General features: G+C 41.2%; 1 long non-coding RNA gene, 3 pseudogenes and 2 gene segments (V, D, J or C); 2 read left to right on the plus strand and 4 right to left on the minus strand.

Moving 5' to 3' along the window:
* The first annotated feature begins 3590 nt into the window (after positions 1 to 3590).
* Positions 3591 to 4682, plus strand: LOC127909864 (immunoglobulin kappa variable 3-15-like). The segment is given in 2 exon segments: positions 3591 to 3677; positions 3855 to 4682. Coding segments are annotated over 2 exon segments (372 nt in total).
* Positions 4683 to 7457: 2775 nt separating this feature from the next.
* On the minus strand, positions 7458 to 12807 carry LOC118399411 (immunoglobulin kappa constant-like; annotated as a pseudogene).
* A 5184-nt stretch (positions 12808 to 17991) lies between these two features.
* Positions 17992 to 24243, minus strand: LOC118398953 (uncharacterized; annotated as a pseudogene).
* Positions 24244 to 24249: 6 nt separating this feature from the next.
* Positions 24250 to 26088, minus strand: LOC127909863 (uncharacterized; annotated as a pseudogene).
* Positions 26089 to 30050: 3962 nt separating this feature from the next.
* Positions 30051 to 37567, minus strand: LOC118399406 (Ig kappa-b4 chain C region-like). The segment is given in 5 exon segments: positions 30051 to 30614; positions 36355 to 36546; positions 36657 to 36724; positions 36983 to 37059; positions 37320 to 37567. Coding segments are annotated over 2 exon segments (447 nt in total).
* A 14022-nt stretch (positions 37568 to 51589) lies between these two features.
* Positions 51590 to 61781, plus strand: LOC127909866 (uncharacterized). The gene is made up of 3 exons (XR_008072627.1): positions 51590 to 51636; positions 61343 to 61414; positions 61642 to 61781. It is a non-coding gene; the product is annotated as an uncharacterized LOC127909866 (long non-coding RNA).
* The last annotated feature ends 10308 nt before the right edge of the window (positions 61782 to 72089 follow it).

The following is a 72089-nucleotide window of genomic DNA, read 5'->3' on the forward strand; positions in this document are numbered from 1 at the left end:
AACCTCTCCCCATCTTTACAACCATTGAATATATATGTTTTGGCCATGACAGTTTTGAAACTAAGGTAACACCAAGTAATTTAGTCTCCTCAACAGCCACACCATTCATTTACAGATTCATCTGAGGTCTAGAGCTTAGGGAATAATTTGTACCAAATACATTGCTCTTAGTTTTAGAGATGTTCAGGACCAGTTTATTACTGGCCACCCAATCCAAAACAGACTGCAACCCTTTGTTAAGGGTTTCAGTGACTTCATTAGCTGTGGTTGCTGATGCGTATATGGTTGAATCATCAGCATACATGGACACTCATGCCTTGTTTAATGCCAGTGGCAGGTCATTGCTAAAAATGGAAAAGAGTAGAGGAACTAGAGAGCTGCCCTGCGGTACACCACACTTGACATGTTTGACATTAGAGAATCTTCCATTAAAGAAAATCATCTGAGTACTATTAGATAGATAGCGATGAATCCATGATATGGCAGAGGTTGAAAAGCCATAACACATATATTTTCTCAACACCAGGTTATCGTCAATAATGTTTCATTTTCATAATTAAGCAGATACTTTTATCCAGAGCGACTTACAGTAGTGAGTGTACAGATTTTTGTACTGGTCCCCGATGGGAATCAAACCCACAACGCTGGTGTTGCAAGCAACATGCTCTACCTACTGAGCCATAAGGGACCAGTCTGTCACTTTCAAATTCGGGCTGCTAGATTTTGTACTCCGTCTTGCAGCTGTGCTGTGCGCTGGGCCTTCCTGTTAACATAGCTCGCCTGGTGGTCATCCTGCGCCACTCATCCCATTGCCCTAACTTCACCCTGTGCCTCATGCTGAACCCAGCGTCCCCCGACATCCTGTTCCTAACCACGGTGCCGGTGCGGATCTATACATTCCTGCACGGCTGGACTCTGCGCAGTGTCCCCTGTAAGCTAGCCATTTTCCACTCTAATCGGCATCCAGCGCCATCTCCACATGCTCTACCCACAGAAGTGGAGCCAAGGGGAGGCGGCGCTGTTCCTGGCCCTGTGGTGGCTCGCCTGCATCCTGACTTCCCCCGATGTGGCCACTCACAAAGTAGACGATGGCAAGCTCAAGTGCAGGTGACACACAGGCTCCGATGCTGAAAGAGCAGTTGTCCTTGTCTTGGAGACCCTACTGAAGTTCGTGGTCCCATTCTCTGTGGTCATGTCCTACATCTGCCTCCACCGGCGGTTGAACTGCCCAATTGAGGCGTCGGCAGTGCTGCTGTGCCACAGGAGCGCAGCAGCACATGTCGTCCGGAGCTTTACGTTTATCAACAGCTGCCTGGACCCCTTCTTGTACGTCTTCATCTTACAAAGGAGGCCAAGTAATCGTCTGAGCGCAGGATGCAGGTACTCCCAAAACGAAATATACATTTGTAAGGTGTTGGGTTGCTGACTCTGGGTCTGTATAGCCTGTACCTTTATTTTATTTTTAATAATTTGTTTTACTCACTTTTTCTCCCCAATTGCATGTTATCCAAATGTTTAGTAGTTACTGTCTTGTCTCATCACTCCGAAACACAACCCAACCAAGCCACACTGCTTCTTAACACAGCACGCATCCAACCCAGAAGCCAGCCACACCAATGTGTAAGAGGAAACACCATACACCTAGCAACCTGGTTAGCGTGCACTGTGCCCAACCCGCCAGAGTTGCTAGTGCACGATGAGACAAGGATATCCCTGCCGGCCAAACCCTCCCTAACCCGGATAACGCTAGGCCAATTGTGCGCCACCCCATGGGCCTCCCGGTCACGACAGAGCCTGGGCTCGAGCCCAGAGACTCTGGTGGCACAGCTCCCGGGTGGCGCAGTGCCTTAAACCACTGCGCCATCCGGGAGGCTAACCTGGACTTTCTATGTATCCATCTGGTAGCCTAGATTTGTTCCTTTGGTGACCTATCGCCCTTCAAGGTTGACCTCCATTGGTCAAATCCATATTCTATTGCTCCTCAGCTCTCCTATACATAAAGAAATGGATTTGGATTTCATGAATAAATATTTGTTTTATTTATCTTGAAGTAGTCTACAGGTAGGCTAGTTCTGCTTTGGTTCAGAGGAGCTCTAACTTCCCAGAGTGTTGGAATATTTCATCATACTGTCACGCCCTGACCATAGAGAGCTGTTTATTCTCTATGTTGGTTAGGTCGGGGTGTGATTAAGAGTTATCTTGTGGAATTATATCTATGTTGGCCTGATATGGTTCCCAATCAGAGGCAGCTGTTTATCGTTGTCTCTGATTGGGGATCATGTTTAGGTAGCCATTTCCCCATTGTATTTGTGGGATCTTGACTATGTTTGTGTGTAGTTGCTTTCTGCACTGCATGTAGCTTCACGTTTCGTTTATTCGCTTTATTATTTTTGTGCTTTAAGTTTCTCTGCTTTAAGTTTCTCTTCCAAATAAAAGCATGGAAACATACCACGCTGCATCTTGGTCCACTCCTTATAACGATCGTGACACATACAGTACTGCGTGCCTCATTCTACATCAAGATCTTGACAGGTACATAATCAGTGAGCACCATGGAAAAACACACTAGATGTATGCAACAACATTTCTGCCTAAATAGATCAATAAAAGCATGAATTTCAAACCGTACACCACTCTGATGCCAAACATGGGTTCAACCATGTTAGTTTCAGTTTAAGCCACAACAAGAAGTGAGACGACTCGCCAACACTGTATTTCAGATGTAAAAACACCTGATACATGGACAAACAACTTTATCCCCATCCAAAGGATTATGCCTTTCCTTTCAAAATGAGAAAAAAGGCTAAATCCTCAATATTGATACTATAAACCTTGTATTCAACACTATAAGCTATATGTTTTATATGAAAGAGAAGCCCTCAACACCTCTGATATGACTTATATGACTCTGTCAGTACACCCTCCTCCCTCTGCCACCAATCATTAGTCCCCAGTGTAGATGCAAGGATTGACCATACATGAGAACGACACAATACAAAACATAGTTTGAAACTAGAACCATTTTGATTATGATAGGGTTACGCACACCACAAAATGTTTTGTAGAGGTGCTGACTGTATGAAGAAAACTGTATAAAACGAAAGAATGAAAGATGTACACTACATATACTCCCAACAATTGAATGGGTATGTGTAGTCTGTGACTTTCTTTTTATACGGATCTGGAGGACCTTGAACTTAAAGTTAAAAACCCGCTCTACACATCACACAAACGGCCATTACGCAGTGTGGTCAGAGGAGGGTGACAGAGCACCACTACTCTCCATCTTGAGAAGGTCTGAAACATACAGGCAGTAATTCTACTGTTAAACTTAATTGACCTTCTGAGGCAGACAACCACTGTGTAAGTGGGTCAAACTAGGCCTCATTTAAGATATAGTTGTTACATTGTGTGGTTTATGATTTTAGTTCTCAAATATGATACACACTAGGCCTACTTTTGGAAACTGCTGACGTCATTTATCGGTGTGTGTGCACGGTGCATGTATGTGCGTAAAATATGAAAGCTTTGCATATCTGTCCTGCCTCATTGCTCCACGTACTTTTAAAACCCCAGTGTTGATCAGTGACTGTTCACTCCTTCAGAGCCACTGAAACGTAGCACAATGATGATGTCACTGATTCTACTGCTGGGGACACTGGGGCTCCTTGTTCAGGGTGAGAGACACTGACTGACTTTGAATCATTATGGATTTGGCTTCAGAGTTACACTTCATTTGTTTATTTGACTGTTTTTTTATTTAACATTTTGCTTAAAAGGCTATGCTTTACGATATGCTTGTTGTTGTGATAACCTTATTAATCAACCTTTTTCCACTTTGGTTTATCTTTCAGAATCATCAGCAGATATAATTCTGACTCAGTCTCCTAAATCTCAGTCTGTTAGTCCAGGAGAGACTGTCTCTATCAGCTGTACAGCCAGTTCAAGTACTAGTGATTTTCTCCAGTGGTACCTGCAGAAACCTGGAGAAGCTCCTAAACTCCTGGTTTATTATGCTACAACCCGTCAGTCTGGGATTCCAGGTCGTTTCAGTGGGAGTGGATCTGGTAGTTCTTATACTCATTACACTCTGACCATCAGTGGAGTCCAGGCTGAAGATGCAGGAGATTACTACTGTCAGCAGGGTGCCAGCTTTCCGTTCACACAGTGTTAGAGCGTCGTACAAAAACCTCCCTCAGCTAAAGAGGAACGGAGTCTCCCTTATTCTAAAGTATTCTAAACACCAATTTTTCAAAATATGACACTACAATAATGTAATTGTTTAGGCTTGTCTATGGATTATGATACTGTACATAACTCAAAATATTCTGCAAATGTTAAATCTTTGTTTAACACACTGGGACCACTAAGGATACAGCTGTAGAAAATGCTTTCTTTTGAAAGACGTTGAACAAAATTCAGAAGAGGTTTAGATATTTTTTCACGCTTTGATTCAACTTCATATTGTAAGAAGCACTCATTTCATTACGCAATAGCATGAATGTTGATCCAGTCCGAACCCAACTATTTATGCCCTACTCAACTTCTTTACCCCTCCAACCTTGAAGGAGTGAATACAGTCATATCGATTCCATTAAAGTACTACATTTACGTCATTTAGCAGACGCTCTTATCCAGAGCGACTTACAAATTGGTGCATTCACCTTATGACATCCAGTGGAACAGCCACTTTACAATAGTGCATCTAAATCTTTTAGGGGGGTGAGAAGGAATACTTATCCTATCCTAGGTATTCCTTAAAGAGGTGGGGTTTCAGGTGTCTCTGGAAGGTGGTGATTGACTGCGCTGTCCTGGCGTCGTGAGGGAGTTTGTTCCACCATTGGGGGGCCAGAGCAGCGAACAGTTTTGACTGGGCTGAGCGGGAACTGTACTTCCTCAGTGGTAGGGAGGCGAGCAGGCCAGAGGTGGATGAACGCAGTGCCCTTGTTTGGGTGTAGGGCCTGATCAGAGCCTGGAGGTACTGGGGTGCCGTTCCCCTCACAGCTCCGTAGGCAAGCACCATGGTCTTGTAGCGGATGCGAGCTTCAACTGGAAGCCAGTGGAGAGAGCGGAGGAGCGGGGTGACGTGAGAGAACTTGGGAAGGTTGAACACCAGACGGGCTGCAGCGTTCTGGATGAGTTGTAGGGGTTTAATGGCACAGGCAGGGAGCCCAGCCAACAGCGAGTTGCAGTAATCCAGACGGGAGATGACAAGTGCCTGGATTAGGACCTGCGCCGCTTCCTGTGTGAGGCAGGGTCGTACTCTGCGGATGTTGTAGAGCATGAACCTACAGGAACGGGCCACCGCCTTGATGTTAGTTGAGAACGACAGGGTGTTGTCCAGGATCACGCCAAGGTTCTTAGCGCTCTGGGAGGAGGACACAATGGAGTTGTCAACCGTGATGGCGAGATCATGGAACGGGCAGCTCCGTCTTGCCGAGGTTCAGCTTGAGGTGGTGATCCGTCATCCACACTGATATGTCTGCCAGACATGCAGAGATGCGATTCGCCACCTGGTCATCAGAAGGGGGAAAGGAGAAGATTAATTGTGTGTCGTCTGCATAGCAATGATAGGAGAGACCATGTGAGGTTATGACAGAGCCAAGTCACTTGGTGTATAGCGAGAATAGGAGAGGGCCTAGAACAGAGCCCTGGGGGACACCAGTGGTGAGAGCGCGTGGTGAGGAGACAGATTCTCGCCACGCCACCTGGTAGGAGCGACCTGTCAGGTAGGACGCAATCCAAGCGTGGGCCGCGCCGGAGATGCCCAACTCGGAGAGGGTGGAGAGGAGGATCTGATGGTTCACAGTATCGAAGGCAGCCGATAGGTCTAGAAGGATGAGAGCAGAGGAGAGAGAGTTAGCTTTAGCAGTGCGGAGCGCCTCCGTGATGCAGAGAAGAGCAGTCTCAGTTGAATGACTAGTCTTGAAACCTGACTGATTTGGATCAAGAAGGTCATTCTGAGAGAGATAGCGGTAGAGCTGGCCAAGGACGGCACGTTCAAGAGTTTTGGAGAGAAAAGAAAGGGATACTGGTTCTGTAGTTGTTGACATCGGAGGGATCGAGTGTAGTTTTTTTTCAGAAGGGGTGCAACTCTCGCTCTCTTGAAGACGGAAGGGACGTAGCCAGCGGTCAGGGATGAGTTGATGAGCGAGGTGAGGTAAGGGAGAAGGTCTCCGGAAATGGTCTAGAGAAGAGAGGGGATAGGGTCAAGCGGGCAGGTTGTTGGGCGGCCGGCCGACACAAGACGCGAGATTTCATCTGGAGAGAGAGGGGAGAAAGAGGTCAGAGCACAGGGTAGGGCAGTGTGAGCAGAACCAGCAGTGTCGTTTGACTTAGCAAACGAGGATCGGATGTCGTCGACCTTTTCAAAATGGTTGAAGAAGTCATCTGCAGAGAGGGAGGAGGGGGGCGGAGGGGGAGGAGGATTCAGGAGGGAGGAGAAGGTGGCAAAGAGCTTCCTAGGGTTAGAGGCAGATGCTTGGAATTTAGAGTGGTAGAAAGTGGCTTTAGCAGCAGAGACAGAGGAGGAAAATGTAGAGAGGAGGGAGTGAAAGGATGCCAGGTCCGCAGGGAGGCGAGTTTTCCTCCATTTCCGCTCGGCTGCCCGGAGCCCTGTTCTGTGAGCTCGCAATGAGTCGTCAAGCCACGGAGCGGGAGGAGAGGACCGAGCCGGCCTGGAGGATAGGGGACATAGAGAGTCAAAGGATGCAGAAAGGGAGGAGAGGGTTGAGGAGGCAGAATCAGGAGATAGGTTGGAGAAGGTTTGAGCAGAGGGAAGAGATGATAGGATGGAAGAGGAGAGAGTAGCGGGGGAGAGAGAGCGAAGGTTGGGACGGCGCGATACCATCCGAGTAGGGGCAGTGTGGGAAGTGTTGGATGAGAGCGAGAGGGAAAAGGATACAAGGTAGTGGTCGGAGACTTGGAGGGGAGTTGCAATGGGGTTAGTGGAAGAACAGCATCTAGTAAAGATGAGGTCGAGCGTATTGCCTGCCTTGTGAGTAGGGGGGGAAGGTGAGAGGGTGAGGTCAAAAGAGGAGAGGAGTGGAAAGAAGGAGGCAGAGAGGAATGAGTCAAAGGTAGACGTGGGGAGGTTAAAGTCGCCCAGAACTGAGAGAGGTGAGCCGTCCTCAGGAAAGGAGCTTATCAAGGTATCAAGCTCATTGATGAACTCTCCGAGGGAACCTGGAGGGCGATAAATGATAAGGATGTTAAGCTTGAAAGGGCCGGTAATTGTGACAGCATGGAATTCAAAGGAGGGGATAGACAGATGGGTAAGGGGAGAAAGAGAGAATGACCACTTGGGAGAGATGAGGATCCCGGTGCCACCACCCCGCTGACCAGAAGCTCTCGGGGTGTGCGAGAACACGTGGGCGGACGAGGAGAGAGCAGTAGGAGTAGCAGTGTTATCTGTGGTGATCCATGTTTCCGTCAGTGCCAAGAAGTCGAGGGACTGGAGGGAGGCATAGGCTGAGATGAACTCTGCTTTAATAAGATTATTATACATGTCACAAATGTGGTCTACATACTGTATACAAAGCCATAAAAATACTGTGAATTCCCCGATTTAAAACGTTATGCAAAGTCCAGTGTAAAGTCTGCTTCCCCAGCCCATGTTCTGTTCTTTAGTCAGACACACAGCTGCCCCAGTCCCAGAGGGTTTGAGGCTGGGAGATTGTGAGCTGTGGTGGGGTTGAAACTCAGATTTGGATGTGAAGGGTGACACTCCCAGAATACAGCAGTAACATGGCCAGATGTTCACCTGTTCCCAGAGAGTTCCGTTGAGCTTGGAGCACATGGCTTCAGTATTGGTAACATCCAGAGTCATATATTTAGAGACTTAGGCCAACTTTTAGAGTTTGTAATATTATTCTAATTCTAGACATTCAGTTACACAGCATCGTTGTAATGTTAATGGGGATCTACTATGCCTGCCACAGAATGTTGAAGTGTCATGTAAATACATCATAATGCAGAAACCTCAATATTCTCTCTAATACATGGCTCTGGTAACATCATAACGACTGATGAGTTTAGAGAACATGGCTTCAGTGTTAGTATCACTGTAGATATCATTTTGACTGGTACCAAATGTGGCCCAATCAGCCAAACATTCATTGAGAAAGGCTGATGAGTAAAATGTATTTGTAAAATCTATTTCCAGGGCAGAGAGCTCATCATTCTTTATTCAAATGCAATAAATCGAAAGTATCTCAATGTCTAATGGTAAAACTCATTAAATAATGATATCCAGGCAAACAATTTTAAAAATTTAACCTCTATCATCTCAACATGTCAGAACCAACAGCATTACAGTAATTAGGTTCAGAATACATGTGTGGCAGGTAGCCTAGTGGGTTGAGCGTTGGACTTTAAACCGAAAGGTTGCACGAGCAAATCCCTGAGCTGACAATGTAAAAATATGTCGTTCTGCCCCTGAACAAGGCAGATAACCCACTGTTCCTAGGCTGTCATTGAAAATAAGAATTTGTTGTTAACTGACTTGCCTAGTGAAAGCCAAACAGAGCTCTCATTGTTGTTTGTTCCATAATGCTACAAGATCCAGGTGGAGGAAGATTTCCCATACAGGGTCCAGCCCAGCATTAGACAAGTGTGCTAGTATTGCTGGAACAGTAAGAAGACGAGGTTCAGAGGGGGGAACTCCTTCAGAACACTGGTCTCTCCTCAGAGAGCGGAGACTGGGAGCTCTGGGTGGCCTCACAGGTCACAGAGCCCACCTTCTTCCACTGGTCAACAGGGAGGGTCAGGGTGCTGCTCCAGCTGTAGTGGCCGTCCTTCTCCAGGACGCCAGGGTTCCCGGTCACCTCCCAGGTGTTACTGCTGCTAACTTCCAACTTCCAGCTCAGCTTCCAGTCTGAGGGGGAGCCCTTGTTGGCCAGGCACATGAGAGTGGCCTTCCCCTGCTGCAGCTCCACACTGGAGGGGGGCAGGACTGTCAGGGTGGGAAGAACATCACCTAGGAGACAGGTGGGAAGTTAAGGGCAAGGGAACTATCAATCACAAGACTGATACGACAATAATGATGCAGTTTTACATCTTAGCAGTAAATGAAGGCCTTGTCCATCAGTAGGTTTCTGTTCCTCAAACAAACAGACAGTTAGTTTCACTGTCACTCTCACTTCCCTTTGACTAGCTATTGAAGCTTATTATAACTACACCAGATGACTGAAAATACATTAAACTATTTAAAATATGTTAGCATACTTTATTATAATGGAATAAAATCCTATGAATCAAACTGCATTTCATTATTAATTCATATGATTGTTTTGAAGAACGTATGAAAAATTATTCATTTATTAATTTATTTAAAACCGGTTGATAAAATGCCTGTGCTAAGGAAGTAAATTCCAGTTGACTGTAAACATATATTATACATTTAATTTAAAAAAGACTCACTAAAATGTTTTAGAAAATTAAGTGTAATTTACAAGACATTCTATCACAAATTGAAAATAAACATATATTGATATGAACTGCAGAACAGGCTTTCTTCGCAAGACAGCAAGACATTAACAGATAGCAAATAACATTTAACACAGCATATAAAATGGCACATTAGATCAAATAAGATAGCAAAACAGGAAATAGATAGCGAAACTAAGCAATACTTTGCAGCTGAATGCTGAAGGAGAAAATGTGAGTTGAATATAACCATCTTTCAACAATTCTATACACTTAAAAGACACATTACAATATAATGAATACTGAGACGTTTTACAAGACAGGGTCTATGAACCAAAACGAATTGCTCGAGGTCCAAAGAAAAGGTAAATTCAGCCATTCACAAAAATTGTGACTCATGATCATGCATAGTATTCATTTAATCTTGAATCTTAGTTTCTTGTCTCATATGATCATCGATGCATCTATACAGTATGCAAGGTCAGAAATGTCCTTGTCCCAACACGCTCTAGCGACTCCTTGTAGTGGGCCAGGAGCCTGCAAGCTGACCCTGGTTGCCAGCTGGAAGGTGTTTCCTCCAACACATTGGTACGGCTGGCTTCCGGCTTAAGTGAGCAGTGTGTCAAGACGCAGTGTGGCTTGACAGGGGGTTTGGAGGAAGCATGTCTCTCGACATACGCTTCTCCCGAGTCCGTAGAGGAGTTGTAGCGATGGGAAAAGACGAACTACAAATTGGGGAGAAAAATGGGTAAATGTGCAACAAAAAAACTCCCACAGCTCATCAGGAGGAATCTGACCAGAGGTAGTAATCCCACACCTTTCACATATTATCACTCTATGACATGAGCTCATGAGAAGAGAAACTCAAGCAGACTTTTCTAGTGAAGAAACTGCTAACAGCCTCCATTATTTTCAAGAAACAAAGAATTAGATGTCTAAAGTCTACTGTCTTCTAGATAGCTCTTAGATCTCTTATTTTTCATCATGGAACACCTGAACTCCAACACCTCCAGCATGGGTCCAACCTTCCCACATGTAGGCCCCTTGTTTTCGAAAATCGTCCTGGGGCTGTGCGCTGGGCCTCAGGTAACATGCAGTTGAAGTCAGAAGTTTACATACACCTTAGCCAAATACATTTAAACTCATTTTTTTTCACAATTCCTGACATTTAATCCTAGTAAATATTCCCTGTTTTTTGTAAATTAGGATCACCACTTTATTTTAAGAATGTGAAATGTCAATAGGAGAGAGAATGATTTATTTCAGCTTAAATTCATTTAATCACATTCCCAGTGGGTCAGAAGTTTACATACACTCAATTAGTATTTGGTAGCATTGCCATTAAATTGTTTAACCTGGGTCAAACGTGTCGGGTAGCCTTCCACAAGCTTCCCACAGTAAGTTGGGTGAATTTTGGCCCATTCCTCCTGGCAGAGCTGGTGTAACTGAGTCAGGTTTGTAGGCCTGCTTGCTTGCACATGCTTTTACAGTTCTGCCCACAAATTTTCTATTGGATTGAGGTCAGGGCTTTGTGATGGCCACTCCAATACCTTTACTTTGTTGTCCTTAAGCCATTTTACCACAACTTTGGAAGTATGCTTGGGGTCATTGTTCATTTGGAAGACCCATTTGCGACCAAGCTTTAACTTCCTGACTGATGTCTTGAGGAGATGTTGCTTCAATATATCCACATAATGTTCCTGCCTCATGATGCCATCTATTTTGTGAAGTGCACCAATCCCTCCTGCAGCAAAGCACCCCGACAACATGCTATTTTTCAGCTTGCAAGCCTCCCCCTTTTTCCTCCAAACATAATGAGGGTCATTATGGCCAAACAGTTCTATTTTCGTTTCATCAGACCAGAGGACCTTTCTCCAAAAAGTACCATCTTTGTCCCCATGTGTAGATGCAAACCCTAGTCTGGCTGTCTTTCTGGCGGTTTCAGAGCAGTGGCTTCTTCCTTGCTGAGAGGCCTTTCAGGTTATGTCGATATAGGACTCGTTTTACTGTTGATATAGATCATTTTGTACCCATTTCCTCCAGCAACTTCACAAGGTCCTTTGCTGTTGTTCTGGGATTGACTTGCACCTTTCGCACCAAAGAACATTCATCTCTAGGAGACAGAACGCGTCTCCTTCCTGAGCAGTAGGATGGCTGCGTGGTCCCATGTTTATACCTGTGTACTATTGATTGTACAGATGAACATGGTACCTTCAGGCGTTTGGAAATTGCTCCCGAGGATGAACCAGACTTGTGGAGGTCTACAATTTATTTAGGGGTTTTAGCTGATTTCTTTAGATTTCCCCATGATGTCAAGCAAAGAGGCACCAAGTCTGAAGGTAGGCCTTGAAATACATCCACAGGTACACCTCCAATTGACTAAAATGATGTCAATTAGCCTATCAGAAGCTTCTAAAGCCATGACATAATTCAGTAATTTTCCAAGCTGTTTAATGGCAAAGTCAATTTAGTGTATGTAAACGTCTGACCCACTGGAAATGTAATACAGTGAATTATAAGTGAAATAATCTGTCTGTAAACAATTGTTGTAAAAATGACTTGTGTCATGCACAAAGTACATGTCCTAACCGACTTGCCAAAACTATAGTTTGTTAACAAGAAATTTGTGGAGTGATTGAAAAACGAGTTTTAATGACCCCAACCTAACTTCTGACTTAAACTTTAGCTGTTCTGGTGGTCATCCTGCGCAGCTCTTCCCAACACCCCAAATTTACCCTGTGTCTCATGCTGAACCTGGCGTCCTCCGACATCTTGTACAGATGAACCTGCGATACCGGTGTGGATCTATACTCTCCTGCCTGGCTGGATTCTGGACCGCCTGCAAGCTGTCTGTATAGCCTGTACTTTCCGTGGATCTACAGGGTAGCCTAGATTTGTTCCTTTGGTGATCTAACCCCCATTCAAGCTTGACCTCCATTGGTCAAATCCTAAATTATATTGCTTCTCATATGTCCCATGCATGAATAAATAGATTTAGTTTTAATTAATAAATAGATGTTTTATTTCTCTTACAGTATGCTACTTCTGCTGTCGTTCAGAGGAGCTCCAACTTCCCATAATGTGTTAAATGACTTCATCACACTTGTTAAGTTGCCTCATGCTGTCAAAATCTTGACAGGTATTTTAGCATTAAGCACAATGGAAAAACACATTAGATGTATGCAACACCATTTCTGCCTAAATAGAGCAAGAAAAACATGCATTTCATACCTTGCACAACTCTGATGCCCAACATGGGTTCAACCATTTCCGTTTCATTCTAAGCCACAAGAAGAAGTGAGACAACTTGCCAACACTACCAAACAAAATGTTTCTATACCAAATTAAAGGTAGAACTTGCCATATTGTAATGGATTTCCTCCTCTTCGTCTGAGGAGTAAGGATCGGACCAAAAATCAGCATGGTAAGTGTCCATATTGATTTATTCAAAAACACAACTGAACACTGGAACAAAATAATAAACGTGAAGAAACTAAACAGTCACACGTGGCGACTGACACGGAAGACAAACACCCACAAAAACACAGGTAGAAAAAGGCTACCTAAGAATGATTCTCAATCAGAGACAACTAACGACACCTGCCTCTGATTGAGAACCATACTAGGCTGAACACAGAAAACCAACATAGAAAAACAAACATAGACTGCCCAGCCCAACTCACGCCCTGACCATACTAAACAAAGACAAAAACAAAGGAACTAAGGTCAGAACGTGACACATATATGTCAGATGTAACACATTTGCTACATGGACAGGCAAATTTATCCCCAACCAAAGGATCATACCTTTCGGTTCAAAACAAGAAAAAGGCAAAATCCTAAATAGTGATACTGTAAACCATGTATTCAACACTATAGTCTATATTTCTATATGAATGAGAAGCCCTCAACACCTCTGATACCAGATATGACTGATATGAGTCAGTCTTCCCTCCTCCCTCTGCCACTAATCTTTAGTCCCCAGTGTAGATGCCAAGAATGACAGTCCATGAGATCGACATGGCACGGTAGTTTAAATCATATTTTGTGGTTACGATAGGGTAATGAAACCACGAGCTGAAGCACATCCCAGTAATGCTTGAATAGGTGCTGACTAATGGAAAGTAAACTGTATAAAAGTAATGAAATAAAGTTGCACACTACATATGCTTCTAACAATTGAATGGTTCTATAGAGTGTGTGACCTTTTAAAAAATAAGGTTCTGTGGACCTTTAACTTAAATTAAAACACCCACTTTACCCGTCTCTCAAACTGCCATTACACACTGTGGTGAGAGGAGAGAGACAGAGCTCCACTACTGTCCACCAGGAAAAGGTTTGAAGGACATAATGTAGAGGCAGCAATTCTACTGTTAAGCTTGGTTTACCTTCTCCCGGGACTGACAACCACTGTTGAGGGGCATCAAAGACTGTGTGAGCGAGTCAAACTAGGCCCCATTTAAGAAATAGTTGTTACATGTGTAGTTTGTCTATGATTTTAGTATTCTCAGATTTGAAATACAGTAAGCATACTTTTGGAAACGGCTGACTTATTTTATCTGTGTGTGTGTGTGCGCGTGCGCATTTGTGTAAAATATGAGACATTTGCATAGCTGTCCTGCCTCATTGCTCCACATACTTTTAAAACCCCAGTGTTGATCAGTGACAGTTCACTCCTTTCAGAGCTACTGACACACAACACAATGATGATGTCACTGATTCTACTGCTGGGAACACTGGGACTCCTTGTTCAGGGTGAGAGACACTTTGACCAACTTTTATTCATTATGGATTTGGATTCAGATTTACACTTCATTTGTTAATTTAACATAATAGAATTTAAAAAAAAACATTTTAACATTTAGCTTGATATGCTATGCTTTACAATATCATTGTTGTTGTGATAATCTTACAAATCAGCCTTTCTTGCATTTTGTTTTATTTTTCAGAATCATCAGCAGATATAATTCTGACTCAGTCTCCTAAATCTCAGTCTGTTAGTCCAGGAGAGGTTGTCTCTATCAGCTGTACAGCCAGTTCAAGTACTAGTAATAATCTCCACTGGTACCTGCAGAAACCTGGAGAAGCTCCTAAACTCCTGGTTTATTATGCTACAACCCGTCAGTCTGGGATTCCAGGTCGTTTCAGTGGGAGTGGATCTGGTAGTCCTTATACTCATTACACTCTGACCATCAGTGGAGTCCAGGCTGAAGATGCAGCAGATTACTACTGTCAGCAGAGAAACAGCTTTCCATTCACACAGTGTTAGAGCGTCGTACAAAAACCTCCCTCAGCTAAAGAGGAACTGCTCCGTCTCATTAGCTGCAGACCTTCGGAGTCTCCCATATTCTAATAACAAATTCTTTGAAATATGACACAACAATACAATAATGTAATTGGTTAGACTGTCTACGGACTATGATAATGTACATATCTCTCAATATATTCTGCAAAAATGTTAAATCATTGTTAACATACTGGGACCTCTAAGGGTATCGAGCTGTAGAAAATGCATTATTTTGAAGGACATGTTGAACAAAATTCAGAATAGGTTTTGATTTTTTTAAAGCTTTGATTTAAATTCATAGCTTTATAAAGACCTGAGAGTGAAGTCCCCAACTTGAACGTTATGCAAAGTCCAGCGTGAATTCTGGTTCCCCAGCCCGCGTCAGCCCAAGTCAGACTCACACAGCTGCCCCAGTCCCATAGGGTTTGAGGCTGGGAGATTATGAGCTGTGGTATCGTAATATTTGCATGGGCAGGGTTACATCATGAAGACCAGTGGATTTAGAACACATGTCTTCAGTATTAGTAACATCATGAAGACCAGTGGATTTAGAACACATGGCTTCAGTATCAGTAACATCATGAAGACCAGTGGATTTAGAACACATGTCTTCAGTATTAGTAACATCATGAAGACCAGTGGGTTTAGAGCACATGGCTTCAGTATCAGTAACATCATGAAGACCAGTGGGTTTAGAGAACATGTCTTCAGTATCAGTAACATCATGAAGACCAGTGGGTTTAGAGCACATGTCTTCAATATCAGTAACATCATGAAGAGCCATTGAGAAGTAGAGGGGGACTGAGCAGACTTCCACTGGAGAAGAATTCCACGGTGAGCTAATAAGGATGTAAAAAGCATCGCCATGTTTGGGATCCAAGGAGAACAAGTCTCCTGGAATACCAAAAACAGCTATCAAGGTACATTGCTGCAGGTTCATTTCAAGCACCCCAGATAAAGTTTTAAAAAATGAATCCCAGTAATTTTGTAGTTTAAAGCATTGAATGAACATGTGACTAAGGTCATATGGTGAGACATGACATCTATCACACTCATCATTTACATTTGGATATATTTCAGACAATCTGGATTTGAAAAAATGCACTCTATGTAAAACCTTACATTGTATGAGACCAAGATGAGCTCAAGATGCAATGGAGCGTTCCCTATCAATAGCCTCGTCCCACCACTCCTGTGTAAATTCAACACCCATTTCCCATTGCCAAGCAGATTTTGTTTTGTTGGTGGAGTGTTTGTCCAATGACAAAATACACAGATAGATCTGAGAAATTACTGCTTTCTGTCGAGGTAATAGAGTCAATATACCATCCCAGGATTAGCAAGGGGGTGGAGCAGGGAAGCCAGAAAATTGAGAGGAGACACAATGCCTAATTTGAAGGTAACAGAAAAAGTGAGATGGAGGCAAAAAGTATTTAGAGGCCAGTTTGGGAAAACTAGAAAAAAATAAATGTACATATAAGTCTTGGAAGGACTTTATTACCTTTCCTCCTCCAGTGAAAGAAAGCATTATCTATTAGAGAAGCGGGGAATAAGTGATTCCTGTCAATAGTAGATGCAGAGGAGAATTTAAAATACAGTCGAAACTGGTACCAAATCTTAAGTGTGGAAAGCACTACAGGTTTGCGAGTATAGAGAGAGGGGGATGTTGGGAGAGAAAAGCAGAGTAACACAAGAAGAGAAGCAAAAATACAAGAATGTGCCTTTAGGTGGCACCATGAGGTATCTGGAGCATGTAACCAGAATGGTAATTTCTGAAAGCTGGCTGCCCAGGAATAGTATAAAACGCTGGGTAGTGCCAGCCCTCCACTAAACTTGAATCTCTGAAGTAAAGATCTATTGACTCTGGGTACCTTTCCTCCCCAGATAAATGTGGTAACCGCCTGATTGATTGACTTTAAAAAACAACAACAACACTTTGGTAAAAACAATGGGATAGATTGAAATAGAATTTGGGTAAACTGTTCATTTTTACAGCATTAATCCTTCCTATAAGTGATCGTGGTAAGCTACCCCATCTCTGAAAATCAGTTTTCATTTGCGCAAAAAGGGGAGGAAAGTTTGCAGAACAAAAGAGCATATAATGAATTTCAATCCAAGGTATTTGAAACCAGAGCGGCTAACCTGAAAGAGCAAATCTATCTGCTGGAGCTGCAGCGCTGCTGCACTCACTTTTCTGGAGATTCAGGTTGTAACTGGAGAAGGAGACAAAGTTCTCCAGAATAGAAAGGATAGAAGGTAAACAGGTTACAGGGCTACTTACATAGAGTAACAAATCATCTGCATATAATGATAACCTATGTTCAACTCCTTCCCGTGTTACACCTTGGAAAGAGGAAGATGTCCGTAAAGCTACTGAAAGGGGCTCAATGGCGACGGCAAATAATAAAGGGGACAGTGGGCAACCTTGGCATGTCCCACGTTCCAGAGCAAAATAATCAGAACGGGTGTCATTGGTACAGACACTGGCCTGGGGAGATGTATACAAGAAACGGATCCATGAGCAAAATTTTTCCCCCATTTTTTTTTTTTTTAAAGAACAGCAAATAGCTATTCCCTTTCAATTCTGTCAAATGGACGTCTAGGGAGATTACCACCTCAGGGGAGTTGGAGAATTGTTTAGAATAAATCATGTTAAACAGTGTCCGAATGTTAAAAAATGAATATCTGTCCTTTATAAAGATGGTTTGTTCCTGTGATATGAGTCCTGGTAAGACTACTTCCAGACTGGAGTCGGAGCCATTACCATTACCGACTGGAGTCGACGCCATTACCATTACCGACTGGAGTCGACGCCATTACCATTCACGTTTGCCATAGCGGTTGAAACTTTAGTTACAGGTCTTCTGCTCCTCAAGTCGTGTGACATTTGTGTCAAAAAAGGTAATTTATGAACTCAACAATCAAATCTGATATGTAAGAAAGTAGAATGCAAAGTACAAATTTGGCAAAATTAACGCCTTGTCTACGAGATTCTTCTCCATTCACATGCTAAACCGGAATGTCGATTTTTCGAACAAATATTACGTCAATAGAATAAAAGTATCAATGGATTATCTCACAAAAATATTTCACACATTACAGAAAACTTACAAGAGTAATGAAAATGAATCATTTTGTTTAACTATACATAAATTGTACGTTGAGCAGAGGATCCAATGGATGGATGACCCAACTATGTAATGGTGAATTTAGTTTGACATTAGCACTATAAACATGTCTTAATAATTATTCATTATGTAGGCTTAACTCTCAGCTCTTCATGTGGTGGTTACTGACAGGATACACCCCTGTAGAAGACAGGAAAGCAGAACAAAATGCAGGTTAACCATATGTTTGCCAATCACGGAGGTATTGGAGAAGACATTAAATCCAATATTTACTCACTTATTCATGAACCAGATTGGCGAAGTTATTCTTCAGCTTTTCTTGCTCTTTCATATCTGTCAGTGTCTTGACTCTCTCGGGGTTGTGATTCCTTTGCGCTTTTTCAATCAGGAGGTCAAGGTATTTGGCTGCGCTCATTGGATTTGGTCTCAGAGCGATCTGATCCAGTTTTTGAACAATGCTGTATATTTTAAGAATTAAGATGAAGCTGGCAATGAGTTGCAGGTGAAGTTCATTCAAAAAGATGATGAGGAACATCTTTGCTGTCAGCGATTGACCTTCCAATTCTTCATACTTTCTCTTTAGGTCTAGGTACGTTGATTCACCTTCTTCTGTTTTAAAGACATAAATGAACTTCTCTTTACAATGATCGTTCCAGCTGCATTTCTTTATGCAGACGGTGCATCTGTCTTGCTGCATGCGTGTACACCCAAAATATTCTGTGCAAGGGTGATGGCAAGTTTCCCTGCAAGAATTACAATTTGTTGCCTTCTTGTTTACAGCACATTTCTCCTTCACACTTACATCTAAAAGAATGGAGAAGTTTCTGTTGGCTTCCATGTCCTCTTCATGTTGTTCTAATTGGTCGCTGACCCTCCTCAGTGCTTCTACCCGCTGCATTGCAACTTGTAGCTGCTTTGTTAATGTCTGGATTTCCATTTCCAGCTGTTTGCGTTTCTCTAAAACTTGAAGTGTTAATACCAAGCTTTTTGCTTCCATTGTACATAGTGATTCAAAAAACATGGCCATGTTTTTCATGCTCATTTTCCAAGATGATTGACACACCTCATCATTTTCCTCCTCCTCCTCCTCCTCTTCATCATCTTCATCGTTATGTTCTTCATCATCTTCATCTATTTGTAAACCAGAAAACACATTGTTGAATTAGAAGTAAACAGGTGTACCAAGTTAATTTCTGACACATGGAACTTCTGCCATTACCAGTGCTTGAAGGACTAAAGGCTCCCCACTATCTGCAAAAGAGTGCCACAATGTTATTTTCTATGTCCTTTCCAAAAATTGAGAGGACAGAATCAAAAATGTACAGCTGTGTAGGTGTGAGGCGCACTTGTGCAGCTTTTACAACAAAGCACACTGCGTCAATGTGGTGGACTCCTTTTGGAGATTGAAACAGCTCCTGTAGATTTTTTGTGATGAGTTTGTCTTGCTCTATTCCGCTTGTGTCACCAAATCCTGGAGTGTCAATGATGGTTAGAGAAAATGGAATGTGATCACCTTCGTGACCAAAGATCTCATACACAGTGATGGCAGTTGTTTGTGACCTAGTTTGACTTTGACTCTCATCAGCAATGATTTCAAATCTGTATTTATCCTCCCAATCAACGCCAAGGATGTAGTTCACCATCACATTGATGAGGGTTGATTTTCCTGCTCCTGTTTCTCCCATCATCAATATCGTTCGGTTCATTTTGCTCGGGTCCTTTTTTACCAAAAGTCCATCGCCTGATATTTTCACTGTCGTGCAGAATCTCTTTCTCTGTCATTAGAAGATACTTTGTTGGAGGTCCTGGACTGGTTTGTTTACAATCTTTGATAATGTCAGCATGCAGAAGCTTGGATCTGGGTTTATATTCTGAACTCATTGCGCTTGCTGATTGCCTGTAAAAAAAATATATATATAAAAATGTAAATTAAACATGAAATACCAGGGCAAAAATGGTATGTAGTAGGCCTACAAATATTTAATACAGAACACACTATATTGCGCTTATGGTAGAGCTGTGTTTTATTCTTCCTGGTATTGCATCCTAAAAATGTGAATGCTTTTGTTAAGGATTTAACTACATTCAGGGATTGTGGGACGTCTTCTACGTTAATCTTGATTCGTATAATCTTTTTTCTAAAAGTACAAATTAAACCCTGAGTATTTTGAGTAAAACAACAGTGCTATCTGATATTCAAGAAACATCCGAGAATAACTACCAAAGCTGTTAAATATGCAAATAGAAAAGGTTTAAATTCCTGTTGGTTTATGGTGACCTCTGTTATGTCCATATCTTTTCTAATTATCTCTGCTAACATGATGACTCATGGAAAATAAGAGTGGGGACAGTGGTCAGCCTTGTTTAGTCCCTATCTCAAATGGGAATGGTTCAGAAGTGCTTGCGGTGCTTATATTGTTTTAAGCAATTCTAAAGGGAAAGTCAATTATTAAAATAAAGTAAAATTCTAAAGTAAAATTGTAAAGTAATATAAAGTAAAATTATTTCAATCCCCACTGGGCGTGACAACCTAAAAGTGCTTTCGTCACGCTAAGAAAAAGGGATCCAGATCAATCGCTGTAGACCTCAGCAAAATGTAGTGTAAAAGCATTCTTAATTTTCCTGGACTGTTAGGCTGTCCATTAGACCTTCCAAACAGGTGGTCCCCTGCGATTAGATGCAGACACTTGCGAGGCATTATCAGTCAAACTTCACTTGCAAGATGCTCATATGCATATATGATCTAAATTAGATATAATGTTGGTTGAAAATAAAACCATTTTTAATAGAACATAGTCATGACATACGTGGACTGATGCATTGCTATACATGTGAAAACAAAAAAAGACAAAATTCCATGATGTGGATAGATGTGGATGTAATCCACCCGGATCTTAGGCTGCATTTACACTGACAGCCCAATTCTGATATTTTTTCCACTAATTGGTCTTTTGACCAATCACATCAGATCTTTCCATCAGATATTTTTCAGAGCTGATCTGATTGTTCAATAGACCAATTAGTGAAAAAAAATATTGTGCTGCCTTTGTAACCGCAGCCTTGGTGATCTAATTTGAAATCACTGCAAATTCTATTTAAAGTTTACTAAAGTTGTTTGTGCAATAACAGTGCTGATTCTAATGCCTGTCGTCACAAGACACCTCAACAGTTATGTTCCATTATGAATGTTCTTAAGAGTGATTGATTCAATACATGGAAATGAAAACAATTGGTAAAAAAAACACCTACTGAAACAAAACATACAATGACCATTACATTGCAATGTCTCCCCATCACCACTGCTCTACATTCTGTTTGACTGTAAAAAGTTAAAAAGTATTGCACAATCAACATTACTACTACAGTATAGTACTACAGTATAGGAACCAACTTAATAGTTTCAAGATACATTTTGTGACTTAGTATCCAACTAACTAATGATGTTTGATACACAAATCATTGTCAACTGTTAACCTATTGTTGCAGTCCAATATGCTCCTATTGGATATTTTCATTATGAGCATAATCACATCATCACGTTGCAGTAAAAATGTCCCTCGACATAGTGCGTCTTGTAAATATGTTGATTTGCACCCACGTTTGCCCTCAGAACAGCTTCAAATCGTTGGGGCATGGACTCTACAAGGTGTCAAAAGTGTTCCACAGGGATGCTGGCCCATGCTGACTCCAATGCTTTCCACAGTTATGTTAAGTTGGATGGGTTTCCTTTGCGTAGTGGACCATTCTTGATACACACTGCTGAGCATGAAAAACTCAGCAGCGTTGCAGTGTCAGCGTTGCAGTTCTTGACACACTAAAATCAGTGCGCTTTGCACCTACTACCAAAAGCACTTACATTTTTTTGTCTTGCCATTCACTCAATTGTCTCAAGGCTGAAAAATCCTTCTTTAACCTGTCTCCTCCCGTTCATCTACACTGATTGAAGTGGGTTTAACAGGTGACATCAATAAGGGATCACAGCTGGATTCCCCTGGTCAGGTAATGTCATGTGAAGAGCAGATGTTCCTAATGTTTTGTGCACTCAGTGTCTATGTCAGCTTTTGTTTGAGGACCTCTTCTATCAAAAAATACTTTTGAATTGGTTCTCTATCATGATGGCCTGACAACAGACAATGTGCTGGGCCAGATGATTCCATCAATCCTTACACAATCTTACTGGTTTGTATAGCTAATCATGCGATGTCCATCCTTTCATTTTTTTAAAGAACTCATCCTGTTCCTTGTTCAAGTTTTTCCTTGGTCATTGAAGATATCAGCAGAGCTTTTGCCTTCATTTCCTGAAGTTTCTTTACCCTGTTGATATTTTCTGTTTCTCTATAAATCAGAAGATCAATGTATTCCTCTGCTGTCAATGGATTGGGCCTTAGTGCAATCTCCTCCAGTCTTGCCACATATATGTATGAAGTCTCCAGCAGTTCGATTCCTTTGTCGTCTGCTTCTTTTATCTCAGACTGAATCTTTTCCTCCATACCTTCCGCTGTGATTTTTCCATCTAGTCCCTGTCCATACTCAACTTTGATATTATTGAATGTTTTCTTCACTACTTTGGGGGCCCTCTGGTATACCACCTTTTCTTTGACATGATCTTTCCAGGAACATTTTCCAGGGCAAATTTTACACTGGCGGTTTCTCATGGCGTCACAAAGAAATAACAGCTTCTGTGGGGCTAATGGACACCTTAGATGACAAGTCATTTCACAGTTGTTGCAGTTGGTTGACATCTTTTCAGAATCAACCCTTACAAGCTCATTAGTGGTGACCAGAAATTCAAAATCCCTTTGAGCATCTATCATTTCCTTGTTTTCTTTCAAGACATTTTGAATTTCTTTAAGTTCTATCTGTTTGTCAAGGGTTATCTTTGGCTGATCTTCTATCCCATCAATACAAGCCTCAAGATGTCTGCGTTCCGCTAGCACTTCATGTGTCAGCTGCAAGCTTCTTGTTTCCAGCGTTGTTAGTAGGTTGATGAACTTTGTCATGCTTTTCTCTCCCATTGCCCAACTTCTTTTATTATCTGTTATTATTTGTGGATCAGCTGATCTGATCTGGAGTAATTGCGTGCCCATAGTAAACACAATATTTTTTTGTCAAAAGTTGCTAATATATGCAAATAAATTTATTGAATAGAAAACACTCTAAAGCTTCTAAAACCGTTTAAATTATGTCTGTATGTAAAGCAGAACTCTCAGGGCAGTCATTCTCCCAAACTCTCTCATGTCATCAGAAAAGTTGGCCCAACTTTGACGTCATCGCTCCCACCCTTCCCAAGCACTTACAGGTCTGGGAACAGTCTCTCTGTCTTCAGCGCGATCTCAGCTTTCAATGGGGCTTCTCATTGTGAGAATCGCCGCTCATGAGAGTTTTGGCGGGCGAAACCTTTCCGTCACGCTAAAAAACAGGTCACTTTTATGCGCGCTCTGCTCCGGTCCTGTCTTTTTTCCAAGATCGATTATACAATGCATGCGTTTCTGTTCGTCCTCACGATTGCTGTACAGCTTTATAACATGTTAAAGCTTGATTATGAAGTTAGTTTGACAAGTTTAATCGACATATAATATGTAAGTTCGACATTTTGGTGCGCATCCACTTGACTTTTGGCTACATTTCAACCGAAATGTGTCGTGTTTGAGAACCGAAAGACACAGACTGCAAAACTAAACACTGTTTTTGGTAAGTATAATTCCTTCCAGGTCTTCTGATGGAAGAACAGCAAAGGTAAGGGAATATTTATGTGGTAAATTTGGGTTTAAGTGGACTCCAAGATAGAGGAGCCATAATGCTACTTTTTGAGCGCTGACTCATAGTATAGCCTAGTGAACGAAACCTGTAACGTTAAAAATAAATGTAACACAGCGATTGCATTCAGAAGAAGTGTATCTAACTATATATATGTAGAACATGCATATTTAGTCAAAGTTTATGATGTGTATTCCTTGTTAGCTGACGTTATCTGCCGGAGCTATCGTCATTTCTCAGGACATTTGAGTAGCATTTTTTGAACGATGCATCATTGTAAACAGAGATTTATGGATATATATAGCATATTATTGAAAAAAACATAAATGTACTGTGTAACATGTTATATTACTGTCATCTGATGAAGATTTCAAAAGGTTAGTGCATTATTTTTATTTTAATCCTGCGTTTGTTGATTGCATATTTCTTTCAACTTGGCTATGCAAATTAGCTGTGTCTTCGGTGGTGGTTTGACATAAATATGTGCTATGTTTTCGCCGTAAAACATTTTAGAAATCTGACTTGCTGGGTAGATAAACAAGGTGTTTATCTTTCATTTGAGCCATTGGACTTGTTAATGTGTGGAGGTTAAATATTTTTAGGAATATTTTTGCGTTCCATGCGCCACCTTCCAGCTGAACGTGGGGGGGGGGGGTGTTCCAAAATTGGAACCCTAGTCCCCTTCTGGTTAATGGCTTTAAGAGCAGGGGGAGGATGCTTGCCTCCTCTTGCAAATGTGATAAGTGCAAGGATATTGTTTTCAATATCTTTTCCAAATATGGAAAGGATGGACTCAAAGATGTAGCGTTGGGTGAGGGTGAGACGAACCTCATCCTCTCTAACAACAAAACACACGGCATCAATTTGGTGCACTCCATTTTATGACTTAAACAATTCTTGAAGGTTTTTAGTAATGAGTTGATCTTGTTCAATCCCATTTGTGTCTCCAAATCCTGGGGTGTCGATGATTGTAACTGAAAAAGGAACACGGTCCCCTTCATGGCCAAAGATTTCATACACAGTGATGGCAGTAGTTTGAGATGCAGTTTGACTCTTTTTTTCATCTGGGATTAATTGGATTTTTTTTGTTGTCCTCGCAATTGACCCCAATGATGTAGTTGGCAATATAATTGATGAGAGTTGATTTTTCCACTCCAGTCGCTCCCATGAGTAACATTGTTTTGTTTGCCTTCAGATTATTTGTGCCTACTGTCCATCTTCTAACTGTTCCCTCCTCATTCAGGTCAACTTTGATGTTATCCAATGGATGAATTTCAATCACCTGGTGTCTAGTTAGCGAAGGGTCTACATTTGATCCAGTGCTACCGCTTGTGGCCCTGTAATGAGAATATACATACAGGACTATCATTCAGGAGAAAAGTATTGTCACCATGGAAACTCATACAACCATACTATATGCCAACTTCATAAGGAATTTGGGTAATTCCACGTGATAATTTAAACATATATTTTCAGAACATTTGATATTTTTCTGAAATACAGTACAAAAACATATCATTTAGATGAAAGATCTTTAATTAATATTCAGACTTCTTCTTCTGTATCTAAAATGGTTATCGAGAAAAAGTGATTCAAAGTTTGTATAATCATTACAACACAAATCGTGGAGCAAAGTATAGTGAGTTTTGTTGTTTCAACTTGGCATATCAGTGTCGGAAACACATATTTTAAGGATGGGCATCGTTTTGTTTCATTTTCCAATGACCGTTTCTGTGTGAGAGGTGCAGCTGTGGAATTTTTGTCTCGTTGTTTTGTTTCATTATCCAATGACAGTTTCTGTATGAAAGTTTTCTGCGTGAGAGGTGCAACTGTGGGAGGTGCAACATTTGACATGCTATAACAATCATACGTTTGGACATACCTACTCATTCAAGGATTTTTCTTATTTGTACTATTTTCTACATTGTAGAATAATAGTGAAGACATCACAACTAGAATGCCAAGAGTGTGCAAAGCTGTCATCATTATATTTGAAGAATCTCAAATATAAAATATATTTGTTCAACAGGTTTTTGGTTACTACTGTACATGATTCTAAACTGAATTGGTCCACGCACACAGACAGCATCGCGAAGAAGGCGCAGCAGCGCCTCTTCAACCTCAGGAGGCTGAAGAAAATCGGCTTGTCACCAAAAGCACTCACAAACTTCTACAGATGCACAATCGAGAGCATCCTGGCGGGCTGTATCACCGCCTGGTAAGGCAACTGCTCCGCCCTCAACCGTAAGGCTCTCCAGAGGGTAGTGAGGTCTGCACAACGCATCACCGGGGGCAAACTACCTGCCCTCCAGGACACCTACACAAACCCGATGTTACAGCAAGGCCATAAAGATCATCAAGGACATCAACCACCCGAGCCACTGCCTGTTCACCCCGCTATCATCCAGAAGGCGAGGTCAGTACAGGTGCATCAAAGCTGGGACCATAGAGACTGAAAAACAGCTTCTATCTCAAGGCCATCAGACTGTTAAACAGCCACCACTAACATTGAGTGGCTGCTGCCAACACACTGACACTGACACTGACTCAACTCCAGCCACTTTAATACTGGGAATTGATGGGAAATGATGTAAATATATCACTAGCCACTTTAAACAATGCTACCTTATATAATGTTACTTCCCCTACATTATTCATCTCATATGCATACGTATATACTGTACTCTATATCATCGACTGCATCCTTATGTAATACATGTATCACTAGCCACTTTAACTATGCCACTTTGTTTACATACTCATCTCATATGTATAGACTGTACTCGATACCATCTACTGTATCTTGCCTATGCTGCTCTGTACTTTCACTCATTCATATATCCTTATGTACATATTCTTTATCCCCCTACACTGTGTATAAGACAGAAGTTTTGGAATTGTTAGTTAGATTACTTGTTGGTTATTACTGCATTGACGGACCTAGAAGCACAAGCATTTCGCTACACTCGCATTAACATCTGCTAACCATGTGTATGTGACAAATAAAATTTGATTTGATTGATTTGATTTGATATATGTGTTATTTCATAGTTTTGATGTCTTCACTATTATTCTACAATGTTGAAAATAGTAAAAAATAAAGAAAAATCATTGAATGTGTGTCCAATCTTTTGACTGGTACATTACGTGAATATGTCAATATACTGACTTGATACCTTTCTTTAACCAGATAAGTCTGTTAAGGATAAAATATTATTTACAATGCCTGCCGACACCCGCCAAACCTGGATGACACTGAGCCAATTGTGCACTGCTCTATGGAACTCCCATTCACGCCCAGTTGTGATACAGACTGGAATCGAACCAGGGTGTCTGTAGTGATGCCTCAAGCACTGAGATGCAGTGCCTTAGACCACTGTGCCACTCGGGAGCCCTAATATACCTGAATATAGTCACATAATGTTCTTTCTCTTAGAAATATTCTAGATTTTACAGGTTTCACCCTAATTAGGTGTGCAGCCAGCAAAAAAACGGTTTTGTGAAGACAGGAAGTTAAGCTGAGTGACTCGTCGGGCAGTGACTGTGGCTGCCATTGTAAAAAGTATTCATAAAACATCTGACATAATTTTCTTTGCAAATGCAAGGGCTGATTAAAATACTAATGATTACTAGCATTCACTGGCGCAACAGTTTTTTTGTAAAAAAATGTAAGACTCCAAGCAGCCTACCCAACTGTCCTAAAGCAGACCATTGCCTCATTTTGTATCACATTCCAATGACAAAACTGGGGGGGGGGGTGATGTAATTTCTGAATGTGGGGGGGACATGTCCCCCCTGTCCCCAGTGAATGTTGTGCCCCTGCTAGCGTTACTAAATACACTGCTCAAAAAAATAAAGGGAACACAAACAACACAATGTAACTCCAAGTCAATCACACTTCTGTGAAATCAAACTGTCCACTTAGGAAGTAACACTGATTGACAATAAATTTCACACGCTGTTGTGCAAATGGAATAGACAACAGGTGGAAATTATAGGCAATTAGCAAGATACCCTCAATAAAGGAGTGGTTCTGCAGGTGGTGACCACAGACCACTTCTCAGTTCCTATGCTTCCTGGCTGATGTTTTGGTCACTTTTGAATGCTGGCGGTGCTTTCACTCTAATAGTAGTATGAGACGGAGTCTACAACCCACACAAGTGGCTCAGGTAGTGCAGCTCATCCAGGATGGCACATCAATGCGAGCTGTGGAAAGAAGGTTTGCTGTATCTGTCAGCGTAGTGTCCAGAGCATGGAGGCGCTACCAGGAGACAGGCCAGTACATCAGGAGACGTGGAGGAGGCCGTAGGAGGGCAACAACCCAGCAGCAGGACCGCTACCTCCGCCTTTGTGCAAGGAGGAGCAGGAGGAGCACTGCCAGAGCCCTGCAAAATGACCTCCAGCAGGCCATAAATGTGCATGTGTCTGCTCAAACGGTCAGAAACAGACTCCATGAGGGTGGTATGAGGGCCCGACGTCCACAGGTGAGGGTTGTGCTTACAGCCCAACACCGTGCAGGATGTTTTTCATTTGCCAGAGAACACCAAGATTGGCAAATTCACCACTGGCGATGTTTTGTTCCCCGAGCCACTTAGTCATCACTTTTGCCTTGGCAAGGTGCTCCATCATGCTGGAAAAGGCATTGTTTGTCACCAAACTGTTCCTGGATGGTTGGGAGAAGTTGCTTTTTTGGGATTCAGTTCATTTGCATGGCAGAGGGACTTTGCAATGAATTGCAATTCATCTGATCACTCTTCATAACATTCTGGAGTATATGCAAATTGCCATCATACAAATTGAGGCAGCAGACTTTGCGAAAATGAATATTTGTGTCATTCTCAAAACTTTTGGCCACGACTGTATTTAGTGCATTTTATATTTTATTACCATTTTAATTTTTTAAATTTCACTTAGTCCTGCATGTTGAAGCTCAGAGCCTAATATTTTTTTACTGTACCCCACAATCACACCTGCAACCCTGTACATGTGACTATTAAACACTCTGAATCTGGTCAGGTCCAGGATTTTTAGTGAGTCCTGCTTATCATCTTTGTTCTATCCTGTCAAATATTGACCCGCATAACGTGAGAAGAAGAGAATGAGAAAACACTTTAGTGTTTACTGTCATACCATCAACCCATCTACCTACAGGAGAGATAAGATATCCCTCCACATGACTTTTTATCTCAAACATCCAGGTAGGGCATGAAAAATGTTTTCTGACTCATTGCTCCACATACTTTTAAAACCCCAGTGTTGATCAGTGACAGTTCACTCCTTTCAGAGCCACTGACACGCAGCACAATGATGATGTCACTGATTCTAATGCTGGGGACACTAGGGCTCCTTGTTCAGGGTGAGAGACACTTCGACCAACTTTGATTTATGTTTGGTTTAGCCTCCAATTTAAACTTAGTTTGTGAATATTGCTGAATAAAAAACATAAATCATGATTTTGCCTGATATGTTTCTTGATAGGCGTTGGAAAAGTGGAAATGTCTATTTTTTGTGATAACCTTCCTAATCAGTCATTCTTCACTTTTGTTTCATCTCTGGAGCTTCATTCACAAACAAACTGGGATACGGAGGATACTGAGCTGTAGAGGATGCTTCTCTTTTGAAGAAGATGCTGAACAAAGTGTTATAAGTAAAGATTGGGATGTTTCCTGTTATGTTCAGGACATCAGGTTCTGATTTTACACCTCTGTTTATGATTGACCTCTGAACGTTTAACCTGTCTGACCAAATTCAACTACTCATCTCACAGTCCATATTCAACTTCTATACCCCTTCAAAGCTGAAAGAGTGAAGTAAGTCATATTGATTCCAATTTAAGAAGCACCCTTTTCATTTGACTTAACAGTGCATAGTAGTAGTCATAAATACACAGTTAACCACACAGTATAAAACCCATAAAAATCCTCTTGAGTAGAATTCCCCATTTGAACGTTATGCAAAGTCCAATGTAAAGTCTGCTTCCCCCACCCATGTTCACAGCTGCCCCAGTCCCAGAGGATTTGACTTCAGGACATTGTGAGCTGTGGTGGAGTGGAACTCAGATTTGCATGACCAGAGTGATTTCCACACTCCCAGAATAGAGCAGTACCGTGGCCAGATGTTCACGTGTCCCCAGAGAGTTTCAGTGATTTTTTCAGTATTAGTATCAATGATGGCTTCAGTATTAATATCACCATGAAGACCAGTGAGTTTAAAGCCCATGGCTTCAGTATTTATATTATAATTAAGACCAGTGAGTTTAGAGCACATGACTTCAGTATCACTGCAGGTATCACTTTGACAGGTAACAAATTTGGCCCAATTAGCCATGCACCCTATGAGAGAGGTTCATTGACTGAAATGTATAAGGATTTTTTTAATACATAATATACATTATACATAAATATATCCATATATAATGGTAGAAACATTATAAGGATATCCAGGCAACAATATTAAGGATGGGGAAAAGTATTTATTATCTCAGCATGTCAGAACCAACAGCATTACAGGAATAAAGATTATAACAAATGTAAGAAAGCCAAGCAGAACTTTGACATCAGAATCAGACAGATATTCTGGAGAAAGGCCCAGCCCAGAACCAGACCAGTGTGGTAGTAGTGCCGGATCAGTAAGAAGGAGAGATGCTGAGTGCAGAACAGGGTAAAAAAAAGTGAAGTCAGAGGGGGGAGCTCATTAATCAGAACACTGGTCTCTCTTCAGTGTCTCAGAGAGAGGAGACTGGGAGCCCTGGGTGGCCTCACAGGTCACAGAGCCCACCTTCTTCCACTGATCAACAGGGAGGGTCAGGGTGCTGCTCCAGCTGTAGTGGCCGTCCTTCTCCAGGACCCCGGGGCTCCCGGTCACCTCCCAGGTGTTACTGCTGCTACCATCCACCTTCCAGCTCAGCTTCCAGTCTGAGGGGAAGCCCTTGTTGGCCAGGCACATGAGAGTGGCCTTCCCCTGCTGCAGCTCCACACTGGAGGGGGGCAGGACTGTCAGGGTGGGACGAACGTCACCTAGGAGACAGGTGGGAAGTTAGGGAGAGGGGAACTATCAATCAATCACTAGATTGATACGACAATATTGATTCAGCAGTTTAACATCTTAGCTGTAAATTGATATTTTTTTTCCATCAGTAGGTTTCTGATCCTCATACAGACAGTTAGTTTATCAGTCTTTCTGTCACTATTTCACTTCCCTTTGAGTAGCTACTGAAGCATATTATAACTACATGAGATGACTGAAAATACAATCAACTATCTTCAAAATGTAACTATTTAAAATGTGGAATATTTCAGTATACTTCTCACTCATTGTAATGGAATAAACTCTTAAGAATCAAACTGCATTTCAATATGAATTATTATTACTATTTTGAAGAACAATTCTTAAATTATGAATGTATTTAAAATTAGTTTAAAATATGCCTACTTGACTGCAACCATCTAACAATGATATACATTTAATTTAAAAGACACATTAACTAAAACATTTAAGTTTTAACTTATCGAAAGAAGGTGAATGAAGTTGTGTGTCATTTACATGATATTCAACCACAAATGGAAAATAAATGTACATTCATATGAACAGCAGAACAGCTGGACTTCGCAAAATAGCAAAACGTTTCAATGGATAGCAAAGCTAAGCAATACCTTGCAGCTGAATGCTGAAGGAGTCAATTTAAGTAGAGTATAACCATCTTACAACAATCATATACATTTAAAAGACACATTCAAATAAAATGAATAGTGATATTATTTACGAGAAAGGGTTACTTAACCAAAAACAATAGCTTAATATTTTAGGTCTAATCTAAAGGTATTTGGTGACTCGTATGAAGAGAATAACTATTTTACTTCAAACATAACCATGCATAGCATTTCTTTCAATTTTAATCTTTCTCACAAGATCATCAGTGCAGCTATATGCAAGGTCAGAACATTTTCTATATTAGAGGTAGGTAAACTTACTTCCAACATCCAGTCTAGTGCCTCCACCAAAAGTTAACCACAGTGATACAATCTCATTCAGCGGCCGTACAAAAACCTCTGACACTAATAGAGACACTGCTTTTGCTCTTTGTAAAGCTACATTTTTCTAAACCACTGATTTCAACAGTATCTCTGTCCCAAATGAATACACACTGTATAACCTTGTTTGATATATTAGACCTTGAATAGACTTTTTAATTTAACTATATTTACATCTAAGGAAAACAAATGCAACAAAAATTCTAAAAAAATAAATAGACATATCTACTTTCTATTTAAGGGAGTTGTAATACTGTTAATAAAATGTATTAGATTTTTATTTCAGAGGTCAAGGTCTAGAATTGAATACTTACTGCCAACACTCAGTTTGGTCCCTCCACCGAAAGTCCACCAGTGATAGATTCTGATTGACTGGCTGTACAAAAACCTCTAGACAGACACAGCGGGGAATGGTAACAGAGACATGGAACTGATGCCCCCTACTGGTACACTCTGGAACTCCAGTAGACTGGACACATTCACGTTCCCCATTGAATTATCTACATTTTGAAAACTGATTTGGACTATGTTGATACACAGTGCCTCCAGAATGTATTCACACCCTTTGACTTTTTCCACATTTTGTTGTTTAACAGTTGAATAAATTGAGATTTTGTGGAACTACACAAAATACCCCATATTATCATGTATTTTTATTTTTAAATGTAATTTTTTATTTTTTATTTTTTACAAATGATTTAAAAATGAAAAGCTGAAATGGAGTGAGTCAATAAGTATTCAACCCCTTTGTTATGACAAGCCTAAATAAGTTTGGCAGTAAAAATGTGCTTAACAAGTCACATGACAAGTTATAATAGTGTTTCCAATGTTTTTTGAATGACTAGCTCCTCTCTAACTTTATGTCCTGAATACAAAGCGTTATGTTTGGGGAAAATCCAACAAAACACATCACTGAGTACCACACTTCATAATTTCAAGCATGGCGGTGGCTGCATCATGTTATGGGTATTCTTGTCATCGGTAAGGACTAGGGAGTTTTTGTGGGGGTAAATGAAATGGAATGGAGCTAAGCACAAGCAAAATCCTAGAGGAAAACCTGGTTCAGCCTGCTTTCCAATAGACACTGGAAGACAAATTCCCCTTTCAGCAGGACAATAACCTAAAACACAAGGCCTAATATACACTGGAGTTGCTTACCAAGACAACATTGAATGTTCCCAAGTGGCCTACATATAATTACAGATTTGACTTAAAATGACAATTAAATCCATTATTCACTTAGATTGTTGACAAAAATGGACAATTAAATCCATCTGAGTCCCACCGTGTTACACAACAAAATGTGGAAAATGTCACAAGCCCAAATTCTTACATAGTTATTTATAAAAAATATCTGTCAGCGGTATTGTGGAAGAGGTACTCTGACTGCAACAGCCAAATAGTCCCTCCCCCCCACCACTGTCCCTAGTAAGTTGTTCCTGTACCACGGAGCACACATATGCTAGGCAGGACCCTAGATTCTCTACTGCGTGAAAACAGTTTCATCATCATTTTATTCGATTTTAGCTCTCCTGTGATGGGCAGGACTCGCAGGATATATGTTTGTAAATGAATTTGATCAAGCTATGTAGCCTTCATGGATTAATAAATACAACTAAAATGTTGTATTGTTTCTTGGTGATACTAGCCACCTATCAATTTTATTAAGTTAGCTTCAGCTAGCCAGCTTCATGGGTTCCTAATCTCCCAACCTCATAATTAGCTACCAAGCCAGTTCAGGCTATCAATGAAGTTAGAGCAGCTAATCTTACTAGCTTAGCTGGCATGCCGGCTAGCAAGGTTGCTGGACATTAGAATTGCTTTCATTCTTGGGTTATGACACTATACACTGAGTGTACAAAACATTAAGGACACTTTCCTAATATTGAGCGGTAAGGCGAAAGCAACCAACTGTAAACAAAAGTCAAGGGGATTGTTTGAGAGGATCAAAACCGTAATGTATCATGGGTAAATTGTGACTGACTGACCAACAAATAATAATGAGACATTATTTATGATGGAAGGTGATTTGTAGATCAGTCAGTTGGCAGTCGCCTAAATGTCGAACAAGCCCAAGGAGTGGAGTTGGGGAGAGGTGCATCTGCAAAAGTTTTTCTTCATAATGTCAAAATAAACATAATGTCTCTAACCCACATATCACACAGTCACAACCTGAAAATGTACAATCAATTGGTGTGAGAGACTCAAATATCACATGAATTGTGGAAATGCTGTTTCAGTCATGTCTTTGGTCACGTTCATATGGGTCAAACAACAACACCCTAATGATTGGTTGACAATAGAGCCTCCCACAACGCAGGCGATGGCTCCAATTTGCAACTGGTGAGGAGAAACTGCAGAAACTTGCAGTCAACTACAGTCAAAACTTCATGACCTTTGATCACATGGTTTTTGTAAAGTTTACGCAGTTGTCATGTAGGAGGAAATCAGATTTTTTTATCCCCATAATACAACAGACTTTGGATGGTCAACCGAGATCACAAAAGTGATCCCCTCGAACATGCAAATGTTCTCTTTTCTGTCTTCTGCATTGTTAGCCTAGAACGACAGACCCACCCATCCATATTGTATACTGGGCACAGATGTCAATTCAATGTCTGTTCCACATTGGTTCAACATAATGTCATTGAAATGACGTGGAAACAACGTTGATTCAACCAGTGAGTGACAAGTGGCATGTTTGAAATGTTCTTCTACCCTTATCACCCTTACCTTACCACTAGATGGCAGCATTGAAGCATGTCCATACATTCACGGACAAAGGCGGATGAAATGCATGAAGAATTCATTACTCATCCATTTATCTGTCAAAAGTTCAGATCAACTTTTTACACACTGTTAAAGTCAAAGGAAAATGATGAATTCATAATGGTGTTAAAATATACAACACGTAGAGGCTGGCCCCTAGACACATCCACAATCTGCAGTAGACATTTTGCCCATATACTGTATACTGAACAAAAATATAAACGCAACACACAAAGTCCTGGTCCCATGTTTAATTAGCTGAATTAAAGGATTACAGAAATTGTACATAAGCACAAAAAAATTATTTCTCTAAAACCTTGTGCACAAATTTGTTTACATCCTAGTTAATGAGCATTTCTACTTTACCAAGAGAATCTATCCACCTGACAGGTGTGGCATATAAATAAGCTGATTAAACAGAATGATCATTACACAGGTGCAGTGTTTGCTGGGGGAAATAAAAGGCCACTCTAAAATGTGCAGTTTTGTCACACAACCAAATGTCTCAAGTTTGGGGGACCGTGCAATTTGCATTCTGACTGCAGGAATGTCCACCAGATAATTAAATGTTCATGTCTCTACCATAAGCCACATCCAATGTAGTTTCAGAGAATTTGGCAGAACTTCCAACCAGCCTCACAACTGCAGACCACGTGTATGGTGTCATGTGGGTGAGCGGTTTGTTGCTGTCAACTTTGTGAACAGAGTTCCCCATGGTGGCTGTGGGGTTATGGTGTGGGAAGGCATAAGCTACGGACAACGAACACAATTGCATTTTATCAATGGGCATTTGAATGCACAGACATATCGTGATGAAATCCTGAGGCCCATTGTCTTGCCAGTCATCTGCCAACATCACCTCATGTTTCAGCATGATAATGCACGACCCCATGACGCAAGGATCTATACACATTTTCTGGAAGCTGAAAATGTTCCAGTTCTTCCATGGCCTGCACACTCATTCACCAAACAGGTCACCTATTGAGCATGTTTGGGATGCTCTGGATTGACGTGTATGACAGCGTGTTCCCACCAATATCCAGCAACTTTCTACAGTCATTGAAGAAGAATGGGACAACATTCAACAGGCCACAATCAACAGCCTGATCAACTCTATGTGAAGGAGATGTGTCATGCTGGATGAGGCTAATTGTATTTTTTACCACATACGGACTGGTTTTCTGATCCACTCCCCTACTTTTTTAAAAGGTATCTGTGACCAACAGATGCATATCTGTATCCCTAGATTAGGGTCTAATTTATTTATTTCAATTGACTGATTTCCTTATATGAACTGTAACTCAGTAAAATCTTTGAAATTGTTGCATGTTGCGTTAATGTTTTTGTTTTTGTTCAGTGTATATATAGCTTGAAACTATCTTCTCAGTGTCCTATGTAGGGCATTAAATGAACACCAGCCAACTGCCAAATGTGGGTAGAGTAACGCAAGAATGTGTATTTCACCAGTCACATTGGCTTGTGGTTAATTTGTTGGGCCTGTCATGCCAAATAATGTCCCCCAGCCAAATAGGGTCCCCCTCTACGTCACGATGGGATTTGACAAACTATTAGCGTCTGTTGCTATATCAAAGGTGTGATTACCTAATGATTAAAATTTTGGAGATCATTACAGCCTAAATGACGTTCTTTTCATCATCGCTATGCAAACAAGGCTGATTTATTCACTGTTTAAACAAGTTTTGTTTAGCTAATAAAATGAAAACATTAATTCTAACCACATTTTGGTACCTTGTTAACATTACAACATGAAATCCATGTCTTAAACACGTTGCTACGTTTCGGAAATGGCAATGAAAACATATAATCTGCTTGACACATTAAAGTTGCTTACCTAGCAGATCACAAAACCAGTTAATTTCCACTCCATTCATATGCAAATACGTTTGATTCATACACATTTATTGCTTTCTCAAATGTCAACCAAGGCTTAACATACTTTGTCTCACGGGCTTCACCGAAGTGTAAGGCGTCAGGGATTTCAGTGGTTGACCGTTGATTTTGGCAATCATGCGATTCACTCCGAAATGTCCAGCATGCATCTCTGTCAGCGCGGCCTCCATTTCCTCCTTGGTGAAAATCACTCTCCTGTGTGGCTGGCCATCCTTCCCCGGTAGGTACAGGTGATTGCCTAACAAATTGGAAGAGAAGAGTTGTTGAAATACTAAAGTCTAAGCAAGTTTGCACTGATGTCTTTCTCTCGCTCTTCATTTCTCTCTCTGTTTTTCACTCTATTCCCACCTCTCTCTCTCCCTCTGTCACTTTCTTTCTCACTTTCTTCCTCTCTCTCTTTCTGTATTGGTCTCGCTCTGTCAAATAAAAAGCCACCTAAATGTAGTTAAGGGCAGTTGGAGTTACCATAATTGTTTACACCTATCCATTTGATTGATCAGGGTTAACTTATAGCTAGATACCTAAATCTGACTGACATATAACTAAATGTATAGCTAGCAACATGTAGATGACCAACTAACGTTAGTTAGATGAAAAATAAATTGTTGTTAAATGGTTGTTCATAAATACTTCCAGTTATCTAACAGTAACAGAAATGAACTGCTTAACGTTACACTGAATTGTGAATTCATCTGCCTCCCCTACGAATGATGCGCCTCTTGTCGAGATCAGTGCCTTCATAGTACTTTGCCTGGTTGGAATGATACAATATTTTCGAGGATGCCATTAAAGTACATACAAACCGAAAGCAGCTACAATAACAGTTAGCTAGCTAGAAAAATAAAATAAAAGTTAGCTAGCTAGACAAACAGAAAGCAGCTACAATAACAGCTAGATAGCTAATTTAGATAACGACTTTAGCTAAATAAAACTGTCTGGCTGAGGTAAATAAGTAGCTAGCAATGTCACTATAAAATCTATATAAAACACCTTAAAAAACAGCTTTATTACCTTTATTACAGATTCTTATTAAACAATATGTACTTATTTATATAAAAACAAATACATGGTAAAGAAATTAGTGTTCTCTTTCCAGTCTCTTCGGTTCACTGAAGCAGCAGGTAGTCAGTCAGCAGGTTGTCACGGTCAAAAACACCGTCCTTGGAGAGCAATTCGGAGGAAACATTTTTGCGCGGACTAAGCGAGCGCTTCTGAGGTGAAATAGAACTAGAACTGTCCGCGTCCTCCTTCCTTCGCGACCGCTACGAGGTAACCAGGCAACCAGCATAGCAACGGACGCTTTGATTCATTACGTAATCCGGTCAGAATTTTTCAAATTCAAGCAACAGCCCTAGCAGCAGAAACCAGAACTAATCGAATCCCATTGTGACGTAGTGGGGACACTATTTGGCAAGGGGACACTATTTGGCATGACACGCCCTATATTAGGGGTAGAAAAATACTGCAGTAGCTCTTTTCAAAGTATTTCTGCTGTTTCGTTTCATAGCCGGTTGATTTTACGAATACGGGCACGTTTGGATGTTAAATGTTTTTGAAAATGAAACCTATTGAAACTGCTTTTTATCTTTCTGAAAATGTTCGTCACTCTGTCTGGAAACAAGATCGACTAGTGGCTAAGACCATACTATTTAAGAGGCAAAGGCTCATGCAATTTCTATTTAAGAGGCAGAGGCAAAGGCAATTTCCATTTCTTTGCCTAATACATTGAAAGATAATCCTTTATAGTCTAAACAAGTTATATAGTATGATTGATAATGTGTCATATTTTGATAAAGTTGTCTAAAGTTTTAGTAGCTCTGCAGCTGTTGAGTCAGAGCAGTTCCTCTTTAGCTGAAGAAGGTTTTTGTATGGCGTTCTAACACTGTGTAAACGGAGTGCTCCGACCCTGCTGACAGTAGTAATCTGCTGCATCTTCAGCCTGGACTCCACTGATGGTCAGAGTGTAATGAGTATGAGGAAAACCAGTCAGACCAGTATCCCTTCTTTCTTTTCTCTCCAAAACTCTTGAACGTGCCGTCCTTGGCCAGCTCTCCCGCTATCTCTCTCAGAATGACCTTCTTGATCCAAATCAGTCAGGTTTCAAGACTAGTCATTCAACTGAGACTGCTCTTCTCTGTATCACGGAGGCGCTCCGCACCGCTAAAGCTAACTCTCTCTCCTCTGCTCTCATCCTTCTAGACCTATCAGCTGCCTTCGATACTGTGAACCATCAGATCCTCCTCTCCACCCTCTCCGAGTTGGGCATCTCCGGCGCGGCCTACGCTTGGATTGCGTCCTACCTGACAGGTCGCTCCTACCAGGTGGCGTGGCGAGAATCTGTCTCCTCACCACGCGCTCTCACCACTGGTGTCCCCCAGGGCTCTGTTCTAGGCCCTCTCCTATTCTCGCTATACACCAAGTCACTTGGCTCTGTCATAACCTCACATGGTCTCTCCTATCATTGCTATGCAGACGACACACAATTAATCTTCTCCTTTCCCCCTTCTGATGACCAGGTGGCGAATCGCATCTCTGCATGTCTGGCAGACATATCAGTGTGGATGACGGATCACCACCTCAAGCTGAACCTCGGCAAGACGGAGCTGCTCTTCCTCCCGGGAAGGACTGCCCGTTCCATGATCTCGCCATCACGGTTGACAACTCCATTGTGTCCTCCCAGAGCGCTAAGAACCTTGGCGTGATCCTGGACAACACCCTGTCGTTCTCAACTAACATCAAGGCGGTGGCCCGTTCCTGTAGGTTCATGCTCTACAACATCCGCAAAGTACGACCCTGCCTCACACAGGAAGCGGCGCAGGTCCTAATCCAGGCACTTGTCATCTCCCGTCTGGATTACTGCAACTCGCTGTTGGCTGGGCTCCCTGCCTGTGCCATTAAACCCCTACAACTCATCCAGAATGCCGCAGCCCGTCTGGTGTTCAACCTTCCCAAGTTCTCTCACGTCACCCCGCTCCTCCGCTCTCTCCACTGGCTTCCAGTTGAAGCTCGCATCCGCTACAAGACCATGGTGCTTGCCTACGGAGCTGTGAGGGGAATGGCACCTCAGTACCTCCAGGCTCTGATCAGGCCCTACACCCAAACAAGGGCACTGCGTTCATCCACCTCTGGCCTGCTCGCCTCCCTACCACTGAGGAAGTACAGTTCCCGCTCAGCCCAGTCAAAACTGTTCGCTGCTCTGGCTCCCCAATGGTGGAACACACTCCCTCACGACGCCAGGACAGCGGAGTCAATCACCACCTTCCGGAGACACCTGAAACCCCACCTCTTTAAGGAATACCTAGGATAGGATAAAGTAATCCTCCTCACCCCCCTCCCCCTTAAAAGATTTAGATGCACTATTGTAAAGTGGCTGTTCCACTGGATGTCATAAGGTGAATGCACCAATTTGTAAGTCGCTCTGGATAAGAGCGTCTGCTAAATGACTTAAATGTAAATGTAAATGTAAAAACCAGATCCACTCCCACTGAAACGACCTGGAATCCCAGACTGACGGGTTGTAGCAGCATAAACCAGGAGTTTAGGAGCTTCTCCAGGTTTCTGCAGGTACCACTGGAGATAATCACTAGTACGTGAACTGGCTGTACAGCTGATAGAGACAGTCTCTCCTGGACTAACAGACTGAGATTTAGGAGACTGAGTCAGAATTATATCTGCTGCTGATTCTGAAAAATAAAATAAAAGTGAAGAAAGCTGATTAGTAAGGTTATCACAAGAAATAGACATTGCTAATCTTCGGAAGCCTATCATGAAACATATCAGTCAAAACCAAATGATTAAATATGAAGCTAAACCAAACATGAATAAAAGTTGGTCAAAGTGTCTCTCACCCTGAACAAGGAGTCCCAGTGTTCCCAGCAGTAGAATCAGTGACATCATCATTGTGCTGCGTGTCAGTGGATCTGAAAGGAGTGAACAATCACTGATCAACACTGGGGCTTTTAAATGTATGTGAAGCAGTCAGGCAGGACAGCTATGCAAATGTCCCATCTTTTACACAATGCACACGTGCATTCATGCACACACTCTAATGCCCTCATGTGGTTGCATATGCAGCTTTCTTGATTTGAGCAAAGCAAGGCCAGATAGAGTTATGAAGCGGGCCACTTAATGTTGCCTCGCCCTTGAGCTTCCTCTCTAGCATAGGTCCATTCGGTCAATCTTTAACCTTGTATATAGAGTTTTTTTTTAAATGTGAGTTTGTAAAGCCACAACCACTTGGACTCAGTGAGAATGTAGCACTTGTTTACACTGTTTATTTTAAGTGTGTTTGTGTTAGGAAACAGATACAGTGCAGCTGAGTCGTTAACACCACAACTCTAGTCCACATATTGTCCCTGAGCCGGAGACCGGGGTTCACCTGTGGCACAGGCAAATGTAGCATAATAGCAGGTCAGCTGACGGAGGATTCAAAATTCTCCAGGGGAATCGGATACAAAGGCATTCGACTCACAGTCAGACTGCTCAAAACTCTTGTTCACATATAAACTATGGTTCTGAATCGTCCCATGTTTCTCCAATAGAAATGGACCTTTGAAAATTGTTCATTCTGTGTGTGATTTCCTGCAAGACAGCAATGTCCATGTTCTGCCATGGCCAGCGAAGAGCCCGGTTCTCAATTCCATTGAGCACGTGTGGGACCTGTTGGATCGGAGGGTGAGGGCTAGCGCCATTCCCCCCAGAAATGTCCGGGAACTTGCAGATGCCTTGGTGGAAGTGTGGGGTAACATCTCACAGCAAGAACTTGCAAATCTGGTGCAGTCCGTGAGGAGGAGAAGCACTGCAGTACTTAATTAATGCAGCTGGTGGCCACACCAGATACTGACTGTTACTTTTGATTTTGACCCCCCTCTTTATTCAGGGACACATTATTCCATTTATGTTTGTCACATGTCTGTGGAACTTGTTCAGTTTATGTCTCAGTTGTTGAATCTTGTTATGTTCATACAAATATTTACACGTTAAGTTTGCTGAAAATAAATATAGTTGAAAGTGAGAGGATTTTTTTTTTTTTTTTTACTGAGTAAGTACAAATACAAGGCACAGGGCCCAAAAAATCAGGTCAAAGTGTAACAGATTATTTTCTTCAAAAATCATATCATTCATCATTGCACCTTTAACCTCTTACTCATACCCGACACGCAGGAGTCCCATCTAGACATCTGGAAATGCAAATACACTACGCTAAATGCTAATAGCACTCGTTAAAACTCAAACGTTCATTAAAATACACATGCAGGGTACTGAATTAAAGCTACACTCGTTGTGAATCCAGGCAACAAGTCAGATTTTTAAACTGCTTTTCGGTGAAAGCATGAGAAGCTATTATCTGATAGCATGTAGCACCCCAAAATACCCGCAGGGGAAGGAAACAAAATAATTAGCATAGTCGTCGCTACACGGACGGAGCTGCTCTTCCTTCCGGGGAAGGACTGCCCGTTCCATGATCTCGCCATCACGGTTGACAACTCCATTGTGTCCTCCTCCCAGAGCGCTAAGAACCTTGGCGTGATCCTGGACAACACCCTGTCGTTCTCAACTAACATCAAGGCGGTGGCCCGTTCCTGTAGGTTCATGCTCTACAACATCCGCAGAGTACGACCCTGCCTCACACAGGAAGCGGCGCAGGTCCTAATCCAGGCACTTGTCATCTCCCGTCTGGATTACTGCAACTCGCTGTTGGCTGGGCTCCCTGCCTGTGCCATTAAACCCCTACAACTCATCCAGAACGCCGCAGCCCGTCTGGTGTTCAACCTTCCCAAGTTCTCTCACGTCACCCCGCTCCTCCGCTCTCTCCACTGGCTTCCAGTTGAAGCTCGCATCCGCTACAAGACAATGGTGCTTGCCTACGGAGCTGTGAGGGGAACGGCACCTCAGTACCTCCAGGCTCTGATCAGGCCCTACACCCAAACAAGGGCACTGCGTTCATCCACCTCTGGCCTGCTCGCCTCCCTACCACTGAGGAAGTACAGTTCCCGCTCAACCCAGTCAAAACTGTTCGTTGCTCTGGCTCCCCAATGGTGGAACAAACTCCCTCACGACGCCAGGACAGCGGAGTCAATCACCACCTTCCGGAGACACCTGAAACCCCACCTCTTTAAGGAATACCTAGGATAGGATAAAGTAATCCTTCTCACCCCCCTTAAAAGATTTAGATGCACTATTGTAAAGTGGCTGTTCCACTGGATGTCATAAGGTGAATGCACCAATTTGTAAGTCGCTATCTAAGAGCAGAAGATGAGCTTGGGTTTTACTTGTGCTTTTTGAGACACATATAAATCGACAGTATGATATTTTCACCTCATCTACATTCTCAATATCTCAAATGGCCTTTTATTGCAAGTTGGATCACAAAAGCTTACCCTGAGAAGTGTAGGCCTATGTCATAACAAATACTTCACACAATGTTATAATGAAACTTGGCTTTGTCAACGAGTCAACATTTAGAAAGGTATCATTTTTAGATAAAATTCTACTAAATATCACCAAATAACTGATTAAAACAAGCTGTTTTGCAATGGTCTACAGTAGCCTCAAGAGCACCATGGTGTAGCCGAAGGATGGCTATTTTCTGTCCTCCTCTGGGTACATAGACTTCAATATAAAACCTAGGAGGCTCATGGTTCTCGCCTCCTTCTTCCAGGGGACGTCCTCCAACCAATCAGAGCTCCTGCAGCATGAATTGACACTATGACCATCTAATCAAAGAATCAGAGAATGAATATAGTATTGAAATTATAAGCTACAGCTAGCTAGCACTGCAGTGCATAAAGTGTGGTGAGTAGTTGACTCAAAGAGAGAGAAAAACAATAGTTTAACAGTTTTTAAATAAATCTCTTCAAACTTAAGGAGAAGCAGAGACAGAAAGAGAGAGCGAGTGAGCAAGCGAGAGAAAGATAGCTATATTTGGTTGTATTTGTAGTTGTGTTTTACCTTTCAGTTACTTAGCTAGCTAATGCAGCAAATTTGGCCTACTTAACAACCTGACTTAAATAGAGAGGGATGCTATTTATGTTAGCTAGGTAGCTAAGGCTATCCAACACTGCAACTCTTCCAAGTCAAGGTAAGCTTTAGGTTTTATAAATGTATCACCACCGGGGCCCGCCGGTGTAACTGCTAAACTGCTTGCTGTACTGTGTGATTGTACACATGGATTGATTGGGGGTTTACTAAGTAGTTTAGTTAACTATGACAATAGCTAATATGATTACAATGATGTAGTCTGTGTTGCAGTTATGGTATAAAGGTTTGGCATGGAGAGGTCTTTTTGGACTTGTCACAGACAGCTGTTTTGTAGTGCACTGAACTCCACAAGCGAATGGAAAAGGTGGGAGGAAGAGAGTGCGCAGATACGAGAAGGAATTATACAACAAGCAAAGTGATGATGCTGTAAGGCTGCTGCTGTTTGAAAGTGAACTGTGTGTGGGGGTTATCAGGGGTGTATTCATTCTGTTGATTGTTGCAAAATGCTTCTTAAAAGGAACTAAACGCAGATGGACCTACATGAATTTGTCTAATGGAAACTCCGTTTGGACTAATGATTATATCCCAGATCAGCTAGATGCAAGCAAGAGTGTCAATGCGGTATTGAATGTGTCACTGTCTGTCACTTTAATTACTCTGATTTGTCTCTCGACATGTGCACCTTCATTATAAACTTTAATTTGAAGTCTTGGTCGTAGTATCTCACGATGGGTATAGGGAAAATTTGAGTATCATGTAGTATCCTAAACCTACATCGAGCTGGGTGAATTAAATACTAATGCCCATCTCTCATCATCAATCAATTCCTACGTTTACATCCACTGTATTCACATCCTACCATACCTTTGTCTGTATATTATGCCTTGAATCTATTCTATCGCGCCCAGAAATCTGCTCATTTTACTCTCTGCTCTGAACGTACTAGACGACCAGTTCTTATAGCCTTTAGCCGTACCCTTATCCAACTCCTCCTCTGTTCCTCTGATGATGTAAAGATTAATCCAGGCCCTGCAGTGCCTAGCTCCACTCCTACTCCCCAGGTGCTCTCATTTGTTGACTTCTGTAGCCGTAAAAGCTTTGGTTTCATGAATGTTAACATTAGAAGCCTCCTACCTAAGTTTGTTTTATTCACTGCTTTAGCACACTCTGCCAACCCGGATGTCCGAGCCATGTCTGAATCCTGAACTTTCCATCCCTAACTATAACGTTTTCAGACAAGATAGAACTGCCAAAGGGGGTGGAGTTGCAATCTACTGCAGAGATAGCCTGCAGAGTTCTGTTTTACTATCCAGGTCTGTACCCAAACAATTCAAGCTTCTACCTTTAAAAATCCACCTTTCCAAAAACAAGTCTCTCACCGTTGCTGCTTGCTATAGACCTCCCTCTGCCCCCAGCTGTGCTCTGGACACCATATGTGAATTGATTGCCCCCCATCTATCTTCAGAGCTCGTGCTGCTAGGTGACCTAAACTGGGACATGCTTAACACCCCGGCCATCCTACAATCTAAGCTCGATGCCCTCAATCTCACACAAATTATCAATGAACCTACCAGGAACAACACCAAATCCGTAAACCCTCAGAGATATCATCCTAACCAACTTGCCCTTGCAAATACACCTCTGCTGTCTTCAACCAGGATCTCAGCGATCACTGCCTCATTGCCTGTATCCGTAATGGGTCTGTGGTCAAACAACCACCCCTCATCACCGTCAAACACTCCCTAAAACACTTCAGCGAGCAAGCCTTTCTAATTGACCTGGCCCGGGTATCCTGGAAGGATATTGACCTCATCCTGTCAGTAGAGGATGCCTGGTTATTCTTTAAAAGTGCCTTCCTCACCATCTTAAAAAAACATTCCCCATTCAAAAAGTGTAGAAACAGGAACAGATATAGCCCTTGGTTCATTCCAGACCTGACTGCCCTTGACCAGCCTAAAAACATCCTGTGGCGTACTGCATTAGCATCGAATAGCCCCTTTGATATGCAACTTTTCAGGGACGTTAGGAACAAATATACACAGGCAGTTAGGAAAGCAAAGGCTAGCTTTTTCAAACAGAAATTTGACTGTAAAGTCTATGGAGAATAAGAGCACCTCCTCCCAGCTGCCCACTGCACTGAGGCTAGGAAACACTGTCACCATCAATAAATCCACGATAATTGAGAATTTCAATAAGCATTTTTCTACGGCTGGCCATGCTTTCCACCTGGCTTACCCCTACCCAGGTCAACAGCCCTGCACCCCACACAGCAACTCGCCCATGCCTCCCCCACTCCTCCTTCACCCAAATTCAGATAGCTGATGTTCTGAAAGAGCTGCAAAATCTGGACCCCTAAAAATCAGCGGGCTAGACAATCTGGACCCGCTCTTTCTAAAATTATCTGCAGAAATTGTTGCAACCCCTATTACTAGCCTGTTCAACCTCTCTTTCATATCGTCTGAGATTCCCAAAGATTGGAAAGCTGCCGTTGTCATCCCCATCTTCAAAGGGGAGACACTCTAGACCCAAACTGTGGCAGACCTATATCTATCCTACCCTGCCTTTCTAAGGTCTTCAAAAGCCAAGTTAACAAACAGATTAACGGCCATTTCGAATCCCACCGTAACTTCTCTGCTTTGCAATCTGGTTTCAGAGCTGGTCATGTGTGCACCTCAGCCACGCTCAAGGTCCTAAACGATGTCATAAACGCCATCGATAAGAGACAATACTGTGCAGCCATATTCATCGAGCTGGCCAAGGCTTTCGACTCTGTCAATCACCACATTCTTTTCCGCAGACTCAACAGCCTTGGTTTCTCAAATGACTGCCTCGTCTGGTTCACCAACTACTTCTCAGATAGAGTTCAGTGTGTCAAATCGGAGGGCCTGTTGTCCGGACCTCTGGCAGTCTCTATGGGGGTGCCACAGGGTTCAATTCGTCTCTGTATAAATCAATGATGTCTCTCTTGCTTCTGGTGATTCTCTGATTCACCTCTACGCAGACGACACCATTCTGTATACTTCTGGCCCTTTTTTGGACACTATGTTAACTAACCTCCAGACGAGCTTCAACACCATACAACACTCCTTCCATGGCCTCCAACTGCTTTTAAATGCTAGTAAAACTAAATGCATGCTCTTCAACCGATTGCTGCCAGCACCCTCCCGCCTGACTAGCATCACTACTCTGGACGGTTCTGACCTAGAATATGTGAACAACTACATATACCTAGGTGTCTGGTTAGACTGTAAACTCTCCTTCAAGACTCACATTAAGCATCTCCAATCCAAAATTAAATCTAGAATCGGCTTTCTATTTCGCAACAAAGCCTCCTTCACTCATGCTGCCAAACATACCCTCGTAAAACTGACTATCCTATCGATCCTTGACTTCGGCAATGTCATTTACAAAATAGCCCCCAACACTCTACTCAGCAAACTGGATGTATTCTATCACAGTGCCATCCGTTAAGTCACCAAAGCCCCATATACTACCCACCACTGCGACCAGGTCATCTATAAGTCTTTGCTAGGTAAAGTCCCGCCTTATCTCAGCTCACTGGTCACCTTAGCAACACCAACCTGTAGCACGCGCTCCAGCAGGTATATTTCACTGGTCATCCCCAAAGCCAACACTTACCTTTGCCGCCTTTCCTTCCAGTTCTCTGCTGCCAATGACTGGGATGAATTGCAAAAATCACTGAAGCTGGAGTCCCCCAATACATAGATGGAACCTTTAGACCAGAACAGGGAAAAAATTATAAATGAAGGATGAGGGGGGAAAGGATAGGTATGAAATTAACACGGACGGTGCTTGCGGTGGAATCTCAGTCTTCATTGGCATCTCTCCAGTACTCCAGAGTACTCAAAAAGCCTTAGAACTAACTAACCCTCTAACTTTATGCATCACCTTTCAGAGCAGCTTACCGATCACTGTACCTCTACACAGCCAATTTGTAAATAGCACACCCAACTACCTCATCCCGATATTATTACTTACCCTCTTGATCTTTTGCACCCCAGTATCTCTACTCATCATCTGCACATCTCAAGTGCTAATGCTAAATTGTGATTATTTCGCCTCTATTGCCTATTTATTGCCTTACCCCCCTACTCTTCTACCTTTGCACACACTGTACATAGATTATTTTCTATTGTGTTATTGACTGTATGTTTGTTTATGTGTAACTCTGTGTTGTTGCATTTGTCGCACTGCTTTGCTTTGTCTTGGCCAGGTGTAGTCGTAATTGAGAACTTGTTCTCAACTGTCCTACCTGGTTAAATATTTTTATTTATTTAAATGAGCTACCACTACCAGCTATGGCTAGCTAATTAGCTATTATTTCTATATTATTATAACTGTATTCCCCAGTATTTGCGTGATATTTGTTAACTAGCTAGACTAAATTTAAAACCTAACACGTAGCCTACCTATCCATACTGTAGATGCTAGTACTACTACTGCTGTAGACATAGATCACAACGTGTGTCTACTACATGAAGTTGAAACAGCGGACCTTGGAGGTGAGGCAGTCGTTTTGTAGCAGCAGCAGCATAACTAGACCATTTTTAAATTGTAAAGTTAGGCACATGATGACATAGACACGCTTAAATATGCATTCTATTTGATATGTATACTATTAAACAGTATAAATATAGAGCAGCAGAAGTGTATAGTTGGTACATTTAATGACACATATTGTTCAGTACATTGTTTTAATCAGAAGCATTCTGATTTCTATGTTAGGGGCCGTGATTTTTCATGGGGCCCCAAAATTCTGGCAAAGCCCCTGAATGTCACGTCAACCTTTAAATGAGACAGAGACGAACCAATGCAAATTAGCAACATCCTGACTTATAATGACTTATAGAATGATTGAGCTATGTCAGAGGTGTAACTGCTGTGGAATGTTTATGTCGTGTCTGAGGTTTAACAGGCGTAGATTCAAAAATTCCACAGCTGCACGTCTTATGCAGAAACTGTCATTAAAATGCGAAACAAAACCACACCCATCCTTAAAATATGTGTTAGATTGCAACCCTGATATGCTACGTTGAAACTCACTATACTCTGCTTCACAATTTGTGTTGTGTTGATTATACAAAATTTGATACACTTTTTCTCGATAACCAAATTAGATACAGAACAAGAAGTCTGAATATTAGTCAAAGATCTTTCTTCTAAATGAAATGTTTTTGCACTGCATTTCGGAAAAATATCTAATATCCCATTAATATTAGTTTAATTATCACATGGAATGACCCAAATTCCTTAGGAAGTTGGCACATGGTATGGTTGAATGAGTTTCCATGGTGACAATACTTTTCTACTGATTGATAGTCCTGTATGTATATTCTCATTACAGGGCCACGAGCTGTAGCACTGGATCAAATGTAGACCCTTTGTTAACTAGACACCAGGCGATTGAAATTCATCCATTGGATAACATCAAAGTTGACCTGAATGAGGAGGGAACAGTTAGAAGATGGACAGTAGGCACAAATAATCTGAAGGCAAACAAAACAGTGTTACTCATGGGAGCGACTGGAGTGGGAAAATCAACTCTCATCAATTATATTGCCAACTACATCCTTGGGGTCAATTTCGAGGGCGACAAAAGATTCCAATTAATCCCAGATGAAAAAAAGAGTCAAACTGCATCTCAAACTACTGCCATCACTGTGTATGAAATCTTTGGCCATGAAGGGGACCGTGTTCCTTTTTCAGTTACAATCTTTCGACACTCCAGGATTTGGAGACACAAATGGGATTGAACAAGATCAACTCATTACTAAAAACCTTCAAGAATTGTTTAAGTCATAAAATGGAGTGCACCAAATTTATGCCGTGTGTTTTGTTGTTAGAGAGGATGAGGTTCGTCTCACCCTCACCCAACACTACGTATTTGAGTCCATCCTTTCCATATTTGGAAAAGACATTGAAAAAAACATCCTGGCACTCATCACATTTGCAAGCAGAGGCAATCATCCTCCCCCTGCTCTTAATGCCATTAAGGAAGCAGAGATTCCATGTTCAAAAGAGACTCTGAAATTCAACATGACATCTTTCACAAACAGATCAGCTGATCCACATATAATAACAAATAATAAAAGACATTGGGCAATGGGAGACAAAGCATGACAAAGTTCATCAACCTACTAACAACGCTGGAAACAAGAAGCTTGCAGCTGACCCAAGAAGTGCTAGCGGAACGCAGACATCTTGAGGCTTGTATTGGGATAGAAGATCAGCTAAAGGTAACCCTTGACAAACAGATCGAACTTAAAGAAATTCAAAACGTCTTAAAAGAAAACAAGGAAATGATAGAGGCTCAAAAGGATTTTGAATGTGTGGTCATCACTATCACATTTGTAAGAGTTGAATCTGAAAATATGGCAACTAATTGCAACAACTGTGGAATGACTTGTCATCTAAGGTGTCCATTAGCACCACAGAAGCTGTTATTTCTTTGTGACGCCATGAGAAACCGCCAGTGTAAAATTTCCCCAGTAAAATGTTCCTGGAAAGATCATGTCAAAGAAAAGGTGATATGAAATGAAATGAAATGAAATGATAGATGCTCAAAGGGATTTTGAATTTCTGGTCACCACTAATGAGCTTGTAAGGGTTGATTCTGAAAAGATGTCAACCAACTGCAACAACTGTGAAATGACTTGTCATCTAAGGTGTCCATTAGCACCACAGAAGCTGTTATTTCTTTGTGACGCCATGAGAAACCGCCAGTGTAAAATTTGCCCTGGAAAATGTTCCTGGAAAGATCATGTCAAAGAAAAGGTGGTATACCAGAGGGCCCCCAAAGTAGTGAAGAAAACATTCAATAATATCAAAGTTGAGTATGGACAGGGACTAGATGGAAAAATCACAGCGGAAGGTATGGAGGAAAAGATTCAGTCTGAGATAAAAGAAGCAGACGACAAAGGAATCAAACTGCTGGAGACTTCATACATATGTGTGGCAAGACTGGAGGGGATTGCTCTAAGGCCCAATCCATTGACAGCAGAGGAATACATTGATCTTCTGATTTATAGAGAAACAGAAAATGTCAACAGGGCAAAGAAACTTCAGGAAATGAAGGCAAAAGCTCTGCTGATATCTTCAATGACCAAGGAAAAACTTGAACAAGGAACAGGATGAGTTCTTGAGAAAATGAAAGGATGGAAATTCATGATTAGATATCATACAAACCAGTAAGAGTGTGTAAGTGTGGATAAAATCAGCTTGCCAGCACATTGACTGTTGTCAGGCAATCATGATAGAGAACTGATTCAAAAGTATCTGCTGTCAGCAAGAAGCGTTTGACAGAAGAGATCCTCAAACAAAAGCTGACACGTATGTCTACATTACTAGGTGAGTTCAATGGAAATGAAAATATGTATAATGCAGCAACTTAGCTGTATTCTTAGCTGTATTCTTAGCTGTATTCTCTACACCATCGATGCGCCAACATATCCACAAGCTGCACTATACCAAGGGACATTTTTATTACAACGTTTGATTATACTCATACTGAAAACATCCAATAGTAAGTATTGGACTGCAAGAATAGGCTAACAGGTGACAATGATTTGTGTATCAAACATTAGTTTGATAGTTAGATACTAAACCAAATGTATTTTGAAAGGACCAAGCTTTGTTTCCACTATATGTTATTCATGTGGATTGTGCAATTTATTCAATACTTTTCACTTTATACAGTTAATGACATCATTTAATTGGAACGTTGCAATGTTGTCTTTTTTGTTTCCACATGTATAGGAACTCATTAGTCCAGTTGTGTCATGACTGTTCTATTGAGTGGTTTCATTATCGACTAACATATTTAATGTAGATATGTTTTTTTTTGCACAGCAGTGGCTTCTTTTGTGGTATCCTCCCATGAACACCATTCTTGTTTAGTGTTTTCCGTATCGTAGACTCAACAGAGATGTTAGCATGTTCCAGAGATTTCTGCAAGTCTTTAGCTGACACTAGGATTCTTCTTAACCTCATTGAGCATTCTGTGCTGTGCTCTTGCAGTCATCTTTGCAGGAAGGCCACGCCTAGGGAGAGTAGCAACAGTGCTGAACTTTCTCCATTTATAGACAATCGGTCTTACTGTGAACTGATGAACATCAAGGCTTTTAGAGATACTTTTGTAACCCTTTCCAGCTTTATGCAAGTCAACCATTCTTAAACGTAGGTCTTCTGAGATCTCTTTTGTTCGAGGCATGGTTCACATCAGACAATGATTCTTGTGAATAGCAAACTCAAATTTTGTGAGTGTTTTTTTATAGGGCAACTCCGCTTCGTACGAAGAGGAGTAAGGATCGGACCAAGATGTGGCGTGGTAAGTGTTCGTCATTTTAATGGAAAAACTGAACACTACAAAACCACACCGTGACGCTAATGAACCTGTGCTAACAAGCAACATAACATAGACAATCACCCACAACCCACAATGACAAAACAGGCTACCTAAATATGGTTCCCATTCAGAGACAAGGACTAACACCTGCCTCTGATTGAGAACCATATCAGGCCAAACACAGAAACAGACAAACTAGACATACAACATAGAATGCCCACTCAGATCACACCCTGACCAAACAAAACATAGAACATACAAAGCAAACTATGCTCAGGGCGTGACAATCTCCAGTCTTATTGATCGGACTCCAGGTTAGCTGACTCCTGACTTCAATTAGCTTTAGGAGAAGTCATTAGCCTAGGGGTTCACATACATATTCCAACCTACACTGTGAATGCTTAAATGATGTATGCAATACAGACAAGACAATTAAAATAATGTGTGTGTTATTATTAAGCACACTATGTTTGTCAATTGTTGTGACTTGGATGAAGATCAGATTTATGCAGAAATCCAGGTAATTCCAAAGGGTTCACATACTTTTTTCTTGCAACTGTGCATACGTCTGGAATAATTAAATGAATACATGTGCATAGTGTGAATATCAAATGAAAACATGTATAATTCCCCTCATTGGATCATATGCTCGTTGTACAATTTGTATGATTATGTATAGTTCCCAGAAAAACAATACTTACTGTTGTAAGATTTCTGTGTATGTGATATATGTTTTTGTGAGATAAATCCATTAATACTTTCATTCTATGGATGTAATATTTTTTGTAAAGAATATGCTTTCCCATGCGTGTAATTTGATTTCCAATTCAATGATACTTCAATTTTTTGTTACAATATTTTCATTTTATTTAAATTTGACGATAGTCTGAATAAAATACAAATATGATGGTAATTCAAATAATATTTAAAATTACTACTATACATATTTAAGGCAGAATCAATGTCATCCTGTCTGGTACCAATGAAATCCTATTTTATGTTCATATTTATATACAGTACCAGTCAAAGGTTTGGACACACCTACTCATTCAAGGGGTTTTCTTTACTTTTACTATTTTTCACATTGTAGAATAATGAGGAAGACATCAAAACTATGAAATAACACATGAATTCATGTATAACCAAAAAAGTGTCAAACAAATCTAAATATATTTTATATTTGAGATTCTTCAAAGTAGCCACCCTTTGCCTTGATGACAGCTTTGCACACTCTTGGCATTCTCTCAACCATCTTCATGAGGAATGCTTTTCCAACAGTCTTGAAGGAGTTCCAACATATGCTGAGCACTTGTTGGCTGCTTTCCTTTCACTCTGCGATCCAACTCATCCCAACTCATCCCAAACCATTTAAGTTGTGTTGAGGCCGGGTGATTGTACAGTTCGGTTGAGGTCGGGTGATTGTGGACGCCATGTCATCTGATGCAGCACTCCATCACTCTCCTTCTTGGTCAAATAGCCCTTACACAGCCTGGAGATGTGTTGGGTCATTGTCTTGTTGAAAAACAAATTATAGTCCCACTAAGCGCAAACCAGATGGGATGATGTATTGTTGCAGAATGCTGTGGTAGCCATGCTGGTTAAGTGTGCCTTGAATTCTAAATAAATCACAGACAGTGTCACCAGAAAAGCAAACCCACACCATCACACCTCCTCCTCCATGCTTCACGGTGAGAACCACACATGAGGAGAGCATCTGTTCTCCTACTCTGCGTCTCACAAAGACACGGCAGTTGGAGCCAAACATCTCAAATTTGTACTCATCAGACCAAAGGAAGGATTTCCACCGGTCTAATGCCCATTGCTCATGTTTCTTGGCCCAAGGAAGTCTCTTCTTATTATTGGTGTCCTTCAGTAGTGGTTTCTTCACAGCAATTCGACCACGAAGGCCTGATTCACGCAGTCTCCTCTGAACAGTTGATGTTGATATGTGTGTTACTTGAACTCTGTGAAGCATTTATTTGGGCTGCAATTTGTAATGAACTTATCCTCTGCAGCAGAGGTAATTCTGGGTCCTCCTTTCCTGTGAGAGCCAGTTTCATGATGCCGCTTGATGGTTTTTGCGACTGCACTTGAAGAAACTTTCAAAGTTCTTAAAATGTTCCTCATTGACTGACCTTCATGTCTTAATTAAAGTAATGATGGACTGCCATTTCTCTTTGCTTATTTGAGCTGTTTTTGCCATGATATGGAAATGGTCTTTCACCGAATAAGGCTATCTTCTGTATACCACCACTACCTTGACACAACACAGCTGATTGGCTCAAAACAGCTGATTGGCTCAAACACATTAAGGAAAGAAATTCCACAAATTAACTTTTAACAAGGCACACCTGTTAATTGAAATGCATTCCAGGTGACTACCTCATGAAGCTGGTTGAGAGAATGTCAAGAGTGTGCAAAGCTGTCATCAATGCAAAGGGTGGCTACTTTGAAGAAGCTCAAATATTAAATATATTTTAATTATGTGTAGATTGCTGAGAAAAATATTATATGAAATCCATTTTAGAATAAGTCTGTAACATAACAAAATGTGGAAAAAGTCAAGGAGTCTGAATACTTTCCGAAGGCACTGTATATACCGAGTGTACAAAACATTAAGGAAACCTGCTCTTTCTGTGACTTAGACTGACCATGTGAATCCAGGTGCTAGGATACTTTATCAGCAGTTAAATGTACTTCAATCAGTGTTGATGTAGGGGAGGAGACAGGATAAGGAAGGATTTTTAAGTCATGAGACAATTGAGACATGGATTGCATATTAGTATATTAGTGAATGGGCAAGACAAAAGATTTAAGTACCTTTGAACGGGGTATAGTAGTTGGTGACAGGCACACCAGATTGATTGTGTCAAGTACTGGGTTTTTCACGCTAAACAGTTTCCTGTGTGTATCAAGAATGGTCCACCACCCAAAGGACATCCATCCAACGGCAGGCCAGTGGTCGAATATGGTAATTGATGAAAGAGGACAAAGGAGGCTGACACGAATTGTGCAGAGCAACAGACGGGCTACAGTTAGTCAACTGACTGTCCAGTACAACAATGGTGCCCAAAGACCCATAAAAGAATGCACAACACGTCATACCATGACACGAATGGAGTATGGCAGCCGACGACGTTACAGAGATCCACTTCTTTCAGCTCAAAACAAGAAACTGCAGTAGTAGTGGGCTGAGGAATGAAAACACTGGAGAAGTGGAAAAACTGCTGTTTCACTCTGATGGGAGGACTAGAATATGGATAAAACCACATGAAAACATGCATCCATCATGCCGCTTGTCAACATTACAGGCTGGTGGTGGTGTGATGGTGTGGGGTGGGTTTTCATGGCACACATTGGGCCCCTTGATAAAAGTAGAGCAGCGTTTGCATGCCACATGATATCTGAACATCATTCCCATTCAGGTGCATCCCTTCATGGCAGCAGTGTATCCATCTGCACATGCATTTTTTCAGCAGGATAATGCCCCATGTCACAAGGCTAGGATTGTCCAGGAATGGTTCCACGAACATGACACTGAATTCATCTTACTGCAGTGGCCTGCCCAGTCACCAGATCTCAATCAGGTTGAGTTTCTGTGGGATGAGTTGGAGCGAGCTATTCGGATTAGGGATCCATTACAGCCGACTTGACACAACTCCGTGAAGCATTGGAGTCAACATGAGCCAGCATCCGTGTGGAACGCTTTCGAACACCTTGTAGAGTCCATGCCCCGACGAATTGAGGTGATTGTGATGGAAAAGGGGGTGCAACTAAATTTTTGAAAAGTGATCCTAATGTTTTTTATACACTCAGTATAGATCCACACGGGCACCGTGGCCAGGCCACAGGATGTCGGAGGACACCAGGTTCGGCATGAGGCACAGGGTAAAGTTGGGGCGTCGAGACGAGCAGAGCAGAATGACAACCAGGACAACTATGTTACCAGGGAGGACCAGTGCACAGCACAGCCCCAGGCTCAAAATCAGATGGCCCTAATCCGGGGTGGTGGTGTCCAAGCTGGAGGTGTTAGAGGAGTTATGGTTCTCCACGGTCGGTGAAATAAAAAGATAAAAGATCTAAGGGCTATCTGGAAGACAGTAGACATCTAATTCTTTGTTTCTCGTTTTTTTGCAGGTGCTTGACACCCCAAAATAGATACAGTTAAAACAGTCTGTGCACTGCTTGAAATCCTCTCAAGTTTCTTCTCTTCTCTTACCATAGGAATGATATGGGTTAACTGCCTCTGGTCAACTTTCTTTCAATGAAGTGTGTGTGACAGAGAGAGAGAGAGAGATTTGTTTGGTATCTAACCATAAACAGTTAGATGCGTCCTATTTTGTCATTCAGGCTACGGCCAACCCGATTCTCACAAATAGATATTTTAAAATGTAGCACACGACACTGGGACCCCTCCAAGAGGTGCACGTTTTGGTTTTTGCACTAACACCAAACAGCTGAGTCAAATTATGAAAGCTTGATGATTAGTTGATTATTTGAATCAACTGTGTAGTGCTAGGGCAAAAACGAAAACGTGCAACCCTTGGGGTCCCGAGGACCGAATTTGGGAAACACTGACATAGGCAAAACTTCTACTGCAGATGTCTCTAGGGGCCAAGCCGCTCAGTTTATTTTTTTATTTTTTACCCCCATAGAAAAATCTAAAATGTTCAGTGATTTTAACTATGTGTAAAAAGTTGATTCAAACTTTTGAAGGATAAATGGAGGAGTAACGGATTCTTCATGCATTTAATCCGTCTGTGAATGTATGGACATGCTACGGTGCTGCCATCTAGTGGTAAGATAAGGGTGATACGGGTAGAAGAACATTTCAAACATGCCACTTGGCACTCACTGGTTGAATCAACGTTGTTTACATGTAATTTCAATGAAATTATGTTTAACCAACGTGGAATAGACGTTGATTTGACATTTGTGCCCAGTGGGATGATTGCATGTTTAATTTCCTCCCCGCCACAGATTCCAGCATAAATCTACCATGATGACTGCTATCTGATGTTATCTTCATTTGGAAGCTATTGACAATAACTGGTCATTTGTATAAATCACATTTATTTGTAGATTCACTTAGAGAGTTCTCATATGTAGCCTCCTGGAATTCTCGTTCATCACTTCATTGACCTTTCCTTCTTCTATCCCTCTATTTTTCTGTCCTTTATTTCATGTTTGAATTAGTTTCACTGTCAGTTAAAATCTTAACCTTTTACAGTCACTGTCACCTTCTCAAACAGCCAGTCTGTTCTTTCCAATCAGAATTCACAATGTGGGCGGGTGGGTCTGTCAATACTAGTCACGGTCAATCGAGACCAGTGGAGCCTCCTCAGAGGAGGAAGGGGAGGACCATACTCCTCAGTGAATTTCTTAAAAATAAAATTGTAAAGCATAAAAAAATAGTTACTTTTAAGATAAAGCTATACTTCACCAAATAATTTATTAAAACCCACTATTTTGTAAAGCAGGTCTACAGTAGCCCCAACAACACTCTGTAGGGTAGCACCATGGTGTAGCCGGAGGACAGCTATCTTCCATCCTCTTCTGGGTATATTGACTTCATTACATAACATAGGAGGCTCATGGTTCTCATCCCCCTCAATAGACTTACACAGCTACTATGGCAACTTCCAGAAGACGTCCTCCAACCTATCAGAACTCTTGCAGCATGAACTGACATGTTGTCCACGCAATCAAAGGATCAGAGAATGAATCTAGTAGTGAACGCAGAAGCTACAGCTAGCTAGCACTGCAGTGCATAAATTGTAGTGAGTAAGTGACTCAAAGAGAGAGAAAGACAGTAGTTGAACAGTTTTGAACAAAATAATTTCTTCCAAAATGAAAGAGAAGGAAGAGAGAAGTGTCACTTACTTAGCTAACAAATGCAGTGAATGTTAGCTAGTTTAGCCAACTGAAACACCCTGCTCAACCTGAGGGATGCTATGTTAACTAGCTGGCTATGACTTTCCAACACAACACTGGAACTCTACCTAAGTCAAGGTAAGCTTTTGGTTTGACTAATTTGTAACTGCTTACTGACTGTACACTGTAACATTACTGCATGATTGTAGTGGGTTTACTAATGCCTTAGTTCTATTAGCTATGCTGACTATGAGGTGACTTTAGCTAATATGGTGACAACTATGGAGGCAGTGTGTAGCGGTTTGGCTTGGAACGTTTTCTTTCGCCTGGTCACATACAGCATATGTGTTGTGCATTGAAGTCCACAAGAGAAGGGAAGAGATGAGAGGAGGAATACAACATGGCAAATATGAAAGTGAACTGTGTTTAGGCGTGAGATCAGGATGTATTCATTCCACCGATTCTGTTGAAAAACGTTTCTTAAAAACAGAAGCAAATGGAACAAAACAGGGATAAACCTACCTGAATTTGTTCAATAGAAACTCGTTGGACTAACGATTACACCCTCAATCAGCTAGATGCAGGCAATAATGTGCAAGGCGGTATTGAAGGTCACTGTCTGTCACCTCAAATTTGTCTCTCGACCTGTATGCACCTACGTTGTAAACTGTCATTCATAGGCTAGGTTGTAGCAACCTCATGATGGGTATAGGGACAATTTGAGTATCATATCGTAGCCTAAACCTATCGCTGTTACATTGACAGTCATCCATTTTGAGGTAATAACTCCATGCTCATGAAAAACAAATTGTCCTCCCTCATCTTAAACGGCACTGACCGCCACTGATCGAGACCCATCTATCCAGATGGTATGCAGTGTGCGGAATCATGTAGTAACCAAAAAAGTGTTAAACAAATCAAAATATATTTTATATTTGAGATTCTTCAAAGTAGCCACCCAATTAAACTCAAAATCAACAATTCTTAGTTTTAATTGTGATGAGAACAGAAAATAAGGCAATATTTTATGCAATGTTGAAAGCGAATGCAAGGCTAACAAAAAGATCCCACCATGTCGAACGAACAAATTGTCTATTGGCATTTATAAAATTGTACCGAAAATTCCTGTTTCCATCACTGCTGTCTTGATGACAGCTTTGCATACTCTTAGCATTCTCTCAACCAGGTTCATGAGGTAGTCACCTGGAATGCATTTCAATTAACAGTTGCGCCCTGTTAAAAGTTAATTTGTGGAATTTGTGGAATTTCTTTCCTTCCTAATGCATTTGAGCCAATCAAATGTGTTGTGACAAGGTAGGGGTGGAATACAGAAGATAGCCATTTTTGGTAAACGACCAAGTCCATATTACTGCAAGAACAACTCAAATAAGCAAAGAGAAATGACAGTCCATCATTACTTTAAGACATGAAGGTCAGTCAATCCGGAAACTTTCAAGAAAATGGAAAGTTTCTTCAAGTGCAGTCACAGAAACCATCAAGCGCTATGATGAAACTGGCTATCATAAGGACCGCCACAGGAAAGGAAGACCCAGAGTTACCTCTGCTGCAGAGGATAAGTTCATTAGGGTAACCAGCCTCAGATATTGCAGACCAAATAAATGCTTCACAGAGTTCAAGCAACAGATACATCTCAACATCAACTGTTCAGATGAGACTGCGTGAATCAGGCCTTCATGGTTGAATTGCTGCAAAGAAACCACTACTAAAGGACACCAATAATAAGAAGAGACTTGCTTGGGCCAAGAAACACGAGCAATGGACGAGCAGTTGGAAGTCTGTCCTTTGGTCTGATGAGTCCAAATTTGAGATGTTTGTTTCCAACCGCTGTACCATTGTGAGATGCAGAGTAGGTGAACGGATGATCTCCGCATGTATGTTCCCCACCGTGAAGCATGGAGGAGGTGGTGTGATAGTGTGGGGGTGCTTTGCTGGTGACACTGTTTGTGATTTATTTAGAATTCAAGGCACACTTAACCAGCATGGCTACAACAACATTCTGCAGCGATACGCCATCCCATCTGCTTTGCGCATCCCATCATTTGTTTTTCGACAGGACAATGGCCCAACACACCTCCAGGCTATGTAAGGTCTATTTGACCAAGGAGAGTGATGGAGTGCTGCATCAGATATATTTTGATTTGTTTAACACTTTTTTTGGTCACTACATTATTCCTTACATGTTATTTCATAGTTTTGATGTCTTCACTATTATTCTACAATGTAGAGAATAGTACAAATAAAGAAAAACTCTTGAATTTTTTTTTTTTTAATTTTACCTTTATTTAACCAGGCAAGTCAGTTAAGAACATATTCTTATTTTCAATGACGGCCTGGGAACAGGGGGAGAACGACAGATTTGTACCTTGTCAGCTCGGGGGTTTGAACTCGCAACCTTCCGGTTACTAGTCCAACGCTCTAACCACTAGGCTACGCTGCCGCCACGCTGAGTTGGTGTGTGCAAACTTTTGCCTGGTATTGCAGCTGTAACGTAGTTCCACTTCCCGAGGAAGTAGGTTAAGCATACACATCGTGATTCTTGAGTTGATAACGTATTCCCAACGACATGTTAGTGTGGAATGTTCCATTTCTCAACAGTAAAGGCAGGGTTATGTTATTGTAGACAGAAAGGTTATACTTACATTGACTTTTCCCGCAACTGAAGACCGGTTCCATTTGCTATATTACACAAATAACCTGGGGGAGCGTAGGCCATGATGACGGTTTGCTTGGGCAGAGAAGTGGGATTATTCAAATCAAATCTTCTGATGTAAAACACCTCGTCCTCTACCCAATCAAACTCCATGTCTGTAAGACTTCCTGCTTTGGTCCACAGCAATATTTCATAAGAACCGAGGGGTATAGCTAGTAATGGCATAGTCTCAGCACTGTCTGGTAACAATCCACAAACCCGACAATCTGATACATTCTGTAGTAGAGAGACATGACTAGCTAATTGTTAGAAAGTGTTTGACCCAGGGAAAACCCATAATGTTCATGTCCTCCGCTTTCCACCAGACACTGGGAGGCAAATTCGCCTTTCAGCAGGACAATAACCTAAAATATAAGGTCAAATATACATTGGAGTTTCTTATAAAGACGACGTTGAATGTTCCTGAGTGGCCTAGTTAAATATTCTACTTAAATCGGCTTGAAAATCTATGGCAAGACTTGAAAATGGCTGTCTAGCAATGATCAATAATCATTTTAACAGAGCTTGAAGATTTTTTTTAACTTATAATGTGCAAATATTGTACAATCCAGGTGTGCAAAGCTCTTAAAGACTTACCCAGAAAGACTCACAGCTATAATCACTGACAAAGGTGATTCTAACAAGTATTGACTCAGAGGGTTGAATACTTATGTATTTCTTTTAACACATGTTAGAATTAGAAATCCATTTGAATCCCAACTTGTAACACAACAAAATGTGGAAAAAGTCAAGGGGTGTGAATACTTTGAAAGCACTGCAAAAGCAGAAATTCCACTGTTCACCTTCATTTACCTTCTCCTGGGACTGACAACCACTGTTGAGGGACATAAACCACTATGTAGGCAGGTCAAACTATGCATAATTTAAGATATAGCTGTTACAATATGTGGTTTATGATTTTTGTATTCTCAAATGTGATATACAGTAGACCTACCTTTGGAAACTGCGGACTTTATTTATCTGTGTGTGTGCGCCAGCGCGGCGCGTGTATTTGCATAAAATACATAGCATATCTGTCCTGCTTCATTGCTCCACATACTTTTAAAACCCCAGTGTTGATCAGTGACTGTTCACTCCTTTCAGAGCCACTGACACGCAGCACAATGATGATGTCACTGATTCTACTGCTGGGAACACTGGGACTCCTTGTTCAGGGTGAGAGACACTTTGACCAACTTGGATTCATAATTTGGCTGATTTGGCTTCAGAATTAAACTTAATTTGTGAATATTGAAGAAAATAATAAAAACAAATAATCTGGTTTTAACTCATCTGGTTTAAATGAATCATCTGGTTTTATCATGTTTCATGATAGAATGTGGAATATTTGCAATGTCTATTTGTTGTGATAACCTTATTAATCATTCCTTCTTTACTTTCAGACTCATCAGCAGATATAATAATGACAGTCTCCTAAATCTCAGTCTGTTAGTCCAGGAGAGACTGTCTCTATCAGCTGTACAGCCAGTTCAAGTACTAGTGATTATCTCCACTGGTACCTGCAGAAACCTGGAGAAGCTCCTAAACTCCTGGTTTATGCTTCTACAACCCGTCAGTCTGGGATTCCAGGTCGTTTCAGTGGGAGTGGATCTGGTAGTTCATTAACTCATTACACTCTGACCATCAGTGAAGTCCAGGCTGAAGATGCATCAGATTACTACTGTCAGCAGGGTGCAAGCTATCCATTCACACAGTGTTAGAACACCATACAAAAACCTCCTGCAGCTAAAGAGGAACTGCTCTGACTCAACAGCTGCAGAGCTACAGAGTCCCCCGTATTCTAAGGTATTCTAAACACCAATTCTTCACAATATGACTCTACAATACAATAATGTAGCTTATTGGCTAGACTTGCCTATAGACTATGATACTGTCCATACAGTATCTCTCAATATATTCTGCAAAAATCTTTGTAAACACACTGGGACCAGTAATGATACAGAACTGTAGAAAATGCTTTCTTTTAAAGGACACGGAGAACAAAATTCAGAAAAGGTTTATATATATATATTTTTAAAAATATATTTATTTTCTTATTATAAGGAGCACCCGTTTCAGCACACAACAGAATGAATGTTGAACCTGTCCAAACACATCTTCCAAAATATTCATGCCCTACTTCTATACCCCCCAACTCTGAAAGTGAATACAGTCATATCGATTCCATTCAAGAAGTACCACTTTGATATCATTATTCTACATATATGTCACAAATAAATGTAGTTTACATACTGTATACTGTATACTGTATACACAGAGGGTTCTATATGGAACCAAAAAAGGGATAAACTTTGGGGACAGTTGAAGATTCATTTTGGAAAACTTTTTTTAAAGTGTAAAGTCTGCTTCCCCAGCCCATGTTCAGTTCTTTAGTCAGACACACAGCTGCCCCAGTCCTAGAGGTTTGAAGGCTGAGCGATCATGAGCCCTGGTTGGGTTGAAACTCAGATTTACATGGGCAGGGTGACCACAACACTCCCAGAATACAGCAGTACCATGGCCAGATGTTCACCTGTTCCCAGAGAGTTCCACTGAGTTTCGAGCACATGTCTTCAGTATTAGAAACATCCAGAGCGTTAGCAGAAACCTCAATGTCCTAACTCTCTAAATACATGGCTCTGGTAACATCACAATGACCAATGATTTTACAGCACATGGCTTCAGTAGTAGTAACATGATAAAGACCAGGGAGTTTAGAGCACATGGCTTCATTATTCGTACCATGATAAAGAACAGTGAGTTTAGAGTACATGGGTTCAGTATTAGTACCATGATAAAGAACAGTGAGTTTAGAGCACATGGGTTCAGTATTAGTACCATGATAAAGAACAGTGAGTTTAGAGTACATGGGTTCAGTATTAGTACCATGATAAAGAACAGTGAGTTTAGAGCACATGGGTTCAGTATTAGTACCATGATAAAGAACAGTGAGTTTAGAGTACATGGGTTCAGTATTAGTACCATGATAAAGAACAGTGAGTTTAGAGCACATGGGTTCAGTATTAGTACCATGATAAAGAACAGTGAGTTTAGAGCACATGGGTTCAGTATTAGTACCATGATAAAGAACAGTGAGTTTAGAGCACATGGGTTCAGTATTAGTACCATGATAAAGAACAGTGAGTTTAGAGCACATGGGTTCAGTATTAGTACCATGATAAAGACCAGTGAGTGGATAAAAACCGCGGACGCATTTATGCTTTCTGAAACGGCTCAAAAAAAATCACTGACAAAGACATTGGCATTGATGGTTACAATGTTTTTCAGTCAGATCGCAAATCTAAGGGTGGTGGTTGCTGTATGTATAAAAGACATGTTTTTATCAACCATTCTGGCTTCAGTTACCGAACCCAAGCAATTTGAATTTCTGGCTTTGAATATAAATCTCTGTGCATCCTTGAATCCTGTAATTATAGACCCCCATCTGCTATTGCTGGCACTCTGGATGGTGTTTTTTAATTATTATCACAGAATGTCAAATCTGAATTTGTGCTTATGGGTAACCTGAACCTAGACTTGTTGACAACCAACTCTGATCAACTCAATACACTCTTACTCAGATTGTAAACAATGTAACAAGGTTGAATGCAAAGTGTCCTCTAAAATCCTCTTTGATTGGTCTTATTTTAACGAATACTCCACGTCGTTTTAATGCTTCTGGTGTTTTTGCAAATCATATAAGTGATTACTTGCCTAGTTAAATAAAGGTCAAAAATCAAATAAACAATTTTTTTAATTACTACGCTGTGGCCTGTGTAAGGGATGGTAAAACTCCGGAACTACATGATCTCCACGCATCACCACGAAAACGGAAACAGTTTGATACTCAGGGTTTGTTACATTACGTTTTTAACATTGCCTGGAATAAAGTTGAATTTATCCCTGATGTTGAATGAGCTGTTCTTTACTCCCATAAAGCCTCCCAGGATGTATGCTGCAAGCATGCCCCTTTCAAGCAATACAGAATTAAGGGCAACTCTTGGTTCTCAGATGAACTAGCTGAAATCATAAGGATTGCTATGTAGGCTAAAGCAAGAAGGTCTGACTCAGTTGATTGTATGGCTTTTAAATGCCTTCAGATTCAGGGTGTGCCTATAACCTGAAAGCAGACCACTACCTCAAATCTACTGCTGATAATCAGAATAATCCTTCAATATTTTGGCATGTTGTGAAAGGTTTAGAGTGCCCCAAAAATGCATAGCTCTCTAAACAACTGCTGATTGGCTCACAGGTGGTAACTGAGAGAACCTCTATTCAGAACTCTTTTAATCAACATTTTCTTGATGCAGGCTGATTATTTGATAGGGTTAAAGCTCAACATGAGCCCCCTGTGAAATTACCTGACACTCCCAAGCACGGTCTCAGAGGTGCGTAGAAAGCAATTGATTGAGAAAAAAAAATCCCCTGGCCCTGATAATCTAGACCCCCTACAATTAGCTGCTACCCTCTTTTAACATGCATCTTGAACCTCACTCTAGAATGTAAGGAAATCTCCAGATTGTGAGAAATCATGTCCTACTTCTTTTGAAATGATGTGATCCCACTTTACTGAATAACTATCGGCCCATATCTAAATTGTCTATTCTGGCAAAGATATTGGAGTCCCTAGTCAATAAGCAGCTTAAGGCCTATCTCCAGGAAAACAATGTTTTGAGTGGTGTGCAATCAGGATTCAGGTCTGGCCACAGCACTGTCACAGCAAATTTGAAGGTTTTGAATGATGTTCACTGTGCCCTGGATAGGAAGCCGCATTGTGTATTTGTATTCATACACTTGTCAAAGGCGTTTGACACTGTGGACCATACTGTCTTGGTGCAGAGATTGAACCACTCTGGGATATTCGGGACGGTAGCGTCCCACGTCAACAACTGCCAGTGAAAGTGCAGGGCTCCAAATTCAAAACAACAGAAATCTCATAATTAAAATTCCTCAAACATACAAGTATTTTATACCATTTTAAAGATAAACTTCTCGTTAAAAAGCACATGACACCTAAAGGACTCTCAGACTATGAGAAACAAGATTCTCTGGTCTGATGAAACCAAGATTGAACTCTTTAGCCTGAATGCCAAGCGTCACGTCTGGAAGAAACCTGGCACCATCCCTACCATGAAGCATGATTGTGGCTGCGTCATGCTGTGGGGATCTTTTTCAGTGCCAGGGACTGGAAGACAAGTCAGGATTGAGGGAAAGATGAACGGAACAAAGTACAGAGAGATCCTTGATAAAAACCTGCTCCAGACCACTCAGTACCTCAGACTGGGGACAAAGGTTCACCTTCCAAGAGGACAACAACCCTAAGCACACAGCCAAGACAATGCAGGAGTGGCTTCGGGACAAGTGTCTGAATGTCCTTGTGTGGCCCAGACAGAGACCCGATCAAACATCTCTGGAGATACCTGAAAATAGCTGTGCAGCGACGCTCCCCATCCAACCTGACAGCGCTTGAGAGGATCTGCAGAGAAGAATGGGAGAAACTCCCCAAATACAGGTGTGCCAAGCTTGTGGCGTCTTACCCAAGAAGACTCGAGGCTGTAATCGCTGCCAAAGGTGCTTCAACGAAGTACTGAGTAAAGTATCTGAATACTTACATAAATGTGATGGTTTTTAAAGATTTTTTTATACATTTGCAATGTAACCCCTCACACTGTAGAGACACAGATCGAGCTCTTTGAAAAGATACATTTAGCCAAACCACTCTGAGTTCAACAATAACCGTTGAAATGAACGCACTGTATAAGCACCCTTTGATATATTACATCTTTAATATACATTTTATTTTTAAGTGTACTATTCTAAAGGTAAATAAAGGCAATACAAATTCTCCCAAAATAAATGGAGCCTACATTTGGACTTTCTATTTGATGTAGTTGTAACACCGTTAAGAAAATGAATTGTGACGTTGATATCAGAGGTCAAGATCTTGAATTGAATACTTAGAGCCACTTTGGTCCCTCCACCAAAAGTCCACCACAGTGATAGAGTCTGATTGACTCGCTGTACAAAAACCTCCAGACAGACACAGAGGGGAATGATAAGAGAGACATGAAACTGATGTCCCCTACTGGTACACTCTGGAAGTCCAGAAAATTGGACACGTTCACGTTCCCTATTTTATTTTTTAATTTGATATTTCACCTTTATTTAACCGGGTAGGCTAGTTGAGAACACGTTCTCATTTGCAACTGTGACCTGGCCAAGATAAAGCAGTGTGACACAGACAAAAACACAGAGTTACACATGGAGTAAACAATAAACAAGCCAATAACACAATAAACAAATCAATGACACAGTACAAAAAAGAAAGTATATATACAGTGTGTGCAAAAGACATGAGGAGGTAGGCAATAAATAGGCCATGGGACGAAGAGTTACAATTTAGCAGATTAACACTGGAGTGATAAATGAGCAGATTATGACGTGCAAGTAGAGATACTGGTGTGCTAAAGAGCAGAAAAGTAAATAAAATAAAAACAGTATGGGGGATGAGGTAGGTAGATTGGGTGGGCTATTTACAGATGGACTATGTACAGCTGCAGCGATCGGTTAGCTGCTCAGATAGTTGATGTTTAAAGTTGGTGAGGGAAATAAAAGTCTCCAACGTCAGCGATTTTTGCAGTTTGTTCCAGTCACTGGCAGCAGAGAACTGGAAGGAAAGGCGGCCAAATGAGGTGTTGGCTTTGGGGATGATCAGTGAGATATACCTGCTGGAACGTGTGCTACGGGTGGGTGTTGTTATCGTGACCAGTGAACTGAGATAAGGCGGAGCTTTACCTAGCATAGACTTATAGATGACCTGGAGCCAGTGGGTCTGGCGACGAATATATAGCGAGAGCCAGCTGACTAGAGCATACAGGTCACAATGGTGGGTGGTATAAGGTGATTTGGTAACAAAACAGATGGCACTATGATAGACTGCATCTAGTTTGCAGAGTAGAGTGTTGGAAGCTATTTTGAAGATGGGTGTGTTAGCAGTCCTGTGAGTTGAACACTTCATGACTGAGAGCTGTCCTTCCTGACAACAGAAACCCACGACAACAACGTCTTTGACCACCATCTTTCATGTGTTGTCTAATAATCATGACAAAAAACATATGTAAACAGACAAGATGTATCTCTTTATGCAGAAAACTTCATAAGGACGTGGATTACCTCCTTGAAGTGTCACATGTAAGCTCCTTTTCATGATTTGATTTGCTCAAGTGAGTTGGAACTGATATTCGTTGAATTGATATTGTTCCATTATAAAATACAACATGCTACAGATATCAACATAGCACTTTCGTAATGTTGAAAGTTCAACAGCAAACATGAACGTGGCCAGTCTGCCGGAGTTTCATACCAGCAGAGGGCATCAGTTATAAAGCAGCATTCGGTGAGCTGCTATTGTTGAGATCTGATTGGTTTGGCAAAATGTAGCTTTTCAAAGCGCAAGCGTAGTGTCTCTGTAGTGTTAGAGGGTTTTACGTCCTTTGAATGAGATTGTATCACTGTGGTTCACTTTTGGAGGCACTAGACTGGATGTTGGAAGTAAGTTCATCCACATCTTATTTCTAATTAGATCATTTGTTCTGACCATTTTGATATTTTCAACTTTTTGGAATATCGAATGTGGAGGTGTACTTTCTAATTTTCTTGTTGATTGATAGATTTTCTGCATTTGCAGATGAATCTATGATATCGCAAAACAAGGGAAAAAATGCATATGGCACCACATCAAACCTGCCAAGAGAGGGCCACCAACCAAAACTCATGGACCATGCAAGGAGAGCATTAATCAGAGAGGCAACAAAGAGACCAAAGATAACCCTGAAGGAGCTGCAAAGCCCCACAGCTGAGATCTGTGTATCTGTATCTGTCCAAAGGACCACTTTAAGCAGTACACTCCACAGAGCTGGGCTTTACAAAAGAGTGGCCAGAAAAAAAGCTATTGCTTAAAGAAGAAAACAAGCAAACATGTTTAGTGTTCCATTAAACGCATGGGGGAGACTCCCCAGGCATATGGAGAAGGTACTCTGGTCAGATGAGACTAAAATTGAGCTTCTTGGCCATCAAGGAAAATGCTATGTCTGGCGCAAACCCAACACCTCTCATCACCCCGAGAACAGCATCCCCACAGTGAAGCATGGTGGTGGCAGCATCATGCTGTGGGGATGTTTTTCATCGGCAGGGACTGGGAAACTGGTCAGAATTGAAGAAATGATGAATGGCGCTCAATACGGGGCAATTCTCGAGGGAAACCTGTTTCAGTCTTCCAGAGATTTGAGACTGAGACAGAGGTTCACCTTCCAGCAGGACAATGACCATAAGCATACTGCTAAAGCAACACTCGAGTGGTTTAAGGGGAAACATTTAAATGTCTTGGAATGGCCTAGTTAAAGCCCAGATCTCAATCCAATTGAGAATCTGTGGTATGACTTAAACCCATCCAACTTGAAGGATCTGGAGCAGTTTTGCCTTGAAGAATGGGCAAAAATCCCACTGGCTAGATGCGCCAAGCTTATAGAGACATACCCCAAGAGACTTGCAGCTGTAATTGCTGCAAGAGGTGGTTCTACAAAGTATTGACTTTGGGGGGGTGGGAGGTGGATAGTTGTGCACACTCAAGTTTTTTCTTTGTTTGTCTTATTTCTTGTTTGTTTCACAATAAAAATATTTGCATCTTCAAAGTGGCATGTTGTGTAAATCAAATTATACAACCCCCCCAACATCCTTTTAAATTCTAGGTTGTAAGGCAACAAAATAGGAAAAATGCCAGGGGAGTGAATATTTTTGCAAACCACTGTATGTTCAGTCATCTAAAGGTGAATTATGTCGATATGCTTCAGTAACTACTCAAAGAGAGGTAAAACTGAAAGATTCCAGGTGAAACAAAGATAAACTGTTTGAGGAACAGAAACTTACTGATGGAATAAACCCGTCATTTACAGTTAAGATGTAAAACTGCTGCATCATTATTGTCTTATCAGTCAATTCCCCTCGCTCTAACATCCCACCTGTATTTTAGGTGAGATAATGTCCCACCTTGACAGCCCTATCACCTTACAGTTCGGAGCTGCAGCAGGGGAAGGCCACTCTCATGATCAACAAGGGCCTCCCCTCAGAGTGGAGGCTGAGCTGGAAGCTGGATGATTGCATCAGCAGCAGAAGCACCTCATCAGTGTCTCCGCATGATACCATCAGAAATGATACCATCTTTTTGAGTAGAAAACATAGAAACCTGTTGGGTTAGTGCTGGAAAAGACGAATTTGATGTTGAAAAGGGTGGAATTTACCTTTAACAAGAAACTGAGGCAACAAAGTGCCAATTCTAAATGGAGGTAAGGAGAATTTTGAGGTATTCCCCTTCAATGTGAAGTCAAAGTGAACTCTACTAGGACCTTTCCCATCCCCCACCCACAGAGTTTTCCATTGTTGTCCAGGTTACAGCTCTTGCAGGGGTGATCAACCAGTTATGGGGCAAGACTTTCTTCTCTACATTCAAAAGTGATGGATCTGCATTTTGCACTAGGTGTGAGATCTGTATAGAGCCCCACAGTGGATGTGTTATAATACCCATTAAACCTAGCGGTCAAACAGGGAAATGGTTCTAATTGTTTTTCCACCATTCATTTTTCCCATAGGGAATTTTAGAAAAACTTAAAATAAGGGCTGTGTTTCGTGTAGTTTTACCCCGGCGTGACTTTTTGATAACCATGTAAACTCTCTCAGACAAGGTGACTTTTATCAATATATTCGGCTCTATTCACTCTTAGATTCAAAAATGGTAATTGTTTGGACACGATGCGCGAAAAATACGAATAAAGACGATAGCATTTGAAAACAGAGCTAGGAAATTAAACCAATGCATGGCTTGCTGCCAATCACATCTTGTCCATAGATTGCTTACAGGGTAAGGAAACCAATATGTAATTTTGTATTTTGGGTGAACTCTCTCTTTAAATGGATAGTTCACCCAAATGACAAAATAACATATTGGTTTCCTTGCCACATAAGCTATGGAGAAGGTATGACATCAATCCATGCTTTGGTTTAGTTTCCCTGTCACTTTCCAAATGTTAAAGTTTTAGGATTTTATGGCACAAATCCCAGTCAAGTCCTGTTATCGATATTATTATTTTTCATGCATCCATGTTAAAATAATCTATAATGACTTTGTTGAGCTTCACAATCAATTTTAAATACCTTTTGGACATGATGCGTGAAAAATGCTAATATCAGTACCAGGTCTTGAACGGGATTTTTGCCACAAATGCTAAAACATTAGCTTTTGAAAACAATGCCAGATAAATATCACCAAATGTTTTTATTTCATTTTTTATTTAACCTTTATAAAGAATTGACTGCTGTCATATCCTGTCCATAGACTGCTTAAAGGATAAGGAAACCAAAGTATAATTTTGTAATTAGACATTTCCATTTCAGAATGAATAATGTTAGAACTAAATGATAGAGTATTTTACTCTTGATAAAGTGAACTGAGAAAATATGACACTCACTTCTTCAGAGTTTTTACTTTGATACTAGCAGAACAGAGATCTGGGTCACAATCACCCAGATGATCCTTGAATAAATTTGTGTGTCTGTAATAGTGTGAACTCCCTAATACAAGATTTTTCTAATGTTATGAGCAGATAAGCCAGCTAGTATATAGTTCAACCGGCTGGTGCATGGGTTATAGCCTCTGGTCACTTTATAACACTGTAAAAAATATTAGTGATACCTGCTCTTTCCATGACATAGACTGACCGGGTGAATCCAGATGAAAGCTACGATCCCATATTCATGTCACTTGTTAAATCCACTTCAATCAGTGTAGATGAAGAGGAGGGGACAGATTAAATAAGGATTTTTAAGCCTTGAGACAATAGAGACATGTATTGTGTGTGTGCCATTCAGAGGGTGAATGGGCAAGACAAAAGATTTAAGTGTCTTCGATTGGGATATGGTAGAAGGTGCCAGGCACACCGGTTTGAGTGTGTCAAGAACTGAAACGCTGCAAGGTTTTCCGATCTCAACAGTTTCCTATGTGTATCAAGAATGGTCCAATACCCAAAGGACATCCAGCCAATTTGACACAACAGTGGGAAGCATTGGAGTCAACATGGGCCAGCATTCCTGTGGAACATGTTGTAGAGTCCTGTCCTGGCAAATTGAGGCTGTTCTGAGGGCAAAAGGGAGTGCTACTCAATACTATGAAGGTGTTCCTAATGTTTTGTGCATTCAGTGTATAAACACTGATTTATGAGTAAAAAGTAAGTACAGATGTAGGATCTTAATTTGAGCCAGTTTGCTACAGGTGGAAAAGAGTCCTGCAATGACAGGAAATGTGAATTATTATGTGGATTATAATTAATAGACATTTTTATAGGCAATACTTTTTTTGTTATAACAATCAGGTCTGAAATTTCAACATGGAAATGACAAAATTTAGAAGCATTTTTGCATTTCCTAGATATCTTAAGATGAATGCGTTAACTTTAAGTCGCTCCGGATAAGATTGTGTGCTAAATTACTAAAATTAAAACATTTAAATGTATTGTGACAATTCCTCAGGCTAGGAAAGTCATCAGAGGAGATAATTAAATAAACATGAGGACATATTACTCTTTTGAGTTATGATCACTTCCCCCATGGTCCCTTTTTTCAAAAATTTCCAAAGAGATTTGCCAATGAAAGCTTATCCCTAAAGAACACTGTTCTGCATCCATGCAATCTTTCTTGTTCTCACAAAACTACCTTCCAGGGAAATGCATCTGGTTGGGCGATAAGGGGCTTCTGTTGGGGAGGAGCAACAGATCAAGTTTGGTTGATTACATATTGTGCCCAT

This window comes from Oncorhynchus keta, chromosome 20 (genome assembly GCF_023373465.1).
Source record: "Oncorhynchus keta strain PuntledgeMale-10-30-2019 chromosome 20, Oket_V2, whole genome shotgun sequence".
In the NCBI taxonomy this organism is placed as follows: domain Eukaryota; kingdom Metazoa; phylum Chordata; class Actinopteri; order Salmoniformes; family Salmonidae; genus Oncorhynchus; species Oncorhynchus keta.